The 72,089-nt window shown below is 36.0% G+C and overlaps 2 protein-coding genes across 3 annotated transcripts in view; one reads left to right on the forward strand and one right to left on the reverse strand.

Moving 5' to 3' along the window:
- Nucleotides 1–6,123: 6,123 nt before the first annotated feature.
- Nucleotides 6,124–34,109, forward strand: fhl3a (four and a half LIM domains 3a). 2 transcript variants are annotated; one of them, XM_056381634.1, is made up of 6 exons: nt 6,124–6,375; nt 28,190–28,362; nt 29,542–29,716; nt 31,930–32,099; nt 32,299–32,485; nt 32,572–34,109. In XM_056381634.1, the coding sequence occupies exons 2-6, from the start codon at nt 28,207–28,209 to the stop codon at nt 32,721–32,723; spliced, it is 840 nt and encodes a 279-aa protein (XP_056237609.1). In that variant the 5' UTR covers nt 6,124–6,375; nt 28,190–28,206; the 3' UTR covers nt 32,724–34,109. The 2 variants fall into 2 exon arrangements, with proteins under 2 accessions (XP_056237609.1, XP_056237607.1); XM_056381632.1 differs by lacking the exon at nt 6,124–6,375 and adding an exon at nt 28,008–28,071.
- Nucleotides 34,110–71,033: 36,924 nt separating this feature from the next.
- The window catches only part of rspo1 (R-spondin 1), a 17,744-nt gene continuing 16,688 nt past the window's right edge, over nt 71,034–72,089 (reverse strand). Inside the window, exon 7 of the mRNA XM_056379686.1 lies at nt 71,034–72,089. This exon is cut by the window's right edge and continues 527 nt beyond it. The gene's annotated coding sequence lies outside the window, so the exon portion shown is untranslated.

Below are 72,089 nucleotides of genomic sequence, written 5' to 3' on the forward strand. Positions count from 1 at the left end.
ATTTAGAAATGACTGCATGGATGGAAATACAAAAACATTTGATCAGAGTTAATCACCCAGTTTCCTTAATATTGATTTTCATCTAATAACCTCATGCCATTTAAGTTCAAAGCCCTGCAGTATTTCATTTGGATTTAAATATTCCAAAATTGCATGACTGGCGAAGGGAAATGGGATTAATCACACTCAACTCATTCTCAATAATCAAGTAGAACACCATTGCAATTGGTATTGGCCATTCTCAAGCTGTATACAAGCCAGACTTGGCACCAGAAAGACCTAAAGCAAGAAAGGGTCATCACAGTGCTGCTGACTTAATATGTTTTGGCTGCACTGTTCATGCACCGAATTATTTTGGTCATTATAATGAGGGCCTGCATTTGCCAGCGTGCACAGTTAACACTAATTGGTAACAAGTTTATGTTTTTCCAACATGGACATTTACTGCATGTTTCCTCTCGAGTTCCAGACCCCTGTTTTGATTTATGTCCAGACCAATACACCCTAAAAGAGATGACACAGAAACTCTGTAATATTTCTAACCCTAACATTTTGTTGTTTGTATCACACAGGTAGAACTAATAGACTATGATTTTAGTCCATATGCAAAAAAAATGTGTACACATATAACAGGCTTCTGTGCAATTTTTTTCTCTTCATAGTGAGAGAAAAAACATATCATAGTAAGTATTGGGGGATCACCACTCTTAGGGAAAAAGGTTATCTACTTCCTTCATGATATGCTTGGGAGAGATGAGACAAAGGCAAAGCTGCAATGGCACCAGTCCCCTAATCTCACCCAGACTCCCAACGCTTTGCGGATGTGAGAAGAAGCCAGCAGGACAGAGAGTTATATTCCACTAAACAGCCATTTTTCCCCCATGGCAGCTCACTATCCCCACTCCAACCACAAGGAATTTGTTTTATATGTGTGAGATTTGCCCGGCATGCAGAATGTTTTGCGGGTGATGAGACCTATGAATGGGATCAGTGTTTCCACATTATGTCACAGGCTTGTTTATCAGTCTGATGGCTAATGACCCCGATTCCTGTGAAGGTTTCAGCCCAGGGCCCGACTGGTCCACCCACCCAACACACTAAGTTTTGTTTAACTAGGCAAACACAGACGGCAGCTTGAGCCAGAATTGATGGGTTAAATGTCTGTGTTCTGACTTATTGGGCTCCATGCTGTTTAATTCATGTGAGTATTTATCATTACAAGTGAAAAGCCTGGTGAGCCACGGCAGGGGCAAATACTACTTTGGAAATCAGGGGCTTGTAACAAGCTGATGCAAGAGCAGGAGGACAAGAGGTTGTGGGTTTGTTCAGGGTCAGCAATGGAGGAATGCCCTTGTGGGACAGATGCAGAGCCGTTTGGTTTTCTAATATGACCCTGTAAAAATAACACTGCTGACATATTGTAAGACTGCTGCACTTGGGTTGAGCTCAGGGCTTTGGTATGTCTCCCCTGACCATGGTTGGTCCTCATCTGCAGCGAGCCGCCAGGCCAGCCCAGTCCAAAAATGCATGAGCCAGTAGTTCCTCCTGTGTGATTATTTAGTTGTATCCCCTGAACTTTATAAAAGGGATAAAAACAACATCAGATAGATTCAGAAGTCCGCCTGTTAAATACGTCCTAATTGCCAGTGGTCGAATGGGTTTTACTTAAATACAATTGTGAAGTATTTGTCCTTACCACTATTTCCATTTTCTGCTGATTTATTCTTGTTATTCATTACATTTCACTACATTCTCTCCACAGCTACAGTTACTCACTACTTTTCACATTAAGAATTTACATAGAGAAATATATTATAAGCTTATAAAATACAATGAATTTTCAAAGATTACACCAGGGATTCCCAACCTTTTTAGTCGGGGCTCTTAGAACATTTCAGATATGTGTGTGTTGTTTGTTCCACCAAAGACTGTAAATGCAGTAAAAGCAGACAGAATGTGAATAACTGGCCCAAAGCAGGTAAAATTATCCAATATTTCACAAAAAACAAAAAATAGAGAAAAGTCCAAAAACTTACTTTGCACTTTTATTTATGTAAAGATTTGAACTCCGAGTGTTTGCTTGTAATAGAGCATTTTTACATTGTGGTATTGCTACTGAAGTAAATTATCTGTGTACCTTTTGCACTTTGTTTATTGGCCATTCAAAGCCTCTTGTCCAAATATTCCACTCTACTCTACTACTCTCTTCCATAGTGGGCCTGTAAAACAAAAAATGTCCGCAATTACAGCAAGTGCCAATACGTTGCTTATTTTCCCTGCTTGAGATTTGAGAGTGTATATTGTAGCAGGGCCTGTTTAATACTCTAGACAATCACAGCAGTGAAGTGGTGAGAAGTGGATGGGTTTCAGATGAGGCGCAGTATACCTCAAGTGCTCTGTAAAAAAGCTATTATCACTGATATCATCAAAAGGTTCCTCCACTTGATGCTCTTTTGATAGATTGTTTTGAGCTTATCTTTAAAAGCTAGCACATGATTTCACATGTCCGTACTGAAATTGAAAGCTACAAATACATTGTGTAAACGCATCTTCAGTACTCACACTCCCTTTGATGTTTTGTACAGTGCACCACTTTATGAAAATAATGGCTTTGTTACATAAAGGCAGCATCCACAATTTCCACTCACCATCACGTGTGAGAAGAAAATAGACACATAAGCTGCTGTTAGAAGTCAGTCATACAGATGGATGACAAAGTAAAGGAAAAACCTGAAAAATGGAATGGAGAAGGGGGATGATGATGCCCGCGTCCACAGGGTAGGAGGGGTCACTGAATGTTTTGATGAGCATGAAAATTATGTGAATCATAAGCTGTGGCCTTTGCAGTCACCAGATCTCAACCGAGTTGAACACCCTATGGGAGATTTTGGACTGACGTGTTAGACAGTGCTCTCCACCACCATCATCAGAACACTAAATGAGGGAATATCTTATGGAAGAATTGCACTCATCACTCCAGTAGAGTTCAGAGACTTGTAGAATCAATGCCAGGGAGCATTGAAGCTGTTCTGGCAGCACATGGTGAAACCAGCACATTACTACTTACTTTATGTTGGTTTTTCCTTTAATTTGTCACCGGTCTGCGTCACTTAAGTGGGTCTTTTAACTACATAATTGCTTCATTAGTTTGCTGTTTAGGGCAATGATGCTCATTAGAGTTAATTTACCTCAGGTGTTCTAAGACCACACATCCAAAAAAAGAGTTGAAGATTTACAGCGTAACACTAATTCAAATTTCATTTAGCAGAGCATGACAGTCACTTGACACATCATCATCACTGTTCACATGCTGCATAAAAAAGTAAAGTGAGTTTTAAACTGCATTGTACTGTATTCTTCACCTAGGGTTGAAAATATCTTCAATAAAGCTAAGTTTTTAATAGCGTTTCCATATTAGACTTATAGAGTTTCCATTTGGACAGTAAATTTTTTTCATTTCATTTCAAGCCTTAGAAGTGATTACTCAGTTAACCCCTATTATCCCTTTAACTTGTTTTTCAAAAATAAAACAGAAAGATGTTTCATGTAAAAGGTAAAATTTAAAATATTTTCTTCAAAGAAGGAAACAGTGAGAGAGTCATCAGGCCTTTCCTCCCAAGATGAATTGACAGGCATCTGTCCTCTAATTTGCTGCAAGTCTGACAGGACCACGCCTCAGAGTGTAAAATTAGAATTTACAATTAGGGGGTTTGGGGGAGTAGAAGGGTCAGACCAGTACAGATCACACTGTGCTGTTCAGTTGTCACAGGACCATGAGAGACAAGAGTCACATGTTTGTTATTTTAAAACAAGTCTGTTTTGAATGGATCATTTCATGTGCAACATTTTGCAGCTATTTTTCCTTTTTTTAAAACATAAAAACATTAAAACAACAACAACAAAAAAAAAACACAGATGCCAAATCCATCAAATATGCAGTAATTTACATAATTGTGTTTAAAGCTTTTAATTTTCAGTGTGCACAGAGTGTTTTTAGAGAATTTACAAAGGTTGAGTAATCTTCAAACCTAAAAGTTTTGACTTGAAAGGTTTAATCCAACAATGTTGATGTAGTACTGCAGGTTTTCCAGCCTCTTCAGTAACAGGCTGGAAAACCAGTGTCATTTTCCATGAAGTGATTACATAGTGTTTTTTTGTCTTTTCTGACTTCCCTGAGAAAGTCTTGCTTCAGTTTCCATATTAATGTCTTGCAAATGCGACATCGTCATTCTTATCTGCTGTATGTGTTTTATGGATTGTTATACAGACAAAAAGCAGCAATTTGACTACTCACGTTTCACTTTTAAAACTTTTCTTTACAATCAGAGCCATCTTAATAATCAAGAAATAAAATGAATAGTGACAACACTTGATCTCTAATTTGTACATTTCCCATGTAGCTGGGTGAGTGTGTGCAAGACTTATGAATGTGTGTGATGATGGTATGATGGATTGGTTACTTAAAGAAATAGTCTGACATTTGGGAAATGCACTTATTACCCCAATAAAAAGGGGAATTGATGCTTTTACAGTTAAGTTTTTGTGCACTAGATTAAACAAATGAGATATAAAACATTAATTAGTGAGCTTTACAAAGTGCTTGTACACAGATTTTCCTACTGTTTGACAACGCCATGCTAGCTGTTTCCGACATGGTTCCAAAAATGTCAAACTATTTCTTTAAGTGTGGCATGATAAAATTGGTCTTACGGATGTTTTTACTCCTCCATGAATAATCATTTGGGAAACACTGAATTTATGTAACATCCTTTGAGTGACTCCAGTCTTGGTATCAGCCTACAAAATGTCATGCCAGACAAACTCTAGTGTCATTCTATTTGAGATACGGCAAATCAGGCTGAAAACACAAACCGCAGAAAGTGCGTGGTGACTGGTGAGATGGATTCTGGTAACAACCCTGAATCCCGTATGTCATGAGAGGCAGGACAACAATGCCATCTATCAGACAGGGTGGTACTTATGTCAACAATAATGTTTAAAGTACCCAGGGCACACACTGATAACAGCAATGACTCAAGTGATCAGATGCAAGGTTCCTTCCATGTGTGACAAAACAGCTGCCAGCTGCATCCAGATAAACGTCACTTCCATTTGAGTCACGACAAAAAAAATGAAACATCAGAACTGGAGAAATGAGCCACACTGTAAAATAGGGAAGTGAAATTTAATTGGTCCCTGTTTACTAATGTCAAAGTCTACAAAGGTCATTTTAAAGCGAATACATACAGAATATAGAAAGATATAACTTTGTGCGTGTTTTAGTAAAGCTGATATGTCTGCTGTTCAGTTATATGATTTTAATGTTTAATGCAACGCTCAATCTAAAAAGTCATTTTAAAGACAACAACTATTTGACCTAATCCTGACCCAATCTCTACACCTCCACAACCTATTTCCGACTCCAAATCAAACCCCAGTAGACATTTTACTGACATTTAGTGGTAGTAAAGATTCAGACTATCCAAGCAATTGTGTCCAAACCCCACTTTACTTACTCTAAGTAGCTCTGAGATGACCCATCATTACTGATTCAAAAGTGGAACTCCAGGATTTTAAAAGTGAAATCAGTTTCAATGTTTTTATGTAGTTGTAAATTAGGACGGAATAATTCATTTAAAAGAGATAGTTTGTTTGAAGGCACTTGCAATGAATCAAAAGTGAAAATGAGAATCTCAGGTATTTGTGTCCTGAAATATGTCACCTGCACGTGGTCCATTGTTTGGTTATGGTTTTTATTCAAAATTTAGATGGCTGAAGTGTTGATTAATTGGTCAATTGACTGATTTCTTGTTTCTGTGATTGATTCATTCATCAATGGAAAATCCAAAAAGAAACACAGAAATCCAGACATCATGGCGGAGGAAAAGCAAGCTGCGCCTGTCCACCAATATTCACCAATAAAACATAATTCTTTTAAAATACCTTGGAAATAAACGGCAGCAAAGCGCCGAGACACAGGGCCCTGCTCTCCACTGCTCTTCTCTGCTCCCGTTTGAAGTCGCTGGTGAGAGGGAGGGAGGAATGTGTGTGTTTTTTTTTTTTTTTTTGGAGGGGGGGGGGCAGGGGGGCGGGATCTTGTGACTCACCAGCAACTTCCTCAGTAGTAGGACAAAAGTAGCCGGCAAGCTGCATCACTCTTCGCCGCAGAGGTTTGACTACAGTCAGAAGTAACAGAAAAAGTTTTACAGCTGAAGGGCGACGCTCCTGAGCCGCCGGAGTAGCGACCTGCAAACTGATCCCAGTCCTGATCTGAGCGAGTGTCTGCTGACGGAGAGAGAGAGAGAGAGAGAGAGAGAGGCAGGCTACCACTGTCAAGTTGCAAAAGGTGCCTCCAGACTTCAGACATTACTCCTGGTAGGACTCCACTTCTTTTTTTTTTTAATAGCTCCACATCTCGACTTTTTTACGTGTTCACCTCTTCGGCCTCGGTGAGGCTCCGGAAAAAATGAAATGACTCTTTTGACGTCAAATATTAGGAAATGACAGAAATGACTTGGAAACGTTAAGTGTTTACATCCCATGTGTCATTTAAAGCGTTAGGGATCGAAGTTTTCAAATGAGAACGAGTGTCATAAAGAAATCTGTTAACTTCAAACTTTGTGATTACTAGCAAAAGGCAAGTAAAACCGTTTGAATCTATGATGAATGGAAATGACAGTCTTTGGGGAAAAGACGTTTCCTTAGACCAGAGTTTGCCAAAATCAACAGTTTAAAAGTAATCAAATCATTTTGGGGCTTTATTATTATTTATATGAATATTATAATAATTATTACTTTTAGTGTAGCCTAATTAGTGGTTGTATTATACTATTATTTGCACAGAAATTATGACCTATATTGTAATATAATTTTGCTGTCTAGTAAAAATCTCTGAGTGTAAAGATGAAAGCAGGCGTGGGCTTGACAGTATGACAAGCCTTAATACTTCACACCTTAGTCAAACACGCTGCCTGGAGAGAAGCCCGCAAAGTAAAACCCTGACAAAAGAGGAACCACTTCCTGTGACAAGTGAGGAGTGTGTGTGTGTGTGTGTGTGCGTGTGTGTGTGGGGGGGTCTGCTTTCCTTGTTTATGCCTTTTCATTGTCACTCTAATCGCAGTCTCACACCTGCACTCATGTCTCTCTGTTATTATAATGGACACACGCACACACATAAGGTAAAAACTAAATAAACAACATCCCTTCAGCGAAAGACCAGACCATATTGGACTGTGTGACCCACTGAACTGTGTGGAGCGAGGATTAAAGAGCAACAGTTGTGTCACAGAAGCTCCCAGCTGAGCGGCGTGTGAAGGCCTCAGAGAGCAAAATCCCTCAGGCTAAACTTGTCTTTTCTTCGGCAGCAGGAAGTGGGATATGGCAGTGTGTGTCTGGGAAGGGTGTGTCTCTGCTGCAGCTTCTGGGGTTGTTTAGGGCGTACATCATTGCATCACAGCACATATTAGTAGTGTCATCCTGATGACCCTGACGACAGTTGTTTGGTGTTTCACCTGTTGTGTCATCTGGGCACAGTGGGAGCGGCGGGAACATAAACTTTTGGATCTTGCCAACGGGGAAAATTTGCTCATGATCATACATGTTTTCTTGTGAATGTATCACCTGTTAGTTTTATTACTATTGGATAGCTGCTATTCGGCCTAGTCTACAGTTCACTGTAAGGCTGCCATGTTTTGTCTTGGTTCTAATTGAAAGAACTTTGTTGTCATGATACCTGACATAGCAATCACATGCACAAATAGAAAAGTTTGACAGAAACACAAAGTATTTCATTTGCTTTTCAAGATGTATTAAGCTTCACAGTTCATTTTTATACATATTATGACATTACGTTGCTACCTTTTTTTGTTAGTTTATTAACATTTAAGGCAATTGAAGGAGAAACTGAAGAAGCAACCTCATAATCTGAACCAAAACTGATTTCAAGTAGTTATCAGTCACTTTCATTCATATGTGTAAGACGCAGTCAGGTTTGATTTAGAATGGAGGTATGAACCGAACATTTATAAAACAATTTTCTGGCCATTTGGGGTCAGTGAAAACAAGCTGTAAACACACTGACATGTTATCACCACATGCTAAATTTGTTGGCAAACAGTTGCTACACATCCAGCTGAAATGGAGCAACATTGGCAGTCATGGAGTAGTGCTCCTGGTAACCCGCAAAAGTCAGTCGAATATTCACTCTCCTTGTTACTCTTTTTCAGTCTTCATCAACTCCTGAGGGAAAATCTGGCTCTCTCTAGCTGCTAAATTCTCCTCTATGTTCGCCAGCTAGTTGCTAACTTTTTCTGTCTGCTGTTTGATGCTGGGCAGATCATGGGCTTATCTGAGCTCTTTTCTTTTTTTGTGTGTGTGTGTGTAAAACAACTGCCTACTGCTGCTAGAAACTACAGTGATGAAAGCAGTAACAGTGAATAAAAAAAATTTAAAAAATACAAAAAAAAAAGTGGAGATGAGGGCCGGAAAAACAAAAGCCAAAAGATGCTAAAACGCTGCGTAGAGATGAACTTAGTGAGTTCAGCAAAATCGGTGACCCCTTTCACATTACACATAATCACTTGATCTCTTATTTATGTAAAATATTGATTAGTGAATCTTTAATTTATCTTTGACTATATTTATCACTTCGTTTACTCTGCCAAATGGTTAAATTAATACATAGAGTCAAGCAGATTTGATTTTGAACGAGGATCTGAACATTTCTGATATGTTCCTCAAACTGCATGTCATAGTTTTTGCTAAAATTATGACTTGAGTAATACAGATGTGATGTCAGGCAGCAACAGAGTTCACTCCAGCACCTCTCTCTTCTTTCTGTTAATGCAGAAAAATTACACCTTGGAGGAATTTGGTGTCTGAGGCATCCTGCCGTGCTTTCACCAGTGACAGGTTGTTTTTTTTTTTTTTTACACAAACTGTTTGTCAAAGTACAAGAAATAATCCCCGAGCAGCCAAAAGCCAGTCATTTTAGCCCATTTAGCATCTGGGAAGTTTGCCTTGACAGAGCCCGTGGGCTGTGTAATGTATTTGTTTGCTTTCTTCCTCTTCCTGCCTCCCTCTCTGTTTCATTGACCATGGTCACATTCTTCAGAGGTCTCAGTGTTTTCCAAAGGTTAGCCCCGCGTGGTGGTTGGACCCCAGCCAGCTCCAAACTACAGTGGGACTGCAACTAAATGACTTGAACTGGTTGCGGCTGGTTTTATGGGTTGGCATCGTTTGAAACCATGCCAATGATAATGATGGAGAATCGGCGGTCAAGTGGTTGCAGGTGGTTAGGGAGCAGAATTTAGATTTGTGTCGTGTAGTGAGTCGTTCTCTTTTCACATTATGCAGCTGTCCGTCCCTTCGTGGTGCTTCAGATGACACTGGACACAGTTTGTATTGTTTCCATTACTTTCTGTGCAAGGCTTACTACATTTAAGCAGCGGGGTTTCGTGCTGATGTTGGTGTTGATATCAGATGAGTTTTACTTAAGGTCAAAATGCTTCACCTGCTTGTCTAAAAGATGCGGGTTGTCTGCTTAATCATCAACTGCTTGTTCACTTCTTTTTCATGTTTCCATGTCCAGATTTTTGCTAAAAGTTTTTACAGTGTGAACATTCCAGTACAGCTATTAGGGTGCATACCTTGTTTTCTTATTCATGTGGTTCCAAGCAGGATTAAAAAAATGCAACCCAATCCAGCTTTTAGCTGTTCAGACTGATTAAAATAACATCACATCTGTGTTACATGTGAGACCAAAAAAGGGAAGTTGGAACCCTTTCTGATTTGGTGCTAACAAAACCTGTCTAGCATGCAACTCTCCTGCACTTCTTTGAGCTAGGAACCTAGGAAATCGTACGGTTTTGTCTGTATATTTTCTTCATATTTCAGATGTTGTTTTCAGTCTGTTGTACGTGTGTCTCCATGTCTTTCCCCTTGGTAGTCAGCCCCCTCTTCAATAGGTTGTGGGGGCGCGTGGCTGGCAGCAGGAGTGCGTCTGCATTCCCTAAGAGGGGGGAAGTGACCTCAGGTTTCCTGCATGGGGATGGCCAGGTGCTGTGGTGTTATTGTGAGGGGTGCAAGACTTCCTCCATGGATGCTTTGTTGGTAAACCTCTGAAACTTGATCCTTAGAGGTAGGGCCCCTGTGGGAGGTAATATGCCCCCCTCACTGTCCAGTCATCCTGCTTTGCTCTCGTTCCCTCTCTTCTCTCTGTCCTTACGGTCGCTGCAACAGTGTTCGCTCCATGTGAGATTTTATGTAAAGAGAACATAAATTTTATATAGGCAACCGATGAGTGTAAAAGGTTACTGACTCTGTGCTAATGGGGTAATTACATTCCTTTAGGGATACAATTACAGGTCTATACCTACTACTTACCTGCTAGTCTCAAAGGAAATGCTGTTTTCAAAGGAAATACCAAATTGTTAGCACAGAATTGCAGATTCCCCACAACTGCACACTTACTAGTTTAATACAAACTAATTATAGATTCTCAAAGCACAGGGCTATGCCTCACTCTACCTTTCACCTGGTCTGCTCCATTGTTTCTCTCTCTTATATTTAATACACACTGCGTTAATGACGCCCCTTCTACCTTATCAGTGTCTCTTTTACACTTTCCTACATGAACCAGATGTTGTTTGGGTGAAGGAATCCTGTCGATTCACTGCTGCATCATCACAGTCTGTCATGTTATGAACCTGCGCTGAGTAAATGTGTGAGTCACGCCATGACTGTTTCCCTGCACCCTCGCCTAAAGGGAGGAGGGTAGCGTCATGCTTCAACACAGGTGTATGGCATGTGTTGTTCACAGGACATGAGGAAAGGAATGCTATGATGAAAAACATGAAGCGGTTACCAACTCCTCCATCATGTGCCGAGCCTACCTCGGTTTGTCTCGGGGAACGGGATCCCCGATAAACCTGTCTGTGTTCCCTTGTAACTCCCTCAGCTCTGCTGTTTGTTGCCACTTTTCCAAAGTGTGTGCAAATCCTTCTTCCAGAATTGCTCAACGTTAATCTTCTGCTCAATACAGTGGCACCCATAAAAGATAATATCATGGGAAAACAGCACAGTTATGCACAGGAAATAAATGTCGCAAAAGTCCATAAATAAGCATGACAGCTGGGTATATTTTGTCAGCAAACTGGCCTCTGAAACCAACTAAGCAAGTCACATCTAGCAGCAGGGAGAAGTGAGGACTGAGAGGGAAGCACAAATTTAAAGTCTGTGGACAAATTGCAGTGGTTTTTATACAACCGGTAATGCGATGTGTATTATAAATTCATATAACTAATGGTTATGTTGGGCTGTGGCTAATGGCTAAATCATAGGATAACCGATGTTTAATGGAGGCACTTGAGGAGAAGAATGTTGGGTGAGGAGAATTTCTGCAGCATATGAGGTAATAAGATGTTATTTCACCCTGATAGATCTCTGCTGAGAGAAATGAGAACGTAACGAGCCAGCCAAGGCTTACACTCCATACTGTAACACCACATCTTCGTATCTGGGATGTGAAAGTGATCTTCCTCTGGATAGTGTTGTTACTGAGGGAATCACTGGGCCACTGACCTGCAATTATCATGGCTTTCTGTCAGATGTGGATCGCTATTAAATTTCTCTACGCTTATTGTAAACTCAGTAAAGAATTGAATTCTAAATCTTTGATGCTGACTGAACCCCCTTTCCTTTCTTTGGTATCTTTGACTCAGGACGTGAGAACTTGAGAAAATGAGCTATAGTATGCATAAGACCGCAGTAATCTCACAGCAATCGTCCGCCTACACATAACTGACAGAGTGGTTTTATTTCTGTGGGAGCAGCAATGTCGTCACCCTGCCCATTGGATGTTCTCGCACACTGGCTTAATTGGGCAATAATTTGAGACCATGTGGCATGCAGTCTTTAACCGCACAGTGATACACAGCAGGCCTCAAACAAGGCAACAATGCCCGAGGCTCAAAATGTCACCTTTCAAAACAGCGTAGACCCCGGAGAGAGTCGGTCGTTAACAAAGTATTTCCCCACAACAGCGTGCAAGCAGGATTCTGCTCTCATAGCAGATGTCTTGAAGAGTTAATGAAGCCTTGGCACTGTATACGTGTGTTGTTTGCTCCACTATGCCACTACTGTATCCCAACCTTCGCCCCCTACTGCTGTGGCAGTTGTGTCTTTATATGGCTAGTAACTTCAGTTTGCCACAATGCCAACTGCATTAGTGTTGATTGCTTCCCAAACACTTAATAGGGTTTGTTCCCACATCTGCAAAGAATGAATCCAGACTGTGACATCATGCCAGAGGAAGTGCAGTCATGAGAGTGTGGGTGTATGGCAAGGTGTTGGTGTTTGGTGCACGCATATTTCTATTCAAATGTGCACACATGTTCCCTGTGTTGCACAACCACCGTCTTCCAGGGATGAACCAGGAGGACCAAATATGTTGGACAGCATGAAAAGCTGTTACTTGTTCAGATTAGATGTGTATTATCTTGTCTCTGATAAATATAAGAGTGTTTATTTGGAGTGCAGCTGTGAGTGAGAGCATTCCCCTTGCTGAAAGTAAACACTGTAAAATGCCTACTCTGCATGATGACACTAGCAAGCGATCAAGAATGTGACTCCTTCCCCAGAATCGCTTACACCATCTCTCTCTCATCATCTTTTTTTTTTTTTTTTTGTCCACTAGTAGTTAGGCACACACACATACACACTTTGTCTCACCCTCTTACTTTTGTGTCTATGGCTCTGTTGGAGAGACAATAGTCTCTGCAGAGCAGACAGGCTGAGACAAGCCAGAGTTGCTACATACACTGAGGTGTGGGTTTATGTCAATCACTAGTTCGTAAAATTGAGCTGTGTACGCCAATTGTGCCCTTTACAAAATACACAGAGAAGTGCGCACTTGGCACTTCTCGGGCACACTTTGGCACTAATTTGTAAAGCTGTCAAAGTTGCACTGAATAGGAGTAGGAGGCGAGCAGGATGTTTCTTGGCCTCCTTTGCTTCCCTGTCTTGTCTCACCTTCATGGGATACTGACCGGCCCTCATACGGTGCCTCGGAGGAGCCATAAATGGCAGAAAGTGTCCTTGGTGTGGCTATAAAAGGATGTCGGCGCCTCGATGAGAAGATGACGGTGATTTACAACAGGGACGAGTAACAGAGAGCTAAGACAGGATTTGTTGGCTAAGAGAGTTAAGTAAGCGAATGAAAGGATGAGATGGAGAAAGAGGAGTGGTCTAAGTACAACATGATTGCCCGTGGGCGCATCTGTCAACGAGCTGTCACAAAGGGGCGTAATCGAAGATACATGCAAGTCCTTACTGTGTATAGTTTTCTCAGCGTGCACCACTTTTCCGTCTCGGCAGAGTTTCTATCAGTGTGTGAAAAAAAATCCTATTTACCCTTATCACAACAAATGTACACAAGAGAAGAAACATGTTGTGACTCCCCCGAAGCATCCGGCGTCAGCTCTCATTCACCTCATGTAATTAAAGTTCTCGAAACTGGTGCAATGAGACCATTACAGTGAAACACTGCTTTGTTTGACAGCGTGCTCACAACCAGCAGATCATACTGACCTCAGGATGTTTGTAGTAATCGGACATAACTCAGTCCAGAGGGAGATCAGGGCATTTACATTCAACACAGTTACCTAATGATTCACAGACCTCCAGTACCAGAGAATTCTGCTGTTGTTTTGCCTTGACTGCTATTTGGTAGAATCATCACTTGTTGGAAGCCCCTCCATAAATACTAAAACCATCATGGCTGTAGCCAAACAAATTATTTTTTTGTCTTTCACTCTGCTCCGATACTTATTTCCTGCCTTCTGTCATGTGTTTCTAGTACACATCTTCATCTGAGACGTGCGAAGCAAAAGACTGTCTTGTAATCTATATGTTCCCATAAAACTGCTTATAAAAAACCAGTAAGCAATAAACAATTTTAATAACTTTGAATATATTTTTCTTTTATTATTATCAGTCCTGTAATGCTGCTGTTGTCTGAATGAATCAGCTGTCATCATAGTTCACAGAGATAATAAAAACACATGCTTAATCAAAAATATATTTGAGTACATACGAAAAAACAAAAAAAACGGTACAAATCATAACCATATAGCGCTTCTGTCTCCCTGCCACAGCTGAAAAAGCAAAGAAGGCACACAGAAGAGCGCTTACTGCAGTGTATGTGGTACAGCAATAACCTACATATACAGATGGTACAGTGAAGTAGAAGAACAGTGACTTGCTGTGCTTTTGTAACAATTTAATTTAATTTGATGGGGAAAAAATTACAGCTGTCTGGACCTCATTGTCATCAATGGTAGCTCTAGCCTTAAAAAGAAATATATTTTTTGTGTGTGTGGAAAAATCTTTAATCCTGCCATTCAAAACCTTTTATCATGTGGAACATCACGTTCGGCAGTCATAGGTCCTCAGTCAGGTGTGGGCTTCACCTCTTGCAGTTAACCGTAGTGGTGGTGTACTTTGTCTTATCTGAGCATTAAGAGTTACTGTGTAGTTATGCCTTGAAATGAAGCCATCTCTGTGATGTCGGGAGAAATGATGTGACAGATACAGACCCCCATTACAACCGGCAGCTTGATGTAGCGTATATGTCTCGGGCATTCAGCCAAACCACCTACAGAGATGAAGCTTGACCACAGTTGCAGCAGCAAAGTGCAAATGTAACACATCTCTGCCACTAATCTACATACAGGCGCAATATGCATGGACATAAACCTTTACGTGCTGACGCAACAGGAAGCACAAGCAGGTTAATCAGGCGGCCTCCTGCTCACACACAGGTTAAAGAGAAGTTCAGACAGACCAGATGAACTCTCAGTTTTAAATGTAGTAAGGAGAGGTGATATTTGTGATCTCAGGAAGAAAAGAGAATTCAGATTTTGTGAAATTTTAATGCCAAACGCTAATTAAAACCAGCTCAAATCTAGGACGCAAGAAGCTCATTAACACCGGTTGTAAATAGGGTCATAGATTTTTCCACCTCATCCAAACACTGCTAAAAAAGTGTACATTGTGTTAAGAGTCTGGCAAACATCACTAAGTTGTTTTCTCCTTTACTTTTCCTGAGGTCCACCATACGTTTGCAATTCTGTCAGTGCTTTAATGGGCCTAAACATTCAGCTTCAAACAGAACCACATCCAGTGTTGGCAATGGAAATTAGATCAATGGGTAAAATGGGGGCCAGACGGTGAGCAAAGCACAGCAGAGGGCCAATGACACAAGCACCATGACTTCACTGTGGAAGTATTCAACCCCCCCGCCCTTAAAAACTCCCATCCCTCATCCCGTTGCACGCTTTCTCAACATGGTGAGTGGAAACTGTTTAAGTTTTAATGATTACTGAGGAAAGAGTGGAAGAAAAAGTGTCCCATAGTATGAGAATTCATGCATAAAGATGTCATTAGTCATACCACGTCATGCTTGTGGTGATCGGTCAGGGGAGTATTATGGTGCCTCTGCACAGCACTTTGTATAAGTGTGTTCCATGTAGCTTTTAACCTACATTTACTTGTGCCAGTGGATTCTGCGAGTCCAATAATCAAGGCAGAGCCATATATCCTGTTAATTTACACGACGTGTGACATACATTTACAATTCATTTGATCGATGAAGAGGCCATGGAGCCACGACAAGAACCTTGCGCCTTCAACTATCATCTCAGTATATGTGTGTGTCTGTTTTGTGTTCAGCGCTGTTCCCACAATCCTTGAAGCCAAGAATACTCCTGTATAGAAAAAAAAGGAGCAGGATAAAAGCAGAATGAGGTCGAACAAGAGTCGGACGAGAGTTGTGGTTAATAGATTGAAAGCGATAGGCAGGTCTGCTTGGGGAAGCAACATAATTCAACCACGCTATCAGTGTTTACCAAAGCACCTGTTTTCACGTCTTCTCTCCATTTAACAGCTGCAGCTGGGACTTTGCATTTTATCACTGATAATGAGTTAGGCGGAGAAGATGAATAGAGTTTTGCATGGCTGCATGATAAAGAGATCCCAGTATGTGACGCTGTGAGATAAGGACCTGACGGATTGCAGCTCTCTCCTGGCAAAGTCGAGAAACTAGTTATAGGATTTCTGAACTCGCAGCTCTTCTCGGGACTTAAATGAACCCCAGATAAATCCGCTGAGATCTACTGTCTACCAATGGGAGTATTTTGCTTTTTGATAATGGTAATCAGTTTTAGGTGAGTACATTTTTAACATCTACCACTACCACTCCTCTGCTCCCCTGTTCCTCTGCTATGATCTGCTCACTGCTAAGTCACCACACAGTCAAATTCAACTGCGATGGCAATGTGCGTGGACGCAAAAGCTCTAAACTCAAATTACAAGCGAGAACCAGTGACGCACAAAAGCGCAAGGTTTGAACCTGGACTGGATGACAGCAGAGAAAGGTAGATAAGGGAAGGTGGGTGAGCGACTGGGGGACGTGCAGAGGTGAAGGTGGAGGCAGTCTCGGATACATGGCAGCATGATTTATGGACACCTTTGAAGTGAGCTCATTCCATCCACACGGCCTGCCTGCTGCATTTCAGAGCTGGGACATTCTCCTGGTGGTACGGTGAGGGGGGATAAATGACCCTTAGGTCACTAACCTCCACTAGTGTACCACTCACATATGCACTTCCTAATTTTGCAGCAATTCATCAGTGTATGTGTGTGTGTGTGTGTGTGTGTGTGTGTGTGTGTGTGTGGGTGTGTGTTTGGTTTCCAGTAAGCAAAAAATGAGCTTCCAGCCAGGGCATCTGATGAACACGAGACTCACTCCTCAGTCATCTATTTGTAGGTCAAAGCAACAGGGAGAATGACAAAGAGGAGAAGGAGGTGGTCCCTCTCTGGGATCATAGAAATTGGGTCAAGAGAGATATGTTCCGACAGGGCTAGTTTTCTATTTCGCTTCATTGTGCAGAATTATCAGGGAAATTTATAGTATCTGCAGCGGAGTCTGAATGGAAACTGATTTTTAATCACCGTTTGCAGTTTAAATTTCTCTCTGCAGTAGTCTCTGGTAATGATAACATCATTGTCTGAATACGTAAAGCTTCCATCTTCTGTTCTGCTGTTGAGGATTGAGAACTGAGGAAGGTGGCTTGGCAGTAGTAAGTCCCAGTTTGTCATTCTGGTTTGAATTCATCATCTACTCGATGTGTTTGGATTGTTATTACCGAGATCTTGCCACTTAGTTTGAAACTCATTTCCTAAATACGTCAAATTGTTTGATCTTATCGGCTTCATTTATGTGAGCAGAAAAGCAGGGGATTGTGAATATGAGCAGTAATTACACTCGACGGGAAGTCCCCACAAAGAGACTTAAACAAACTGCGGGTGTGTGTATGCAGCTGCTCGCCGTGTCTGCCCTTCCTGCACAAGTCACCCATTGTCCCCCAGTTTGGCTGCCGTGTTTATTTTTTTGTTTGATTTCTCTATCTACCCTCAGCTTTTTGTGTTCACGTGTGTGTGTGTGTGCATGCACGCATAATACTGTGGGAGTGTGCCTGCGCTCATGCACATGGCTGCAGGTGTGTCTGTGTCTCTGTGACTTTGTCCTTCTGCAAGACTGCATCGGTGTGTTTAGACATAATACGCCTGTTTCTCATTGTGACTGTGTTTGCAAATGTGTGAGACCGTCCAGAGATCTCTCTGTTTGGGGTAACAGGAAGAAGCACAGTGTGTGTGCGTACTGACTTGGACGTCTCATTGTTATCAACCCCACATTGGTGAAATGGGTCATCGCCCAGTAGGAAATGAACCCGTGTTTGGTCCTCACAGTAAATACCAGAGTAAAAGAAGAAGACATTATGTTTTTATGACAGGAAAGTGGTGCACAGGGATGTTTCAGAGGTCAAGCCACATTATCACATCTATCTATTTTTAGATCTTTGGTTTTCTGCTGTGGGATTTCACAGTGGGGTGATTTGGAATGCACAAAAAATAGTATGCATTTAAAATTGCAGATTTACTTGAAGCAAGTTTTTGACCTGATTTCCAACATGTGCATTGCAGGCTCTATTCTAGAAATAGTCAGGAAGTCTAAAGTCATCGACATGATCTAAGTTTAGGATGTATGAGTATGATATCTGAGTTTCCTGACGGGTACAGTATTTTTTTTTTTTTATGGCACAACACATCAGTTTTCACAGTGCCACAGCATCCTTAATAAAACGCCGGGTTGTGCCCTCAGTCAGCGCCGCTCAGGATGAAATGAGAGCTAGACGTCACCGCCAAGAGGTTTATGGTCCAGGGGAATGAGGGCACTGTTTACACGTTGCCATGGAGATGTGCCTGAGAAGGGAAAAAATGGCTGCATATACTGGAAATGACTTCTAAGTTATCCATCCCAGTCGTTTCACATTTGGCAGGAACCGCTCGGTTTTCTGAGCCAATACTTTTTTTTTTTTTTTTTTTTTTTCTTTTCTTTTCTTCATATGAACCCGTCTTCTCGGGGTTACAGAGTCAAAGTGGGAGAGAGGTGAGTTTTTTGGTGTGTTGCGGTTGTGGGAGATAATTCCTGCAGCTGTTGTTAGGAATGTGGATTGCTCTTACTGCTAAGTAATGTATAATAACCATAAAGGCCCTCTGCACACAGTGATTGGAAACATCCACCTGCTTAGAAAAACATGCTGTTTAATATTAATGTCTGGAGATGTTGGGATCTATATTTTTTTGTTGTTGTTGTTTTTTTTTTTAAAAAAAGAAGAAAAAGCCTTCTTGTCTGGGCATTAATCTCAGGGGTCAGGTGCCATCACTGCAGCCACGAGCCACAAGTCTGACTGAGTTATAAATAATTGCTTGCAGTTGTGGGTGTGTACTGCACAGTTGTGTGTGGCTGAGATTGCTGCGTGTGCAGTCTGTGAAACCTTAGCCCAGCTCCTTGATGTCCTGGCTAGTTGTGCTGACTCAGCAACATGAGGAGACCACCTGGGACTGACCAGAAGTCTGCAGGAGCCATTTTTTTTTTGTTGTTTTTTGGTTCACAGTTAGCCTTGGTGTTCAATACCTGTGGGTTAGTAACAGCCGTGAAGCTATAGTACGTAAATCGGGACACTTTTACGTCAAAATGATGATGTAACCATTATCACCATGGTTACTGGGCTTTCACAGCTGTTAAGTAGATTTTAAATTATATAATTAGTTAAGTAGGAATTTGAAACAGTGCAGGATCATGCTGTCACCAGGATTCATTGAGTTTGCATTCCAAGTGCAAAAGTAATCAGCTGAGCTAGTACTTCCTAATACATACTTTCTGATACATATTTTTAGTTTTTAAGATCTGTCTTACCAGGAAATAAGAGTGACATTGCTCATTTTCCACTTTCGGAGCAGGAGCACAAGGACAACTGATAAAGAGACCTTACAGTATTTGGGTTTATACCAAGGCCACAAAGCTGTACAACACACTGTTCCACCAAAGTTCAACAATGAAGACATAGCCATAGCATGGAGACAAGAAAAAACCTGTGACCAATTGTGATCAATCATATCAAAGAGCAGGGACAACAAAGTCAAAGCATCCTCAGAATCCTCTGTCATCAGATTTCATTTTCCCAAACTTCACAGCAACGGCTCAAAAGCACGTGCCTGAAATCCATATTAGGACCTGTGTAAATCAAAGGAGGCCAAACTCTCCCCTAAATCTTCTGGCTGCAACAGTTGAAAGCATTTTGTTTTGTTTAGAAGAAGCAGTCCAGAGGTAATTTTCCATTGTGACGACTTGCAATTTGCATTTGCTGTGTCTGCACGGAGACAAAGACACAGACACAGACAAAAGTTGAAATTTCTGTTATTCCACTAAAGATATTTTTTGGGTTTTACTTTTTCAGTTCTCCCTCTGGAGGTTTGTCTTGTGAACACAACATCCTCTCCTGGGGCTTGATAACCAGTAACTGAATCACCCAGCTTGTAAGTGAAAGTACTCGGGCCTCACTAAGCACACTTCACAGTCTGGTTAGGTTTAAATGGAGACTTGTGGCACACCTGATAAGGTTTACAAGGCAGGGTGTTTAAAAATTGTATACATTTACCCAAACAATGCTCAGGTCCACCGTTCTCCACGAAACAAAGCAGGTGTCAAAATTGAGATGGGTCTCTACTAATTAGGACAGGCTTTACATTTCAAAGGGATGCCCTGTCCCTCAGATCACAGGGCGGGGGATGACAGGGAGGATGTGAAAATATCAGGACAGTGAATAAGAAAGCCATTTTTGGGCACAAATCTGCCCTGGGAAACTGCAGTAAAAGGGGTTCCTGGGATTAATGGCTGTGTTTGTTCAAAGAGAAATAATATACAGTGTCTCTCATATGGCTGTTGAGAGAGAACGACCCTTTTCGACTTATTTATTCTAAAACGAAAGGCCACACCAAAGCACCGAGTGAAAGCCCCAAATGTAACTGTTACCCTGTGATATTTCAGCGCCTTCTTCGTGTTTCTTTTTTCTATATACAATATGCTTATCTTCATGACAGCACACTTTTGTTCAGCAGGCGTCAGCTTTAAATCCTTTTTTTTTTCTTCTTTTTGAGTATTTGCTGTTTATCACACATTATTTGTAACTCCATTGTTTCTGCATTCCTTACCTTCCTATCCTCTCACCACACTGTTTACCACCTCAAAGTGTATGCAAAGATCAGCTAGCACACTGTCAAGATTTTTTTTTTTTTTTTAGCTTGCTTTCAAGATTTGCTTTCTCTTTTCGTACTCTCGCTCCAGTTTTCCCTCTGCCATCTAAACATTTACCAGCAAATACCAGCACCGAGAAAAGAGAGAAAAAAAAAAGACAACCTTCCTTGCATTCTCCAGGCAATGACTCTCTCAAACCTCCACTGGCACACAGGAGTTGACTGCATAGTTTCCCCAATGCAAACCAGATGTGAAGCACTAATGTATGGCAGCATTTTTTTTTTTTCTTCAGAGGAAGACAAATGTAGGCCAAAAATGTAGTCGTTTGGCCATACGCATAGAGTGATACAAAAATAAATTCAGATTCATTTTTGAGTTCCAAACTTTCCCTCATGGTGGTTGAAACATTACTGTATGATTTGGAGTAATTGCGATGTTATTGTTTGATGTCAGTGGAGTATTGTGGAACATTGGGATTGAGACAGGAAGAGGACAGATGAGATGTGACATGCAGCATTTTCGGCTGCGCTTTTCTTCAGAAGGTTCCATGCATGTGGAGTCTTCCCTGCTAGCACGTCCTCAAGTCTCACTGTGCCAAGTAAGTGTCAGATCATAACAAATTTATGTTTTAAGTATAACTAAACATAACATCAGTGAATGATGTGCTGTGCTTTTGTTTATCTTTTATACACAACATCACTGTGTCAAATCCTTTTAATAATTGAGTCCACAAGGTTAGACGTACAGTTCTTTCGGGCCAGCTGCTGCTTACTCGTAGCTTTTTCTCTAATGCTGCAGTGTGCACCACACAACAGATTCAAAGCTAATATTAAAAGACATCAAGTCATATCCCCCACACTTGCATGGTCATTAAAAGTTGCCAAGAAGGGACAAATTACAAAGGCCGTGGTGACATTTTCTGCTGCAGGTAGTCATTTTCCTCCTTCATGTTTATGATGTTGGCTTTCATTTGAGCCCTCTGTCACCTCCCACTGCACACCAGCCGGTGTTTAAACGCTCAGGGACAATAACAGGTTAGCGTTCCAGTGTCTGGTCCTACAGCCTCTACTCTATCCTCAAGTCTGACCCAGGCTCCCACAGAGGAGCAGTCTCAGGTGCCCCCACACCAAGCCCCACCCACCCCTCCTACCACAACTCATTCACTGATGTTCTTCAAAGAAACTCAGTGGATGAGATTGTTCCCTGTAGCTTCCTGCACATAGGCTCCTGAGAATGTGGGTGGCCCAGATTCTCCCCGAATGGAAGACGGGGAGAATAGAAATACACTAAACACTCATACTGGAACCACTGGTTGTTTACCAATTGCATCTTAACAGTGGCTGAATGCAGACCCCATAGTATAAACTCTGATGACCACAGATTGCCCAAAGCCTTAAATATCATGGCTGTGATTGCGGCTCTGGTTTTCTGGTTAAGAATCAGTGTCAGAACTACACTAAATAACATAGTCTTTAACTACAATGGAATTGTATTGTACTGGATTGTTTGTTTAAATCCTTTCTTAACATTGGAATTAAAATGTTTTTTGTATTTCTATAACCAGTACTTGTAAGCTCGTTTAAATAAGCACAACTGTTTATGAATGGGCCGCAGCATTATCTTTGCTTCATGAGCAATTTCCTCCTCTTCCTGTGATAAGATTCATTGCCTCAGTGCGTCCTTTCGATTACTGGACTTCATTTATCTGATCCAGCGAAAGCCAGCAAGAACACTGCACCAAGCATTTGACTAATATATAACGAATATATTTCAGGGTCCAACTCTCGTGTTGTTCTATTATAGCCTGGATGATTTTGTCCGCTTTAGTCAACGCTCATGAAGACAATTAGTCATGTTGATGTGATTTAGCTTGTGCAGTGACTAGTCTCAGATAGTATGTGGATCCGGAAGCTTCTCCCAAAGGACCTGACCTCAGTTGCCAGTCCCTTGAAGAAAAACATGAGTGTAATCCCTCTGACATTGTGTCATAAACATAAGTTCTGAACCATTAAAAAAAGAAAAAAAAGTATTTTGTATTTTGTCATCCCGTTGCCTTTTTGCATTAGTGACCAAATGGAAAATGTTCATGGGACGCTGGACTAAATATGATCAGATGACATCTCCATCAGGATCCTTTCAAGTGGCCACTGGACTGAGACAAATGATTTTTTCTGAAGTGTGTTTTTGACATTGTACTTTATTTTTGATATGCTCAACCAGGCCCTCAAATGATATACTTAAGTGTCCAGTGCTGTACTTTTTCCCCATCTCAAACCAAGCCAAGGAGCTTTACTGTGTCTGGAAGATGTCCAGGCACCAGACAGAGAGCAATGTGATGGTATGTGTTTATCCAAAAGCAGCCGTTTCACTTTTCCTCTAATTTGATTTAAGACTTGTCATACTGTAGGTTTAAGATCCTGCTCAAGCATTCGTTGGCCTCTAAATGTCACCTTCTTCAGTTTTTTTTTCTATCTCTTTTTCTCGTCCCATTCTTGTGTTTGATTTCTCCTCTGTGCCTTCATCACTCTCTCTGGGACCTGTATAAAAGGAAACAATTGTGTGTATGTACAGACGACCTGTTTAACAGCACACTCCTTCCTCTGGTGTGTGTCTATTTTCTGCCAAAAGATAGTTAAAGGTGATTGAGTGGCTGCTACTTTTTTAAAGTAGAGAACACCTTACTATTCACAGTAAAATCCACACTTGTTAAAGTATCCACTTGGACATAAAAGCACACAAGTCACAATGGACATATAAACACAGGCCTAATAAATAGAGCAGTTGCTCTGGTATTGAAATGGTTTCTTTCTTGGTCTTCTTGCCTGTGTTGCTTGTAGACCTCATAGTTCAGCATATCCACTACTTTTGTACAGTTTCCCACTTGGCAATAAACTAAACCATTTTAAAATCATCTGCCAAGTCATCATTGGCAGACGCTGATGCTATTTCCACCACCAGTCCTGTTGTGTTATCAGGATGGATACAGTTGCGCCACTTCCGCTCGTGACTTTTTTTTTAATGTTGGAGATATGACATTTTCTCACTATCTCTGCAATAGTGTTGGCACAAAATATTTTTCTCTGTTGTAAAAAGGAAAAAAAAAACCAGACTTAGTCGTTGTCCCTTATTGATGCGCTGTCAGTGGGTGACATAAACAACAGCTGCTTCACTCCACATTCAGGACTTATGGAAAATCCTTAACATTTGAATTAACATAGGGTTTCATGTCATTGTGGCACTATGTATCTACAAAACTAAAAATGTGCCCAAAGCATTGCATAAACATCCTTAGTGTCACTGCGTTTCTTGGAAATAGTTTGTGCTTTCTTTCATGTTTTTTTTTTTTTTTTTATCTTTTGGGAACAAAGTCATTTACTTTGTAATCAATGATCACAGGATTGATATTATATTCCCTTTAAAGGCTATATGTATGTGTGTTTTTGAATGGACCATGAATGTTGACACTTTGGATTTAAACTGTATATAATGCATCAGGTGTCTTGTCTGTGTATGTGCAAAGTCATTGAGGGCACTAAACACCTGTTGACTAATGTACATAATTGATGTGATTTCACTGAGATGAGCTCTTTTCCAAGGGTCACATGTTCATTGTTCACCCTGCGTTTAGCAGCACTGACTCACACACTCACACACACTGAGCCAGTATAGGTATTTTTGGCCATTTGGCCAGTCGGAGATAATCTGTTTTTCATGACTTTTACAATGACATCCCAACCCTCGTGAACACTTTTTAAATACAATCCTTAAAAGGTAACAATTTTTTTTTTCTTCTAATTATCCTATTCATAGTAGTGTGGTCTTTTTCTCCTCTAGCGTAAGTTAGAACTTCACAGGAGTGAGAGACATTAGAAAGGAGACGTACAGTAGATGTGATACAGTCACATGGATGTTCAGGGAAGAGCTGGCAAGCTCGTTCCTAGCAGGTTGTGCGGACTGTTCATTTGGAATCAACCAGAGCGTAAGCAAAGTTTGGGCTGGGGATTAACGGGCCTGCCTGTGGGACTGGACTACACACAGGGTTTCTGCTAGCCCTTTAGTAACCAACCATGACTATGTTGCCCGGCAACAGCATACAGTCTGCTTGTTTGTATTGGTCTGCTGCTCTGTGGTGTCTCACAACTGGCCCTGAACTTCACCCCCCTTATTTCAATCAGGACGGCTTGTGATGAATAGCAGAATGCAGCCTTGGCATTCCTCTGCTATCTTATAACCGGATGTGTGACAACAAACCAAAAGTCTAAGGAACATTCAAGGTTCGTCGCATCCCATAATGTTAAAGATTTTTGTATGGAATGAATAACGAACTGAGGATTTTGGTTTTCATTCATCCTTAGTGATACTGCTAAAACAAACAGTGAAGAGTTTTGGCCTGAGGTTGGTGTTAGAGGAATAATCACAGAATAGAAAGGGTTTGTGATGATGGTGCTAGAAGGCCAGAGTAAATTGGTCTCACAATCGTTAGGATTCATCCTCTCAAAACCATGAACATGTAAATTGCAAATTTCATGGAAAACTGGCGTCTGTTTTGGAGATGCTTTGCTTTGAACAGACCGATGAATTCCTGCAGAGTCATTCACACTGACCCATATAGCTGCGTTTCATATATATTTTAGTCTCTCAGATGAAATCCCTCTGAATCATTAAAGAGAATGGAATGCACTGTTGCCAATATTAAACAACGAACCCAACTCTCTGCTGCAGTACTATAACTAACTCAGTGCAATATTTCTGGACCATTGTCCTGTGTGGAGACAGTGGTGATTTCCTTGAAGCCCACACTTTTCCCAGGGGGTTGAATGCAGTCACAGCTTTGGTATTTGGGAACGTTATTAACCCAGAGTGGGGTTCTTAGTCACCGGGTCCTGGGCAAGAAGGAGATGGAACTTTGCCGGGAAGCCAGTATATACAGTAGTAGATACAAAGCCCTGTGAGAATTGGCCTCGGGATTAGAGTTCACTGTGACCCAGATCCAAGTTTTCTCTTCTCTTCTCTTCTCTTTTTCTTCTCTTCTCTTCTCTTCTCTTCTCTTCTCCTCTCTTCTTATCTTCTTTGCTCTTCAATTTGGGATAGTCGGTTTTGGGTCAGCAGTTTCTACATGCAGTCACGTCTTAGTCCATCGCTCCTGGGGTCGGTGCACTGACGTCATGCCCCTCTCTGTGAGAGCCTGTGCCATCAGGAGTTCATTCCAGGTCCAGCAAACGGCTATTACACAAAGTGAATCTCCCTGAAATGGAAACACTACAAGACCTGGAAGTCAAAATAAGCCCTTCTTCTGATTGGTAAATGAATACATATTTATGTATCAGGACTGAGTCTCATATTCTAGCCTGTGCTTTAGTGAGTTTTCTCTTGCTTAATCTTATCTGACAGCTAGCAAACTAGTTATTCTTTCTCAAAGCCACACCTCACTGGAGACCATAAAGTCACTTGTAGAGAGGAAGACTAGCCAAGGCTGCGTGGGGATTTAGTGGTGGGGAAATAGTGGGTGTGTGATACATACCAGGTACAGTGATGTCGGCTGGTTAGACATCTGCGTTCACATATTCATCATGCTGTCAGAGTACATACTCTATGTATTTCTACCAATCAGATAAAAGTTTTGTGACCTACTTTCTGCGGCTTTTTAGTAAATGGATATGTCGATAATACATATGAATTGTGGGAGGGCAATAAACAGCAGCCTGATTTGCTTTGGAAATTAAAGCTGACATCAGACGTCATAGCTCTGCCTCCCCAGCTTTATGAGTCATGCCTCGTCTCGTTCCCTTTACCTGGCAAGCAAAGGCAGCACATACCTGCCTGGCACTGCAGATAACATTAAGGTCATCGTGCTCATTCTCAGCTCTATGCTTCTGTTGATCTAATCTTGACGTTTGCGGTTATGTGGGCTGATGGCAACATTGCTGGAGTTTTACTGGCGAACGGTGTATATGTACAATGTACAGAAATTGATGTCAAAAGTGGGACTTGCAAAATCAGCACCTTACCGTACATTACACAGGCCAACCACAGCTGCTTATTCTGATATTTTGCCATAACCTCCAGATGGATACTATAATGTGAGACATCAGATACATAAGATGTATCCATTCAGTCATTAGATAGAGAGATATGGCAGTCTGGTGATGCAAGCCAGTGTATACACATGGCTGCAGGGCTGTTGAGCATTTACACTTTCAAATTTATGTCTTAAGGTTGTTGGGGGGGTGGGGGGGCGGGGGGTGGGGGGTTGGGTTGAACAGCTGGTGTGGTGGTGAACTTTCTCACCCCGACTCATTAAGAGCTTTTGTCTCGCAAACGGCTGAGACAGATGAAACATGAGAGTCTGGGACTAATGTTTTCTTTCATGATAGATCCTGTGTGATTTGGCTTTTTCTTTGTTCCTTTTTTTGTGTCACCCTGAGATTTTGTGTGTGTGTCTGTGTGTGTGTGTGTGTGTGTGTGTGCGTTTGCCTGCCTCCTATATGCTTTGTATGTATTCTGCTTGTGCGCCTGCATAGGTGGATGTGTGTGTGGGTGTAAGACAGGCAGCACGGGACACATTTGAAGTTTTATTGATTATTATATCAGAGGTGATTATTATTACTGGGTGGTGGGAACGAATAGCCGGCAGTGCTCCCTGCCAGAGGGCCGTATCACTTATCACTGGGCTTTCCTCCAGCCATGCTCTAATGATTTGGCAACCTGATATTGTTGCCATAATGCCCTCACAATATTATTCTGTCACTTTGTTGTGTGCTCAGTCATGATCAAGGGGCCTGTTGCACAGTGAAAACCATGTTCGGAGACAGTAACTCTCCTGTATAAGCATGTTACTGCAGTTGCATCTTTAGGCTGAAAGGAATCTACTGGTTAGGGAGTCGTGTTCAAACAGCTTCCAGTGTCTGCTCTTTTGACACACACAAACACCCACAATGGGGCTTCGTGGGGTTTCTCTATCTGTTGGTGGTCCATGCTTTACTCACACATATATTCTTGCCTCATAAATATTTACAGGTGTGTATGATGTGTGGGCTTTTACTTCCACTTCAGTCGTAAGAGAGGGTGCTCGGTTTGCATTGGTGCTTTAATCTCGAGTTTGCAGATTTCGAGGAGTTGACAGGAAGGAGTTACTGAAAGAAAGAAAAAGTGACAGCTCCCTCTCCTGTCCCCTCCTTCTGCATCCACTGCACTTTCATCACACACCAATAAAAGTTAATAGGCATTTTGTACTGCCTCTCATGACTCTCTCTCTCTCTCTTTTCCTCTGTCTCTCTTTCTTTTTCCACTTGCTCCCACTTGCACTGCATGTTTTGTTTGAGTTCAGCTTCATCGCTGGTACAAGCCAAAGTATTTACAACGTAAATATTGGCAGTGAAAGTCTATACTGATGCCCAACTGCCGTACCGGAAAAGGTGACTGAATCAGTCCTCTCTTTTTTTTTTTTTATATACACTTCTTCCCTCTTGTCCCTTTCTTTCCATGTGTTGACATTTTGTTTTTTAAAATGTTGCCGTCTTCTTTCTGTTTCAGACTTGCAGAAAATTACAATGGCTGACCGTTTTGACTGTGACAATTGCAAAGAATCCCTCTATGGCCGCAAGTACATCCAGTCAGATGACAGCCCCTACTGCATCCCCTGTTATGACAGCCTGTTCTCAAATACATGTGATGAGTGCAAAGAGCTGATCGGCCATGATGCAAGGGTAAGGCATTCATTTTGACATGATCGGACGTGCAAGTAAATACAGAATTTCAATTAGAAAGATTTTTCATTTTTTATTTCAAGGTCCCATATTTTACACTTTAAGAGTGACATCACAAAGTTACGTCTGAATACAGGCTGTGTGCATTTCTCTGTGAACTGAGCGCCTTGATACTTTCACAGTAATAATATAGAACCTAGACCTGCTTTATAATCAAAGAAGATATGGACATCTCACTTTATCTAATACGGGACCTTAAAAAAAAACAAAAAAAACATTAAGACCTGTGCCTATTATTACTGGTAACATTTATTTTCTGTACACTGGAATGAATCCCACATATGACCTCAGCCTTTCCACAGTGTGAGCAACATATTAACAGTTTAAACAAATCTAAAACACATCAAAAGAACTACACTTATAAGTTGTAAGTCATTTTTTGTCATGTTTTGATGTGGCCTTGGATCACTTAAACAGAAGTTATGTCATGTTAATGAGGCATAATTCATTGTAAATGAGGCGTGTTCTATATATTTTGTGTGGCAAGACACAGTAAAGGCTAATTTAATATACAATTATACAGGCAATTTCCACTAAGTCTACAAAAGCCAACAGGCTAATTTTGGCAAAGACTGTAAAAATGCAACATGGAGCAAACCTCTCCTCCTTTCCCACAATCAAGTTAAAATGTAATCTTCCTTTAATGGAAAACACTAACATGAAGTGGATCATTTAAGACCGACATATGCTCCTTAGTGAAGTCCATGCAATGGTGCTTAGCAGTTTGCTTAGCTAAGGAGGCCTATGAGTTGTCAACGCCCTCACGGGCAGCTGACGATAAATAAATTTGCTTGGCTCAGTGCCCTGTAGACATTAAATTAACTCCCATCCTTGCAAAACCTTATTTTAAACAGAAGCAGGCACATAAGTACAATATGCATGTGCATGTAACCGCATACCTGTCACTGTGTATGTATGCGGACATGATACCAGTCAGTTTAAACTCCAACACTCCTACTGTTGAAACCAGAAACCTTTTCTGGTCTTCAGTCTTGCAGTCTTTTCCCTTATTTACTTCTTCTAGAGGACTGCAATTGTGAAACCTTAAAACATGTAAATATGTATTTATAACTGCATTAAATGACCCCCAGTATCCTTCTGCTTTTGTTCTGCTGCCAGGAGCTTTTTTATGAAGACCGACATTATCACGAGCACTGCTTCCGCTGTTTCCGCTGCGATCGCTCATTGGCAGATGAACCCTTCACCAGCCAGGAGGACGCGTTGCTCTGCAATGACTGCTACTGTAATGAGTTCTCCTCCAAGTGTGTAGCCTGCGACAAGATCGTGATGCCAGGTAAAGGTGGGAACAGGGATGTTGTAAGATATTTGTGCACATGGACTTGAGTGTTCAGATTTGCAGGGCTCATTTAATTTGTTATGTGTGATATTACTCTTTTTTTTGTGTGTATGGAATATTCTTTCAGTGGAGGTCTTAGAAGTATGATTCTGGCAAGACTGTCACCTGATTAAAAATAAAATAGAATGAAGGAGTTAGTAATTTGGTAAGTAACTTGCATAAAGTGCATTTGACAGTGCCATAACTTTATTCACCCACTAAGCATTAGTCTCATTGTCCCACATTTCATTTTCCATGTAGTATACAAATTCACATGTCAAGATATAAATGCAAATGACTTTGGAAAATGATGACATGGCAAACTCCAGGAAACAGGGACAAATGAAAAGTATAAACTAACAGATTGAGAGCAAGGAAAGAGGTTTTAGAAAAAAGGAAGACAAGTAAGAAATGACGGCAAGGGCCTATGATTGAGCAGCAGTCAGGGCTGAATATGACAGAGTAATTGCCAATCTGCTTGACTTGTTGTCTGTAAGCCAGATCCCCAGGGCTGGCGGGCTGCCAGCAGACTGATGATAACACGCGATAATCTAGTCGTTCGTTCCAGCATCCCTGTAGCATACATACACAGCCCTCACAAAGCAGAAAATGATTCCAGGAAGGTATGACATTCCCCTTTATTTCTACTTTAGGTAATCTCATGTTTTCCCAAGTTAGACCCAAGCGAGTCACCTTGAGAAGTAAAGATTTTTTACAGAGAGTGATTAAATCAAAGACATCTTGGCATTAGGCCAGATAGGAATTTAATAGTATACAGTAGAACACATCACATCAGTATTGTCTGAGATAAACGTAAGAAGACTTGGACCCCGTTGTGTCGCATTTTGAAAGAGGAAAAACTTTCCTCTAACAATAGAAATTACAGTTATATCATTTGTCATCATAGAAAAACATATACACCCTCAAAAGCAAACACACACTTGTAAACTGTTTGTTTAATAACTGGACGCTAAGCTGAAGTGGTTTATGTTGGTAACAAAAGGAGTGAAGTAACTTTATACCAAAGCCATGTAAACGGATTCCTCGTAAGCTGTTTGGTTAAAAAGCTTGGTCAGACGAAACTGCCCCCGTTGCTGGAGGTAGTCATGCACGTGTTGTATTGTTGTGCTCTCCCAGACAATGGTCCTGTTCTTTTGTCCCTCACTTTACCCTGTTGCAAAATCCTTTCTACACAGACAGCAGTTCAGTTCTTGCAACTGTGCACTGTGACAGTGAAGCTCATTTGAGTTTCATTTCAACGGCTAAAACTATTTTTTTGCCAAGTATATAAATATACCGTAAAGAGTAAACTGCTGGAGAGACACACTTTAAAGGAGTACATGATAAAAGGAAAAGTGGCTTTGAAATATCTGAAATGTGCAGACTGAGACTTAAATCGACTAGACAAAATCAATTACATACTTTGTGAGCATTGTACAACTTCCATTGTGTGCAAAGCTTATTGTCTGTGAGGAGATTTTGTTTTCTAATGCTTGCAAAATTGTTCCCAATAATTATAATTCGTTTGTTTTGGATTTAAAGCTTGTTCACGTTTTTGTATTTGCAAAATACTCGTACCTAAATGCTAAAATTGTCCTCAATGAGCCAGTGTAGTTACTGTGAGCTTATGACCTGGAATGTTTTTGAAGGGGATTTTTGTGTTTTTGATTAGAGAACACCGCAGCACACAGCCTGAAGCAGTGAAACATTAGCAATCTGCAGACAGCAGAAGTACAAAATGTCAGCCCAACACAAACCACTGCGTCACCATAGAATAAACCAACTAGTCACATAAAAAACTCAACAGCCAAGGGGTAGAAGATGGATATGTTGGGGACATGGAAGGGAAAAATGGCATTATTCCTTTTCTTGTAAGGCCTGCCGCCAGTTTCCAGCAGTAGGAAAGAAGTATGGGGCCTGTGGTGTTATGATTTAAAATAAAATAAATCTTAGTGAAACAAAATGAGATTTATATGCCTTCATGCAGTTCAAGTCTACTGTTTCATAGTTCAATAAAATTACCACCAAAAAATACCAAAATGGTCCTGTGAAAGACAGTAAAAGATGCATTCTACACTAAACATTTAAAGTCTCCCTCTGCTCTGTCATTCTTTCCATCCTTTTTTTTTTTCTTTTTCTGTCTCTGCCTCATCTCTCTTTCTCTCTGCTAGGTACGAGGAAGTTGGAGTATGCAGGCTCTACATGGCACGAGAGTTGCTTCATCTGTCACAGCTGCGAACAGCCGATTGGTTCCAAGTCCTTCATCCCTGACAAGGACGAACACTACTGTGTGCCCTGCTACGAGGACAAGTTCGCTCCACGCTGCACACGCTGTAAAAAGGTCAGTAAAGTTACCAAATAACTACAATAACTGTTAGTTGAATTCCCACTGACTCTCACATGAAACATGGTTAAAGGAGCCATGCAAACACATGGGAGACATGAGGAGGATTAATCCTGGGTCTGCAGGAATGTGCATGGGAGCAAGATTTTAGAATTAAAAGGATCTCCACTTGACCTCTGACCTGTCTCATTTTCAGACCCTGGCTAAAGGTGGTGTGACCTATCGTGATGAGCCATGGCATAAGGAGTGTTTTGTGTGCACCAGCTGTAAGACGCAGCTGGCGGGTCAACACTTCACCTCCCGAGACGACAGCCCTTACTGCCTTAAGTGCTTTGGCAGCCTCTATGCCAAGAAGTGTGAGGCCTGCAGCAAACCCATCACAGGCAAGACTACATCATTGTGTTCTACCAAGATAAACTATTTTTTTCAAAGCTTGATATAGTTTAATCTTATTGTTTTTCTGTCCCAGGTTTTGGAGGAGGAAAGTACATCTCATTTGAGGATCGTCAGTGGCATCAGCCATGCTTCACCTGCTCCCAGTGCTCTGTTTCACTGGTGGGCGCCGGCTTCTTCCCTGATGGTGAAAGGATCCTGTGCCGCGACTGCCACAGCAACCTATAGAGCAGTCACTCACAATATTCTCACCCCTTCCCTCAACTTCCCTTTTTTTACCCTTTGTCACAGCATTTCGAGAACCCCAAGTCATTACCGAGGAAGGTAACACAGGCTAACAAATGCTGCCTCTCAGGTCATTTTTATACAAAAGACATCAGTTCCTCGTTTTCCCTGTCTGGATCAGATTTTCATCTGGGAGCTAGTGCGCAAAATCCTGTGTTGATGCTGCATTGTTTGCATGAACCACCAGAAAGATTTCCTCTTTAACCAAAACGTTAATTATTTTGTGAAACAAACTTTATGGAGTGCCTTAAGAATAACATTTCTTTACGTATTATTCTATTAAACCAAAGAAATGCAAAATGCTAGTCACTTTGCAAAAAAATTCCTTCATATTTTATATGAATAAGTTGCCACTTCAGGTAGAGGTCAGGCTCTGAAGAGAAGCCACAGAACACTGATACAGTATAGAAGATAAACCTTACAGTCTGTATTTTCAAAGTATGGTGGAGTTACTGTTTTAATGCTCTTATAACTGCAGTTTTATGCATTTTGAATGTTGCTTTTTCTCACGTGTCAGTTATCTTTCGATAATGTATGTCTTGCTCTATGCGTCTTGAAAAAGTTACTGTATATAATGACATAGAAGGAGGTATGACACTGTTGTATAAAGTGGCAAACAAATTAGACCAATTTAAAAAAGACTGAAATGTGTGAGAAAGTAGATACAAGAGGGAAATTTTGAAAAATGAGGCAGTCAGTTAATGATAGTCATAATCAAAAAAGACATTTGCACTTTGCATAAGACATTCTCTTGCTACCATGTTATGTGCACATAAAAAAACACAGTTCAAAGACATGGCACAAGACACACAAAAAAACCCCTTTTAATGTTTTGTATCTGCTTGTGAAACTTTGCAATGACACTTATTTTACATATTGTTTCTGTCTTTTTCATTTGTTGTAATGAATCCTTTTATCACCTTTGCTCAAAGAGCCAGCATTTATAACCCAAAAGCTGAAATGAAATGCATTACCATCGTGTATTGCAGGAGTATGCATGTCTTCATCTGCCATGATTTGCCACCGTAATTATTTTCTTACTGTTAACGCTGTTAGTGTTTTGTTTTTCATTGTTAGTTTTTAACTTGTATGTGACTTGTATGTAAAAAAAATCTACAAAAAAAACAAACAAACCTATATTTCATTATTTCAGCTTTGATGCTGGTGAGTCAGAGTTGGCAAATATACATTTTAAGATGGGAACTAGGCTATCGAGGCGATAACAGTATGAACTTCATGAAAAAAAAGATGATAATTGATGATTCAATGATTAAATGCTACAATGGATAGTCTTATTTGTGAAGTCTTATTAAAATACATTTACATAGACTGATCTTTGCTGAGCAGTTTTTATATTCTGTGGTTATAGTGAAATATCCAGTGCGGGTTTATGAGCTCATTGCTTTCTGTAGACTAGTGTTTACTGTCGAAGCCAGAGAAAACCCTTCTGGTGTTTTTAAAAAGTCTTTCTAGGAAAGATCAGTGTGTGTGCGTGTGTGCATGTGTGTGTGTGTGTCTGTGTGTGAGTGCAAATCCAGAGGGGGAAGGGCATGGAAGTGTGTTAGTATGAGAAAGTGTTAGAGAAAGAAACCATGTGTGTAATAAAACAGAGTAAAAAGTTAATGTGTGTCGGTAGGTTTAAGATATTTTTGTGCGTGTGTAAGAAGAGAGAGTGTGCAAGTGTGTATGTGCGACTGAATGTGTATACATACACTGTTGTTTATGCTGAGTCGACTGTTTCATCGCCTTAATGAAGCACACATACACAGACGGCCAGATACACTCTCCTGTCTGCATTGGTGAAATGTCCTCCTCCCTGCCTCTGTTTCAGATTTTTTCACCAAAAAAGGAAATGGAAAACTCGTAGCTGCATGGGGGAGGGAGGGAAAGGGGGGGTTGACCGGTGGTGGAAGTGGGAGAGAAAAGTGTGGGAGAGAGAGAGAGGAGAAAGAAAGAGAGAGAGAGAGAGAGAGAGAGAGAGAGAGAGAGAGAGAGAGGGAGGATGTTCACATCTGGAGTTGCTCCATGGCACTTTCACTGGGGGGTCAGCTCGACACACGGCCCCCTTTGGATTTATTGGAAGGAGGAGACAGGCAGGGAGGTGGCAGCTAGCAGGAAGGGTCAGAGAGAGACTGTTAACTGTATCATATCGTATAAACAGCAGCAGAGCTGAGTTCCCACAGACTTGGTTACTTCACGCAAAAGATATAAGCCTCACAATTTTGCTGCTAGGCCTAACACTTCACTTCAACATCAACCCTCCACGCAAAAACAAACAGTGTGACTTGATTTTGTCTCCAAACCTGACAAGAGTAACACAAGTAGATGCAGCCAGACTCCATCACCCATCTATAGTTGATATAACATATTAGGCTGTCTGCCAGTAATGTCATTTACAATTTCACCAAAAAGAAACCCAGGTGTAGTTCACACACTAAACACAGCTCAGTTTATTTTTATCACAGCTACACATGTCAAAGTTTGGCTTTTATGTAAAACTGAACATGTCTTATCACCCTAAATCACAAAGTGCAGCTTCACTGCTGAAGGAACTAACTGAGACACTTTGGCCTCAGTTTTGCTGACAAGCATTTAAAAATTCTGGCTAGTCTCAAACATTTCTCCGGTCTTTACCACACCATGCGTCACCATGTATGTACAAAGGAAGGTTACAGTTATAGAACGTACAGTAAAGCATGAATCACGGATAGCACAGGTCAGGGCTACTTGTAGGGTCTATAAAAAGTATCAGAGGAGGAGTCAGGCTGATAGGATCATGTTAATACAGGCTTAGATCCCAACGGTTTACTGAAAGTTGGGTCCATAAAAACAGCAGTAAGGGATGATTAGCACCGACCCCATCTGTATCGTTCCCAGATGTCTGCTCTTACCCAGCTGGAGCATCTCTCAGCCTAAAATCAGAAGCACTTATCACAGTTTCAGAGCAAAGCTAATACTCAGATCCAAAGTAAATGTGATGTGACAAAAATCATTTCTTGTTTTATCTTTATAGAGCTACCAATTAAAGTCTTTGTCTTATCTCTTTTTTTTTAAACCAGGAGTCTGATAATACTTTTATTACTGCACATGCATCCATCATCAATGCTCATTTCAACATCTTATTTTGAGCTCTTGTATTAAATAACTAACCACACTGATAAAGGATTTCATATTTAGATCAAACAAAAATGTTATTATAAAATTGAATTCAAGTTTGAGTACAGAATAGAACACTTGTTTGTGAAACAATAAAACTGTTTCATAAGAACTTTTTAAAGCTGCTGTCTGAATACAAAAACTAATAAGATTTCTTCTGCAGTTTGCATCAAACTATGTGGAGTCGAATTGAACTGATGCCTCAAGTGATATGAGAAATTAGCTTAATCCATGTCATGCGTTTTCTTGATCATACGATTGGGAAAGTGAAATAAAAGTGAAATAAGTGAGGTAAAATTAAATAAAAAAATGTCATGTTTTGTTTTTCTGTCTTTGCAACTTTTTTCCTTGACTCTCTGTCAGTGTTATTGCACCTGTACCTTAGTGAACAATGTTTTAAAGACTTATTAGTTCATGAAGTTTTGTGACCTCAGGTAATTCCCAGCAAAGTTTTGACGAATAGCAAATGGAGCACAGGCCTAATTAGCGGCAAGTGAAAACACCTGTCTGGGTGTGTAGTGTTTTTAAAGCAATAGGACTTTCAAAATAAACCTCCTGTTGCAACAGTCTTTTGTCATCTCATTGCAATACATGCATTGTGGGTATATTATCACCTCAGTGCCCCAAAATCTCAGTGAATGTACAACAAGTACTATTAACTCCAATACTAAAAAATGTAGTCTATGTATACTATGACATTTTTATGACCTTTTATTCCTTACTATAATATGATGTTTTTATGACGCTTTTATGCCTTACTATACAATAATGTTTTTTGAACTTTTTGTGCCTTACTATACGATGACATTTTTTGACTTTTTAATGCCGTACTATACTATGACATTTTTATGACATTTTATGCATTATTTATGCTTTGATTTTTTTATGTCTTACTATACAATGGTGTTTTTTGACGTTTTTATGCCTTACTATACCATGACGTTTTTGATTTTTTTATGCCTTACTATGCTATGATGTTTTTATGACATTTTATGCCTTACTATACTATGACGTTTTTACTACATTTTATGCCTTCTTATACTTTGATGTTTTTTGACATTTTTATGCCCGACTATACTATAACTTTTTATGACATTTTATGACTTACTATACATTGATGGTTGTAGATGTGTTTATGCCATACTATAATATGAAGTTTTTGGGCCGTACTATACTATGATGTTTGTTTGACGTTTTTATGCCTGTCTATAATATGATGTTTTTTTGATATTTTGATGGTCTACTGTACTGTGACTATTTATGACATTTTATACCTTACTGTACTGGGCCTTTTTTTTTTGACGTTTTATGCCTTACTATACTATGACATTTTGATTACATTTTATGCCTTGTTATACTATGATGTTTTTTGACAGTTTTATGCCCTACTATACTATAACTTTTTATGACATTTTATGCCCTACTATACAATGATGGTTGTAGATGTGTTTATGCCTTACTATACTATGACGTTTTTTGACGTTTCATGCCTTAGTATACTATGTCGTTTTAATCCTTACCATACTATGGCGTTTTTTGAAAATTTTATGCCTTACTATACTATGACATTTTTTGACATTTTTATGCCATACTATACGATGACGTTTTTATAACATAATATGCCTTAATATACTATGACATTTTTTTATATTTTTATGCCTTACGTTACTATTTCAATTGATGCCTTAACATACAATGACGGTTTTATGACTTTTTATGCTTTAATTTACAATCTTTTTAAAAAATATTTTATGCCATACTATACTATGACGTTTTTTGTCATTTCTATGACTCACATTACTATTTCATTTGATGCCTGACCATACTATGACGTTTTTATGACCTTTTATACCTTAATATACTTTGATGTTTTTTTGACGTTTTATGCCATACTATACTATGACGTTTTTTGACATTTTTAAGCCATAGTATAATATGACTTTTGTTGTCTTTTTATGCCTCACATTGCTATTTCATTTGATGCCTGACCATACTTTGGTGTTTTTATGACCTTTAATGCCTTAAAATAGTACGATATTTTTTTGACGTTTTATGCCATACTTTACTATGACATTTTGTGGCATTTTTATGCCATACTATACTATGACGCTTTTTGGCATTTTTATACCTTACGTATTATTTGATTTGATGCCTCAGCATACTATGAAGTTTTTGTGACCTTTTATGCCTTAATATACTTTGATGTTTTTGTGGCATTTTTATGCCATTCTATAGTATGACAGTTTTTGGCATTTTTATACCTTACGTATTATTTGATTTGATGCCTCACCATACTATGAAGTTTTTACGACCTTTTATGCCTTAATATACTATCATATTTTTTTGACCTTTTATGTCATTCTATACTATGACGCTTTTTGGCATTCTTATACCTTACATATTATTTGATTTGATGCCTCAGCATACTATGAAGTTTTTATAACCTTTTATGCCTTAATATACTGTGATGTTTTTTTGAGGTTTTGTGCCTTAATATACTATGATGTTTTTTGACGTTTTATGCCATACTATACTATGATGTTTTTTGACATTTTTATTCCATACTGCACTATGACGTTTGTTTTCTTTTTATTCCTTACATTACTATTTCATTTGATGCCTTACCATACGATGACGTTTTAATGACCTTTTATGCCTTAATGTACCATGATGTTTTTATGACCTTTTATGCCTTAACATACTATGATATTTTTTTGACCTTTTATGCCATTCTATACTATGTTGCTTTTTGGCATTTTTATACCTTACGTATTATTTGATTTGATGCCTCAGCATACTATGAAGTTTTTATGACCTTTTATGCCTTAATATACTTTGATGTTTTTTTTGACGTTTTATGCCATACTATACTATGACATTTTTTGTAATTTTTATGCCATACTATACGATGACATTTTTTGGTATTTTTATGCCCTACGCCACTATTTCAATTGATGTCTTAGCATACTATGACGTTTTTATGACCTTTTATGCCTTAATATATTACGACATTTTTTTGATGTTTTATGCCATACTATACTATGATGCTTTTTGGCATTTTTATGCCATGCTATACTATTTCATTTGATGATTTACCATACTGGGACGTTTTTATAACATTTTATTATTTTTATTATTTTTATGCCTCACATTACTAATTCATTTGATGCCTGACCATACTATGACAATTTTATGACCTTTTATGCCTTAATATACTATCATTTTTTAAAATATTTTAAAAAATGTCATATTATACTATGACATTTTTTGAAATTTTTATACTATACTATACTATGACATTTTTTGGTATTTTTATGCCGTACCTTACTATTTCAATTGATGCCTTAGCATACAATGACGTTTTTATGACCTTTTATGCCTTAATATACTATCATTTTTAAAAAATTTTATGTCATACTATACTATGAGGGTTTTTTGAGATTTTTTTGCCTCACATTACCATTTCATTTAATGCCTGGCCATACTATGACGTTTTTATGTCCTTTTATACCTTAATATACTACAGTATTTTTTGACGATTTAGGCCATACTATACTATGACATTTTTTGACATTTTTAAGCCATAGTATAATATGACTTTTGTTGTCTTTTTATGCCTCACATTGCTATTTCATTTGATGCCTGACCATACTATGACATTTTTATGAGACTTTTTACCTTAATATACTACAGTATTTTTTGACGTTTTATGCCATACTATACTATGATGATTTTCGACATTTTTATGCCATACTATACTATGACATTTTTTGGTATTTTTATGTCTTATGTTAATATTTCAATTGATGACTTAGCATACAATGACATTTTTATGACCTTTTATGCCTTAATGTACTATCGTTTTTTTCTATATTTAATGTCATACTGTACTATGACGTTTTTTCTAATTTTTATGCCTCACATTACTATTTGATTTGATTCCTGACCATACTATGACCCTTTTTATGACCTTTTATGCCTTAATATACTACAATATTTTTTTGACCTTTTATGCCTTAATATACTGTGATGTTTTTTGACATTTTTAGACCATACTATACTATGACAGTTTTTGGTATTTTTATGCCTCAAATTACCATTTCACTTAATGCCTGACCATACTATGATGTTTTTATGTCCTTTTATACCTTAATATACCACAATATTTTTTGACATTTTATGCCATACTATACTATGACGATTTTCGACATTTTTATGCCATACTATACTATGATGCTTTTTGGCATTTTTATACCTTACTATACTATTTCATGTGATGCCTGCCCATACTATGACATTTTTATGACCTTTTATGCCTTGATTTACTACGATATTTTTTTGACGTTTTATGCCATACTATACTATGATGTTTTTTGTAATTTTTATGCCTCACATTACTATTTCATTTGATGCCTGACAATAATATGACGTTTTTATTACCTTTTATGCCTTAATATACTACAGTATTCTTTTGACGTTTTATGCCATACTATACTATGACATTTTTTGTCATTTTTAAGCCATAGTATAATATGACTTTTGTTGTCTTTTTATGCCTCACATTGCTATTTCATTTGATGCCTGACCATACTATGACATTTTTATGACACTTTTTACCTTAATATACTTCGATATTTTTTTGAGGTTTTATGCCATACTATACTATGATGTTTTTTTGACATTTTTAGGCCATACTATACTATGACAGTTTATAGTATTTTTATGCCTCACATTACCATTTCACTTAATGCCTGACCATACTATGATGTTTTTATGTCCTTTTATACCTTAATATACTACAGTATTTTTTGACGTTTTATGCCATACTATACTATGATGATTTTCGACATTTTTAGGCCATACTATACTATGACAATTTTTGGTATTTTTGTGCCTTATATTACTATTTCAATTGATGACTTAGCATACTATGACGTTTTTATGACCTTTTATGCCTTAATATACTACAATATTTTTTTGACGTTTTATGCCATACTATACTATGATGTTTTTTGGCATTTTTATGCCTTATTATACTATTTCATTTGATACCTGACCATACTATGACGTTTTTATGACTTTTTAGGCCTTAATATACTGCATTATTTTTTTGACGTTTTATGCCATACTATACTATGACGTTTTTTGTCATAGTAAATATCATAGTAAAAATTGCCTTATGTTACTATTTCAATTGATGACTTAGCATATAATGACATTTTTATGACTTTTTATGCCTTAATATACAACAATATTTTATTGACGTTTTATGCCATATGCCTATGATGTTTTTTTGGCATTTTTATGCCATACTGTACCATGACGTTTGTTGTCTTTTTATGCCTTACATTACGATTTCATTTGATGCCTTACCATACCGGCTGCACGGTGGGGCAGTGGTTAGCGCTGTCGCCTCACAATAAGAAGGTTCCGGGTTCGAGTCTCGGCTCGGTCGTGGACTAATCGGATACTCTAAATTGACCATAGGTGTGGCTGTGAGTGTGAATGGTTGTCTGTCTCTATGTGTTTGCCCTGAAAAGATGGTGGGATAAGCTCCAGCCCCTTAATATACTACAGTATTTTTTGACGATTTATGCCATACTATACTAAGACATTTTTTGACATTTTTAAGCCATAGTATAATATGACTTTTGTTGTCTTTTTATGCCTCACATTGCTATTTCATTTGATGCCTGACCATACTATGACATTTTTATGACACTTTTTACGTTAATATACTACAATATTTTTTTGAGGTTTTATGCCTATGATGTTTTTTTGACATTTTTAGGCCATACTATACTATGATAGTTTTTGGTATTTTTATGCCTTATGTTACTATTTCAATTGATGACTTAGCATACAATGACATTTTTATGACCTTTTATGCCTTAATGTACTATCATTTTTTTCTTTATTTAATGCCATACTGTACTATGACTTTTTTGTAATTTTTATGCCTCACATTACTATTTGATTTGATTCCTGACCATACTATGACGTTTTTATGACCTTTTATGCCTTAATATACTACATTATTTTTTTGAGGTTTTATGCCATACTATACTATGATGATTTTCGACATTTTTAGGCCATACTATACTATGACATTTTTTGGTATTTTTATGCCTTATGTTACTATTTCAATTGATGACTTAGCATACAATGACATTTTTATGACCTTTTATGCCTTAATGTACTATCGTTTTTTTCTATATTTAATGCCATACTGTACTATGACGTTTTTTCTAATTTTTATGCCTCACATTACTATTTGATTTGATTCCTGACCATACTATGACATTTTTATGACCTTTTAGGCCTTAATGTACTGCAATATTTTTTTGACGTTTTATGCCATACTATACTATGATGTTTTTTGTCATTTTTAAGCCTCACGTTACTATTTCATTCGATGCCTGACTATAATATTACGTTTTTATAACCTTTTATGCCTTAATATACTACAATATTTTTTTGACGTTTTATGCCATACTATACTATGACATTTTTTGACATTTTTATGCCATACTATACTATGACGTTTTTTCTAATTTTTATGCCTCACATTGCTATTTCATTTCATGCCTGACCATACTATGGCATTTTTATGAGACTTTTTACCTTAATATACTACGATATTTTTTTGAGGTTTTATGCCATACTATACTATGATGTTTTTTGACATTTTTAGGCCATACTATACAATGACAGTTTTTAGTATTTTTATGCCTCACATTACCATTTCACTTAATGCCTGACCATACTATGATGTTTTTATGTCCTTTTATACCTTAATATACTACAGTATTTTTTGACGTTTTATGCCATACTATACTATGATGATTTTCGACATTTTTATGCCATACTATACTATGACATTTTTTGGTATTTTTATGTCTTATGTTAATATTTCAATTGATGACTTAGCATACAATGGCATTATTGTGACCTTTTATGCCTTAATGTACTATCGTTTTTTTCTATATTTAATGCCATACTGTACTATGACGTTTTTTCTCATTTGTATGCCTCACATTACTATTTGATTTGATTCCTGACCATACTATGACCCTTTTTATGACCTTTTATGCCTTAATATACTACATAATTTTTTTGACGTTTTATGCCATACTATACTATGATGTTTTTTGACATTTTTAGGCCATACTATACTATGACAGTTTTTGGTATTTTTATGCCTCAAATTACCATTTCACCTAATGCCTGACCATACTATGATGTTTTTATGTCCTTTTATACCTTAATATACCACAATATTTTTTGACATTTTATGCCATACTATACTATGACGTTTCTTGAAATTTTTATGCCATACTATACTATGATGCTTTTTGGCATTTTTATACCTTACTATACCATTTCATTTGATGCCTGACCATACTATGACGTTTTTATGACCTTTTAGGCCTTAATATACTACAATATTTTTTTGACGTTTTATGCCATACTATACTATGACGTTTTTTGTCATTTTTATGCCTCACATTACCATTTCATTTAATTCCTGGCCATACTATGATGTTTTTATGTCCTTTTATACCTTAATATACTACAGTATTTTTTGACGATTTATGCCATACTATACTATGACATTTTTTGTCATTTTTAAGCCATAGTATAATATGACTTTTGTTGTCTTTTTATGCCTCACATTGCTATTTCATTTGATGCCTGACCATACTATGACATTTTTATGAGACTTTTTACCTTAATATACTACGATATTTTTTTGAGGTTTTATGCCATACTATACTATGATGTTTTTTGACATTTTTAGGCCATACTATACTATGACAGTTTATAGTATTTTTATGCCTCACATTACCATTTCACTTAATGCCTGACCATACTATGATGTTTTTATGTCATTTTATACCTTAATATACTACAGTATTTTTTGACGTTTTGTGCCATACTATACTATGATGATTTTCGAAATTTTTATGCCATACTATACTATGACATTTTTTGGTATTTTTATGTCTTATGTTAATATTTCAATTGATGACTTAGCATACAATGACATTATTATGACCTTTTATGCCTTAATGTACTATCGTTTTTTTCTATATTTAATGCCATACTGTACTATGACGTTTTTTCTCATTTGTATGCCTCACATTACTATTTGATTTGATTCCTGACCATACTATGACCCTTTTTATGACCTTTTATGCCTTAATATACTACATTATTTTTTTGACGTTTTATGCCATACTATACTATGATGTTTTTTGACATTTTTAGGCCATACTATACTATGACAGTTTTTGGTATTTTTATGCCTCAAATTACCATTTCACTTAATGCCTGACCATACTATGATGTTTTTATGTCCTTTTATACCTTAATATACCACAATATTTTTTGACATTTTATGCCATACTATACTATGACGATTTTTTACATTTTTATGCCATACTATACTATGATGCTTTTTGGCATTTTTATACCTTACTATACTATTTCATGTGATGCCTGCCCATACTATGACATTTTTATGACCTTTTATGCCTTGATTTACTACGATATTTTTTTGACGTTTTATGCCATACTATACTATGATGTTTTTTGTAATTTTTATGCCTCACATTACTATTTCATTTGATGCCTGACGATAATATGACGTTTTTATGACCTTTTAGGCTTAAATATACCACAATATTTTTTTTGACATTTTTAGGCCATACTATACTATGACAGTTTTTGGTATTTTTATGCCTCAAATTACCATTTCACCTAATGCCTGACCATACTATGATGTTTTTATGTCCTTTTATACCTTAATATACCACAATATTTTTTTGACATTTTATGCCATACTATACTATGATGTTTTTTGACATTTTATGCCATACTATACTATGATGCTTTTTGGCATTTTTATACCTTACTATACCATTTCATTTGATGCCTGACCATACTATGACGTTTTTATGACCTTTTAGGCCTTAATATACTACAATATTTTTTTGACGTTTTATGCCATACTATACTATGACGTTTTTTGTCATTTTTATGCCTCACATTACCATTTCATTTAATTCCTGGCCATACTATGATGTTTTTATGTCCTTTTATACCTTAATATACTACAGTATTTTTTGACGATTTATGCCATACTATACTATGACATTTTTTGTCATTTTTAAGCCATAGTATAATATGACTTTTGTTGTCTTTTTATGCCTCACATTGCTATTTCATTTGATGCCTGACCATACTATGACATTTTTATGAGACTTTTTACCTTAATATACTACGATATTTTTTTGAGGTTTTATGCCATACTATACTATGATGTTTTTTGACATTTTTAGGCCATACTATACTATGACAGTTTATAGTATTTTTATGCCTCACATTACCATTTCACTTAATGCCTGACCATACTATGATGTTTTTATGTCATTTTATACCTTAATATACTACAGTATTTTTTGACGTTTTGTGCCATACTATACTATGATGATTTTCGAAATTTTTATGCCATACTATACTATGACATTTTTTGGTATTTTTATGTCTTATGTTAATATTTCAATTGATGACTTAGCATACAATGACATTATTATGACCTTTTATGCCTTAATGTACTATCGTTTTTTTCTATATTTAATGCCATACTGTACTATGACGTTTTTTCTCATTTGTATGCCTCACATTACTATTTGATTTGATTCCTGACCATACTATGACCCTTTTTATGACCTTTTATGCCTTAATATACTACATTATTTTTTTGACGTTTTATGCCATACTATACTATGATGTTTTTTGACATTTTTAGGCCATACTATACTATGACAGTTTTTGGTATTTTTATGCCTCAAATTACCATTTCACTTAATGCCTGACCATACTATGATGTTTTTATGTCCTTTTATACCTTAATATACCACAATATTTTTTGACATTTTATGCCATACTATACTATGACGATTTTTTACATTTTTATGCCATACTATACTATGATGCTTTTTGGCATTTTTATACCTTACTATACTATTTCATGTGATGCCTGCCCATACTATGACATTTTTATGACCTTTTATGCCTTAATATACTACAATATTTTTTTGACGTTTTATGCCATACTATACTATGATGTTTTTTGTAATTTTTATGCCTCACATTACTATTTCATTTGATGCCTGACGATAATATGACGTTTTTATGACCTTTTAGGCTTAAATATACCACAATATTTTTTTTGACATTTTATGCCATACTATACTATGACGTTTCTTGAAATTTTCATGCCATACTATACTATGATGCTTTTTGGCATTTTTATACCTTACTATACCATTTCATTTGATGCCTGACCATACTATGACGTTTTTATGACCTTTTATGCCTTAATATACTACAATATTTTTTTGACGTTTTATGCCTTAATATACTACAATATTTTTTTGACGTTTTATGCCATACTATACTATGATGTTTTTTGTAATTTTTATGCCTCACATTACTATTTCACTTAATGCCTGACTATAATATGACGTTTTTATGTCCTTTTATGCCTTAATATACTACAGTATTTTTTTGGCGTTTTATGCCATACTATACTATGACGTTTTTTCTAATTTTTATTCCTCACATTACTATGACGTTTTTTCTAATTTTTATGCCTCACATTACTATTTGATTTGATTCCTGACCATACTATGACGTTTTTATGACCTTTTATGCCTTAATATACTACCTTATATTTTTGACATTTTATGCCATACTATACTATGATGATTTTCGACCTTTTTTGGCCATACTATACTATGACGTTTTTTCTAATTTTTATGCCTCACATTACTATGACGTTTTTTGTCATTTTTATGCCTCACATTACTATTTCATTTGATTCCTGACCATACTATGACGTTTTTATGACCTTTTATCCCTTAATATACTATGATTTTTTTTGACGTTTTATGCCATACTATACTATGACATTTTTTGACATTTTTAAGCCATAGTATAATATGACTTTTGTTGTCTTTTTATGCCTCACATTACTATTTCATTTGATGCCTGACCATACTATGGCATTTTTATGAGACTTTTTACCTTAATATACTACAATATTTTTTTGACGTTTCATGCCATACTATACTATGACGTTTTTTGTCATTTTTATGCCTCTCATTACTATTTCATTTGATTCCTGACCATACTATGACGTTTTTATGACCTTTTATCCCTTAATATACAATGATTTTTTTTGACGTTTTATGCCATAATATACTATGACATTTTTTCTAATTTTTATGCCTCACATTACTATGACGTTTTTTCTAATTTTTATGCCTCACATTACTATTTGATTTGATTCCTGACCATACTATGACATTTTTATGACACTTTTTACGTTAATATACTACAATATTTTTTTGAGGTTTTATGCCATACTATACTATGATGTTTTTTTGACATTTTTAGGCCATACTATACTATGACATTTTTTGGTATTTTTATGCCTTATGTTACTATTTCAATTGATGACTTAGCATACAATGACATTTTTATGACCTTTTATGCCTTAATGTACTATCGTTTTTTTCTATATTTAATGCCATACTGTACTATGACGTTTTTTCTAATTTTTATGCCTTAATATACTATGATTTTTTTTGACGTTTCATGCCATACTATACTATGACATTTTTATGACCTTTTAGGCCTTAATGTACTGCAATATTTTTTTGACGTTTTATGCCATACTATACTATGATGTTTTTTGTCATTTTTAAGCCTCACGTTACTATTTCATTTGATACCTGACTATAATATGACGTTTTTATAACCTTTTATGCCTTAATATACTACAATATTTTTTTGACGTTTTATGCCATACTATACTATGACATTTTTTGACATTTTTAAGCCATAGTATAATATGACTTTTGTTGTCTTTTTATGCCTCACATTGCTATTTCATTTGATGCCTGACCATACTATGGCATTTTTATGAGACTTTTTACCTTAATATACTACGATATTTTTTTGAGGTTTTATGCCATACTATACTATGATGTTTTTTGACATTTTTAGGCCATACTATACAATGAGAGTTTTTAGTATTTTTATGCCTCACATTACCATTTCACTTAATGCCTGACCATACTATGATGTTTTTATGTCCTTTTATACCTTAATATACTACAGTATTTTTTGACGTTTTATGCCATACTATACTATGATGATTTTCGACATTTTTATGCCATACTATACTATGACATTTTTTGGTATTTTTATGTCTTATGTTAATATTTCAATTGATGACTTAGCATACAATGGCATTATTGTGACCTTTTATGCCTTAATGTACTATCGTTTTTTTCTATATTTAATGCCATGCTGTACTATGACATTTTTTCTCATTTGTATGCCTCACATTACTATTTGATTTGATTCCTGACCATACTATGAACCTTTTTATGACCTTTTATGCCTTAATATACTACATAATTTTTTTGACGTTTTATGCCATACTATACTATGATGTTTTTTGACATTTTTAGGCCATACTATACTATGACAGTTTTTGGTATTTTTATGCCTCAAATTACCATTTCACCTAATGCCTGACCATACTATGATGTTTTTATGTCCTTTTATACCTTAATATACCACAATATTTTTTGACATTTTATGCCATACTATACTATGACATTTCTTGAAATTTTTATGCCATACTATACTATGATGCTTTTTGGCATTTTTATACCTTACTATACCATTTCATTTGATGCCTGACCATACTATGACGTTTTTATGACCTTTTATGCCTTAATATACTACAATATTTTTTTGACGTTTTATGCCATACTATACTATGACTTTTTTGTCATTTTTATGCCTCACATTACCATTTCATTTAATTCCTGGCCATACTATGACGTTTTTATGTCCTTTTATACCTTAATATATTATGATTTTTTTTTGACGTTTTATGCCATACTATACTATGATGTTTTTTGACCTTTTATCCCTTAATATACTATGACATTTTTTTACATTTTTAAGCCATAGTATAATATGACTTTTGTTTTCTTTTTATGCCTCACATTGCTATTTCATTTGATGCCTGACCATACTATGACATTTTTATGACACTTTTTACCTTAATATACTACGATATTTTTTTGACGTTTTATGCCATACTATACCATAACGTTTCTTATCATTTTTATGCCTCACATTACCATTTCACTTAATGCCTGACGATACTATGACGTTTTTATGTCCTTTTATGCCTTAATATACTACAATATTTTTTTGACGTTTCATGCCATACTATACTATGACGTTTTTTCTAATTTTTATGCCTCACATTACTATGACGTTTTTTCTAATTTTTATGCCTCACATTACTATTTGATTTGATTCCTGACCATACTATGACGTTTTTATGACCTTTTATGCTTAATATACTACCTTATATTTTTTGACATTTTATGCCATACTATACTATGATGATTTTCGACCTTTTTTGGCCATACTATACTATGACGTTTTTTCTAATTTTTATGCCTCACATTACTATGACGTTTTTTCTAATTTTTATGCCTCACATTACTATTTGATTTGATTCCTGACCATACTATGACGTTTTTATGACCTTTTATGCCTTAATATACTACCTTATATTTTTGACGTTTTATGCCATACTATACTATGATGATTTTCGACCTTTTTTGGCCATACTATACTATGACGTTTTTTCTAATTTTTATGCCTCACATTACTATTTGATTTGATTCCTGACCATACTATGACGTTTTTATGACCTTTTATCCCTTAATATACCATGATTTTTTTTTTTTACGTTTTATGCCAAACTATACTATGACATTTTTTGACATTTTTAAGCCATAGTATAATATGACTTTTGTTGTCTTTTTATGCCTCACATTACTATTTCATTTGATGCCTGACCATACTATGGCATTTTTATGAGACTTTTTACCTTAATATACTACAATATTTTTTTGACGTTTTATGCCAAACTATACTATGACGTTTTTTGTCATTTTTATGCCTCACATTACTATTTCATTTGATTCCTGACCATACTATGACGTTTTTATGACCTTTTATCCCTTAATATACCATGATTTTTTTTTTACGTTTTATGCCATACTATACTATGACATTTTTTGACATTTTTAAGCCATAGTATAATATGACTTTTGTTGTCTTTTTATGCCTCACATTGCTATTTCATTTGATGCCTGACCATACTATGACATTTTTATGACACTTTTTACGTTAATATACTACAATATTTTTTTGAGGTTTTATGCCTATGATGTTTTTTGACATTTTTAGGCCATACTATACTATGATAGTTTTTGGTATTTTTATGCCTTATGTTACTATTTCAATTGATGACTTAGCATACAATGACATTTTTATGACCTTTTATGCCTTAATGTACTATCATTTTTATGCCTCACATTGCTATTTCATTTGATGCCTGACCATACTATGAACCTTTTTATGACCTTTTATGCCTTAATATACTATGACATTTTATGCCATACTATACTATGACATTTTTATGACCTTTTATGCCTTAATATACTATGACATTTTTATGACCTTTTATGCCTTAATATACTACAATATTTTTTTGACATTTTTAGGCCATACTATACTATGATGATTTTCGACCTTTTTTGGCCATACTATACTATGACATTTTTTGGTATTTTTATGCCTTATGTTACTATTTCAATTGATGACTTAGCATACAATGACATTTTATGCCATACTATACTATGACATTTTATGCCATACTATACTATGATGTTTTTTGTCATTTTTATGCCTCACATTACTATGACGTTTTTTCTAATTTTTATGCCTCACATTACTATTTGATTTGATTCCTGACCATACTATGACATTTTTTCTAATTTTTATGCCTCACATTACTATTTGATTTGATTCCTGACCATACTATGACATTTTTTGGTATTTTTATGCCTTAATATACCATGATTTTTTTTTTACGTTTTATGCCATACTATACTATGACATTTTATGCCATACTATACTATGATGTTTTTTGACATTTTTAGGCCATACTATACTATGACATTTTTTGGTATTTTTATGCCTTAATATACCATGATTTTTTTTTTACGTTTTATGCCATACTATACTATGATGTTTTTTGACATTTTATGCCATACTATACTATGATAGTTTTTGGTATTTTTATGCCTTAATATACTACAATATTTTTTTGACATTTTATGCCATACTATACTATGACATTTTTTGACATTTTATGCCATACTATACTATGATGTTTTTATGTCATTTTATACCTTAATATACTACAGTATTTTTTGACGATTTATGCCATACTATACTATGACATTTTTATGAGACTTTTTACCTTAATATACTACAATATTTTTTTGACATTTTATGCCATACTATACTATGACATTTTTATGACACTTTTTACCTTAATATACCACAATATTTTTTTGACATTTTATGCCATACTATACTATGATGATTTTCGAAATTTTTATGCCATACTATACTATGACATTTTTTGGTATTTTTATGCCTTAATGTACTATCGTTTTTTTCTATATTTAATGCCATACTATACCATAACGTTTCTTATCATTTTTATGCCTCAAATTACCATTTCACCTAATGCCTGACCATACTATGACATTTTTTCTCATTTGTATGCCTCACATTACCATTTCATTTGATGCCTGACCATACTATGACATTTTATGCCATACTATACTATGACATTTTTATGACCTTTTAGGCCTTAATATACTACCTTATATTTTTGACGTTTTGTGCCATACTATACTATGACATTTTATGCCATACTATACTATGACATTTTTTGACATTTTATGCCATACTATACTATGACAGTTTTTGGTATTTTTATGCCTCACATTACCATTTCACCTAATGCCTGACCATACTATGACATTTTATGCCATACTATACTATGATGTTTTTTGACATTTTATGCCATACTATACTATGACGTTTCTTGAAATTTTTATGCCATACTATACTATGACATTTTTATGACCTTTTATGCCTTATGTTACTATTTCAATTGATGACTTAGCATACAATGGCATTATTGTGACCTTTTATGCCTTAATATACTACCTTATATTTTTTGACATTTTATGCCATACTATACTATGACATTTTATGCCATACTATACTATGATGTTTTTTGACATTTTTAGGCCATACTATACTATGATGATTTTCGACATTTTTATGCCTCACATTACTATTTCATTTGATTCCTGACCATACTATGACATTTTTATGACCTTTTATCCCTTAATATACTACAATATTTTTTTGACATTTTATGCCATACTATACTATGACATTTTTTGTCATTTTTAAGCCATAGTATAATATGACTTTTGTTGTCTTTTTATGCCTCACATTGCTATTTCATTTGATGCCTGACCATACTATGACATTTTTATGAGACTTTTTACCTTAATATACTACGATATTTTTTTGAGGTTTTATGCCATACTATACTATGATGTTTTTTGACATTTTTAGGCCATACTATACTATGACAGTTTATAGTATTTTTATGCTCACATTACCATTTCACTTAATGCCTGACCATACTATGATGTTTTTATGTCATTTTATACCTTAATATACTACAGTATTTTTTGACGTTTTGTGCCATACTATACTATGATGATTTTCGAAATTTTTATGCCATACTATACTATGACATTTTTTGGTATTTTTATGTCTTATGTTAATATTTCAATTGATGACTTAGCATACAATGGCATTATTGTGACCTTTTATGCCTTAATGTACTATCGTTTTTTTCTATATTTAATGCCATACTGTACTATGACGTTTTTTCTCATTTGTATGCCTCACATTACTATTTGATTTGATTCCTGACCATACTATGACCCTTTTTATGACCTTTTATGCCTTAATATACTACATTATTTTTTTGACGTTTTATGCCATACTATACTATGATGTTTTTTGTAATTTTTATGCCTCACATTACTATTTCACTTAATGCCTGACTATAATATGACGTTTTTATGTCCTTTTATGCCTTAATATACTACAGTATTTTTTTGGCGTTTTATGCCATATTATACTATGACGTTTTTTCTAATTTTTATTCCTCACATTACTATGACGTTTTTTCTAATTTTTATGCCTCACATTACTATTTGATTTGATTCCTGACCATACTATGACGTTTTTATGACCTTTTATGCCTTAATATACTACCTTATATTTTTGACATTTTATGCCATACTATACTATGATGATTTTCGACCTTTTTTGGCCATACTATACTATGACGTTTTTTCTAATTTTTATGCCTCACATTACTATGACGTTTTTTGTCATTTTTATGCCTCACATTACTATTTCATTTGATTCCTGACCATACTATGACGTTTTTATGACCTTTTATCCTTAATATACTATGATTTTTTTTGACGTTTTATGCCATACTATACTATGACATTTTTTGACATTTTTAAGCCATAGTATAATATGACTTTTGTTGTCTTTTTATGCCTCACATTACTATTTCATTTGATGCCTGACCATACTATGGCATTTTTATGAGACTTTTTACCTTAATATACTACAATATTTTTTTGACGTTTCATGCCATACTATACTATGACGTTTTTTGTCATTTTTATGCCTCTCATTACTATTTCATTTGATTCCTGACCATACTATGACGTTTTTATGACCTTTTATCCCTTAATATACAATGATTTTTTTTGACGTTTTATGCCATACTATACTATGACATTTTTTCTAATTTTTATGCCTCACATTACTATGACGTTTTTTCTAATTTTTATGCCTCACATTACTATTTGATTTGATTCCTGACCATACTATGACATTTTTATGACACTTTTTACGTTAATATACTACAATATTTTTTTGAGGTTTTATGCCATACTATATACTATGATGTTTTTTGACATTTTTAGGCCATACTATACTATGACATTTTTTGGTATTTTTATGCCTTATGTTACTATTTCATTTGATGCCTGACGATACTATGACGTTTTTATGTCCTTTTATGCCTTAATGTACTATCGTTTTTTTCTATATTTAATGCCATACTGTACTATGACGTTTTTTCTAATTTTTATGCCTCACATTACTATTTGATTTGATTCCTGACCATACTATGACATTTTTATGACCTTTTAGGCCTTAATGTACTGCAATATTTTTTTGACGTTTTATGCCATACTATACTATGATGTTTTTTGTCATTTTTAAGCCTCACGTTACTATTTCATTTGATACCTGACTATAATATGACGTTTTTATAACCTTTTATGCCTTAATATACTACAATATTTTTTTGACGTTTTATGCCATACTATACTATGACATTTTTTGACATTTTTAAGCCATAGTATAATATGACTTTTGTTGTCTTTTTATGCCTCACATTGCTATTTCATTTGATGCCTGACCATACTATGGCATTTTTATGAGACTTTTTACCTTAATATACTACAATATTTTTTTGACGTTTTATGCCATACTATACTATGATGTTTTTTGACATTTTTAGGCCATACTATACAATGACAGTTTTTAGTATTTTTATGCCTCACATTACCATTTCACTTAATGCCTGACCATACTATGATGTTTTTATGTCCTTTTATACCTTAATATACTACAGTATTTTTTGACGTTTTATGCCATACTATACTATGATGATTTTCGACATTTTTATGCCATACTATACTATGACATTTTTTGGTATTTTTATGTCTTATGTTAATATTTCAATTGATGACTTAGCATACAATGGCATTATTGTGACCTTTTATGCCTTAATGTACTATCGTTTTTTTCTATATTTAATGCCATGCTGTACTATGACATTTTTTCTCATTTGTATGCCTCACATTACTATTTGATTTGATTCCTGACCATACTATGAACCTTTTTATGACCTTTTATGCCTTAATATACTACATAATTTTTTTGACGTTTTATGCCATACTATACTATGATGTTTTTTGACATTTTTAGGCCATACTATACTATGACAGTTTTTTGTATTTTTATGCCTCAAATTACCATTTCACCTAATGCCTGACCATACTATGATGTTTTTATGTCCTTTTATACCTTAATATACCACAATATTTTTTTGACGTTTTTGCCATACTATACTATGACGTTTCTTGAAATTTTTATGCCATACTATACTATGATGCTTTTTGGCATTTTTATACCTTACTATACCATTTCATTTGATGCCTGACCATACTATGACGTTTTTATGACCTTTTATGCCTTAATATACTACAATATTTTTTTGACGTTTTATGCCATACTATACTATGACTTTTTTGTCATTTTTATGCCTCACATTACCATTTCACTTAATGCCTGACCATACTATGATGTTTTTATGTCCTTTTATACCTTAATATACTACAGTATTTTTTGACGTTTTATGCCATACTATACTATGATGATTTTCGACATTTTTATGCCATACTATACTATGACATTTTTTGGTATTTTTATGTCTTATGTTAATATTTCAATTGATGACTTAGCATACAATGGCATTATTGTGACCTTTTATGCCTTAATGTACTATCGTTTTTTTCTATATTTAATGCCATGCTGTACTATGACATTTTTTCTCATTTGTATGCCTCACATTACTATTTGATTTGATTCCTGACCATACTATGAACCTTTTTATGACCTTTTATGCCTTAATATACTACATATTTTTTTTGACGTTTTATGCCATACTATACTATGATGTTTTTTGACATTTTTAGGCCATACTATACTATGACAGTTTTTGGTATTTTTATGCCTCAAATTACCATTTCACCTAATGCCTGACCATACTATGATGTTTTTATGTCCTTTTATACCTTAATATACTACAATATTTTTTTGACATTTTATGCCATACTATACTATGACGTTTCTTGAAATTTTTATGCCATACTATACTATGATGCTTTTTGGCATTTTTATACCTTACTATACCATTTCATTTGATGCCTGACCATACTATGACGTTTTTATGACCTTTTATGCCTTAATATACTACAATATTTTTTTGACGTTTTATGCCATACTATACTATGACTTTTTTGTCATTTTTATGCCTCACATTACCATTTCATTTAATTCCTGGCCATACTATGACGTTTTTATGTCCTTTTATACCTTAATATATTATGATTTTTTTTTGACGTTTTATGCCATACTATACTATGATGTTTTTTGACCTTTTATCCTTAATATACTATGACATTTTTTTACATTTTTAAGCCATAGTATAATATGACTTTTGTTTTCTTTTTATGCCTCACATTGCTATTTCATTTGATGCCTGACCATACTATGACATTTTTATGACACTTTTTACCTTAATATACTACGATATTTTTTTGACGTTTTATGCCATACTATACCATAACGTTTCTTATCATTTTTATGCCTCACATTACCATTTCACTTAATGCCTGACGATACTATGACGTTTTTATGTCCTTTTATGCCTTAATATACTACAGTATTTTTTTGGCGTTTTATGCCATACTATACTATGACGTTTTTTCTAATTTTTATGCCTCACATTACTATGACGTTTTTTCTAATTTTTATGCCTCACATTACTATTTGATTTGATTCCTGACCATACTATGACGTTTTTATGACCTTTTATGCCTTAATATACTACCTTATATTTTTGACATTTTATGCCATACTATACTATGATGATTTTCGACCTTTTTTGGCCATACTATACTATGACGTTTTTTCTAATTTTTATGCCTCACATTACTATGACGTTTTTTCTAATTTTTATGCCTCACATTACTATTTGATTTGATTCCTGACCATACTATGACGTTTTTATGACCTTTTATGCCTTAATATACTACCTTATATTTTTGACGTTTTATGCCATACTATACTATGATGATTTTCGACCTTTTTTGGCCATACTATACTATGACGTTTTTTGTCATTTTTATGCCTCACATTACTATTTCATTTGATTCCTGACCATACTATGACGTTTTTATGACCTTTTATCCCTTAATATACCATGATTTTTTTTTTACGTTTTATGCCATACTATACTATGACATTTTTTGACATTTTTAAGCCATAGTATAATATGACTTTTGTTGTCTTTTTATGCCTCACATTACTATTTCATTTGATGCCTGACCATACTATGGCATTTTTATGAGACTTTTTACCTTAATATACTACAATATTTTTTTGACGTTTCATGCCATACTATACTATGACGTTTTTTGTCATTTTTATGCCTCACATTACTATTTCATTTGATTCCTGACCATACTATGACGTTTTTATGACCTTTTATGCCTTAATATACCATGATTTTTTTTTTACGTTTTATGCCATACTATACTATGACATTTTTTGACATTTTTAAGCCATAGTATAATATGACTTTTGTTGTCTTTTTATGCCTCACATTACTATTTCATTTGATGCCTGACCATACTATGACATTTTTATGACACTTTTTACCTTAATATACTACAATATTTTTTTGACGTTTTATGCCATACTATACCATAACGTTTTTTTTTATCATTTTTATGCCTCACGTTACCATTTCACTTAATGCCTGACGATACTATGACGTTTTTATGTCCTTTTATGCCTTAATATACTACAGTAATTTTTTGGCGTTTTATGCCATACTATACTATGACGTTTTTTCTAATTTTTATGCCTCACATTACTATGACGTTTTTTCTAATTTTTATGCCTCACATTACTATTTGATTTGATTCCTGACCATACTATGACGTTTTTATGACCTTTTATGCCTTAATATACTACCTTATATTTTTGACGTTTTATGCCATACTATACTATGATGATTTTCGACCTTTTTTGGCCATACTATACTATGACGTTTTTTGTCATTTTTATGCCTCACATTACTATTTCATTTGATTCCTGACCATACTATGACGTTTTTATGACCTTTTATCCCTTAATATACTATGATTTTTTTTGACGTTTTATGCCATACTATACTATGACATTTTTTAACATTTTAAAGCCATAGTATAGTATGACTTTTGTTGTCTTTTTATGCCTCACATTACTATTTCATTTGATGCCTGACCATACTATGGCATTTTTATGAGACTTTTTACCTTAATATACTACAATATTTTTTTGACGTTTCATGCCATACTATACTATGACGTTTTTTGTCATTTTTATGCCTCACATTACTATTTCATTTGATTCCTGACCATACTATGACGTTTTTATGACCTTTTATCCCTTAATATACCATGATTTTTTTTTTACGTTTTATGCCATACTATACTATGACATTTTTTGACATTTTTAAGCCATAGTATAATATGACTTTTGTTGTCTTTTTATGCCTCACATTACTATTTCATTTGATGCCTGACCATACTATGACATTTTTATGACACTTTTTACCTTAATATACTACAATATTTTTTTGACGTTTTATGCCATACTATACCATAACGTTTTTTTTATCATTTTATGCCTCACGTTACCATTTCACTTAATGCCTGACGATACTATGACGTTTTTATGTCCTTTTATGCCTTAATATACTACAGTATTTTTTTGGCGTTTTATGCCATACTATACTATGACGTTTTTTCTAATTTTTATGCCTCACATTACTATGACGTTTTTTCTAATTTTTATGCCTCACATTACTATTTGATTTGATTCCTGACCATACTATGACGTTTTTATGACCTTTTATGCCGTAATATACTACCTTATATTTTTGACGTTTTATGCCATACTATACTATGATGATTTTCGACCTTTTTTGGCCATACTATACTATGACATTTTTTGGTATTTTTATGCCTTATGTTACTATTTCAATTGATGACTTAGCATACAATGACATTTTTATGACCTTTTAGGCCTTAATGTACTGCAATATTTTTTTGACGTTTTATGCCATACTATACTATGATGTTTTTTGTCATTTTTATGCCTCACATTACTATTTCATTTGATTCCTGACCATACGATGACGTTTTTATGACCTTTTAGGCCTTAATATACTACAATATTTTTTTGACGTTTTATGCCATACTATACTACGATGTTTTTTGTCATTTTTATGCCTCACATTACTATTTCATTTGATTCCTGACCATGATATGACATTTTTATGACCTTTTATGCCTTAATATACCACAATATTTCTTTTTACATTTTATGCCATACTATACTATGACGTTTTTTGAAATTTTTATGCCATACTATACTATGATGCTTTTTGTCATTTTTATGCCTTACTATACTATTTAATTTGATGCCTGACCATACTATGACGTTTTTGTGACCTTTTATGCCTTGATATACTACATTATTTTTTTGACGTTTTATGCCATACTATACTATGATGATTTTTGACATTTTTAGGCCATATTATACTATGACATTTTTTGGTATTTTTATGCCTTCTGTTACTATTTCAATTGATGACTTAGCATACAATGACATTTTTATTACCTTTTATGCCTTAACATACTACAATATTTTTTTGTCGTTATATGCCATACTATACTATGATGTTTTTTGTCATTTTTATGCCTCACATTACTATTTCATTTGATTCCTGACAATACTATGACGTTTTTATGACCTTTTATGCCTTGATATATTATGTTTTTCTTTGACGTGTTATGCCATACTATACCATAACGTTTTTTGTCATTTTTATGCCTCACATTACCATTTCACTTAATGCCTGACCATACTATGACGTTTTTATGTCCTTTTATGCCTTAATATACTACAATATTTTTTTGACGTTTTATGCCATACTATACTATGATGTTTTTTGACATTTTTATGCCTTATTATACTATTTCATTTGATACCTGACCATACTATGACGTTTTTATGACCTTTTAGGCCTTAATATACTGCATTATTTTTTTTACGTTTTATGCCATACTATAGTATGAAGTTTTTTGTAATTTTTATGCCTCACGTTACTATTTCATTTGATGCCTGACTATAATATGACGTTTTTATAACCTTTTATGCCTTAATATACCACAATATTTTTTTAACATTTTATGCCATACTATACTATGATGTTGTTTGAACTTTTATGCCATACTATACTATGACATTTTTTGACATTTTTAAGCCATAATATAATATGACTTTTGTTGTCTTTTTATGCCTCACATTGCTATTTCATTTGATGCCTGACCATACTATGACATTTTTATGAGACTTTTTACCTTAATATACTACAATATTTTTTTGACGTTTTATGCCATACTATACTATGACGTTTTTTGACATTTTTATGCCTCACATTACCATTTCATTTAATGCCTGACCATACTATCACGTTTTTATGTCCTTTTATGCCTTAATATACTACAGAATTTTTTTGACGTTTTATGCCATACTATACTATGACGTTTTTTGAGATTTTTATGCCATACTATACTATGATGCTTTTTGGCATTTTTATGCCTTATTATACTATTTCATCTGATACCTGACCATACTATGACGTTTTTATGACCTTTTATGCCTTAATATACTGCAATATTTTTTTGATGTTTTATGGCATACTATACTATGATGTTTTTTGACCTTTTATGCCATACTATACTATGACATTTTTTGACATTTTTAAGCCATAGTATAATATGACTTTTTTTTGTCTTTTTAGGCCTCACATTGCTATTTCATTTGATGCCTGACCATACTATGACATTTTTATGACACTTTTTTCCTTAATATACTACTATATTGTTTTGATGTTTTATGCCATACTATACTATGACATTTTTTGGTATTTTTATGCCTTACGTTACTATTTCAATTGATGACTTAGCATACAATGACATTTTTATGACCTTTTCTGCCTTAATATACTACAATATTTTTTTTACGTTTTATGCCATACTATACTATGACGTTTTTTGTAATTTTTATGCCTCACATTACTATTTCATTTGATGCCTGACCATATTATGACATTTTTATGACCTTTTATGCCTTAATATACTATGATGTTATTTTGACTTTTTATGGCATACTATACTATATAATTTTTTGTCACTTTTATGCCTGACTATACTATTTCCTTTGATGCTTTACTATATTAGGACGTTTATATAACATTTAATGCTTCAATATACTATGACATTTTTTGGCATTTTTTTGCCATACTATAATAGGATGTTGTTTGTCATTTCTATGCCTCACATTACTCTTTCATTTGATGCCTGACCATACTATGACATTTTTATGTCCTTTTATGCCTTAATAGACTATAGTATTTTTTTGATGATTTATGCCATACTATAGTATGAAGTTTTTTGTAATTTTTATGCCTCACATTACTATTTCATTTGATGCCTGACCATGATATGACGTTTTTATAACTTTTCATGTCTTAATATACCACAATATTTTTTTGATGTTTTATGCCATACTATACTATGATGCTTTTTGGCATTTTTATGCCTAACTATACCATTTCATTTGATGCCTGACCATACTATGACGTTTTTATGACCTTTTATGCCTTAATATACTACAATATTTTTTTTGACGTTTTATGCCATACTATACTATGACGTTTTTTGTAATTTTTATGCCTCACATTACTATTTCAATTGATGCCTTGCCATAGTATGACGTTCTTATGACCTTTTATGACTTAATATACTTTGATGTTTTTTTGACGTTTTATGCCATACCATACTGACTTTTTTTTGGTATTTTTATGCCTTACGTTACTATTTCAATTGATGCTTTACCATACTATGATGTTTTTATGACTTTTTATGCCTTAATATACTTTGATGTTTTTATGTTTTTTTATGCCATACTATACTATTTCATTTGATGCTTTTATGACGTTTTTATGACCTTTTATGCCTTAATATACTTTGACGTTTTTTTGACGTTTAACATTAAAAATTGTCTTATCAGCAGAAAAGAAAATGAGCTGATGTTTTAGAAAATTGTCCAGTACGATTATTCAATATGTGAATGTTAACTGAAAACTAAAAATGCAATTTCTCAAGAAATATTATTATCATATCCATGATGTGTCATAACAACAACAAGAGGGCTGAGAATATTTATCAGATAAATGATTGACTGTGCAGTAAAACAGTAATGCTCAAACAGATAATCTGGAATTGATAAAACATCCAAGTATGGTCACTCAAGGTTAGTTGAACAAAACCTGCCAGTTAGTGGGTTAACTTTACAGGGTATGTTACCATAGTAACTGAATCAGTTAAGCGGAACTGGCTTTTTGAAAACAAAATGCAAGTTTCCTTCAACTCTGACTCAACTAACTTTGAGTTGTCACTAAAACAGGGCCCTGTATGATGTCTAGACAAGCACAGCGTAGCATGAGTCACTTTTACAATGCTACTGTTAATAGTGCAGCATGCTGTATCCCATCTAGGCAATACACCCCATCAGTTTAAAGTATCAGGATGAGGGGATGGACAAGAATTTGGTCTGATCCCTTTAAGTTTCTTATGTTACGCAATGTTAAACATGTAAAATACTGTTTGTTCAGGTCAGAATCATTTATTCACAGTTTTGTTTTTAGTCCCACTGATTGCATCCGTAGCAACTGACACACCTGGTAAGAACAATGAATGTTGTCAAGAGTGTCTCACTGGTTGATTACTGATTGGGAAACACACCTGTGGTGAGTGATATTGTGTGTGTGTGTGCGTGTGTGTGTGTGTGTGTGTGTGTGTGTGTGTGTGTGTGTGTGTATTTACATCAAGTATGTAATTTGCTCTTCCTGCATCTTGAAGGGGTTCAGTGGAAATTGAACTCTAACTTCCCTGAATTAAGGGTCCACTGAGAGCCCCGTCTTCATATAACCTCTTTATCAATCCAGACACAAAGAGTGTAACTGGAAGTGTGTGTCTACAACCTAGTTATCAGCAGTGACACAACAAAAGCTGAAACACAGCCAGTGAGGAGGGGCAAGGTCTCTCTTTTCAGACCAATCTCAACACTTGGTTTCTGTTTTGTTTGTGAGTCACTTTGCAAGTGAGTGCAATAAAATAATCCATGAACATTGCAGAGACAAGTTTTTTTAATGGGGGAATCAAAAAATTGTGGTCATTGTGTACTGGGTGTATTTAAGGGATTAACTTCAAGCGCACAATCAAACAAATATTCTCATGAGGATTTGATTGATAAAAAAAAAACAGATAGAATCAGCCTATTGACTACACAGTGTAGAACGACAAAGGCCAAGAACCATGGTTTTATTCAACAAGCAGTGGAGCAGTTCAGTTGCCTGAAAGCCTAAGTGCCAAAGCCAAGTGTTTTAAGCATCAGTTCATGTTAGTTCATTAGAAACATAAATGTGTTTTGTGTTTATTGTGTACAGTTTGTGAGACAAAAGAGACATGAAACAAGTTCTGACAGAAAAATTACTTTTCAGTTATTTTCCATAGTGGAACATGGAAGCTGCCACAGAAAGTGAAACCCCTCTGCCATACATTTCAGCCATTATGGTTTCTTCCTGCTCTCCCCTGGCCTGTGTCATTACTCAGTTTAGCGTTAGGTGTCCACTTGACAAAGTACACTGGTCCACCGCAGTCAGTCTGTAGTATGTAACCTCAGCAGACATGGGTTAACCCCAAATGAGAAAATGAGAGCTTATACTCTCATTGGTAATTCAGCTTAGCTCAGTGACTACTTCAAATTCAATTCAATTTCAAATGTTATTTGTTATGTACACAATTGACTTAAATTCTGAAATATTTCCATTTGATAAGACAAAATATGGTAAAAGTTAGTTGCAAACATGAGTTTAACATAGTTATTGACATGCAGCTCACCGTTTACTCACCTGCAATTGTTGCAGTTTCAAACTTTATTCTGCAATTTTCCTCTGAGTGAGGAGTTAGAATATTCACAGTTTGGATAATCCAGTTGAAATTCATATACATATGCAAATTAGTTCAGAAAAGCTTTAATAAAGTAATGTAAGTAATATATTGCCATGAAGTTTAACACTGACATTCATGGTCCTCAAGGTTGACATTTGTGGTCTTCTCTGCAATCCATCCAGCAGTTGTTGATAGACAGACAGATGTACCTGCTGTAGAGACACCAGTAGTTAAGTTACTGTGTCATTTCCCATTGGATAATTCCCAGAGCAGTAATGGATAAACAAGACGGCTTCTCATTTATCAAATCTTTTTTGTCTAAATTTGTTCTCCTCTTTTGGCTGAAGTCCCACATCAGATGCTATTACTCCACAGCAGAGCAGCTGTAGTGGTGCACAGTGTACTGAAGGGAGTAAGTGCTGTGGATGGAGAAATTAAAAAGAAAAAAAAAAAAAAAACATACATTCGTGTCCCAAGCTGACACTCACGGGGCTGGTGCTTGTTGGCGAGGTTTAGAGTCTCCCTCTGTGGCTTGGCCCAAACTTTCATCCACTCCATTCACTCCAATCTGAGGTCAAGGAGTTGGGCTTGCTTGTGGGAAGCTCTTATACTGTCTTGTAATGAGCACTCTCAGCAGGAAAACAAGGCTTTGTTTTTAAGTTCAGGGTTGGATGCACCCACCGCTCTGATCTGACCTCCGTTAAAATCCCTCCTTTCTCTACAACTATAACTACAACTCTGGACAGGATTCCAGCAGGTTTACCATTTAAAAAAAGAATCTGAGGTGTATCCGACACTTGATAACGCCCATGAATGTAAATGAAACAACATGTAAAAGATAGCTGGTGGGCAAAGCCACCCCATGCTGATAATGAGCAGTGAATATAGCCAGCTTGTATGCACTGTACTTGTGCTTCACACCCAAACTGCAATTTCTCACATTCTGCAATGCAAAATGTGTTTGAACACACTCTTTTGTTTGTTCTGCTGCCATTTACTGCCTCCCCATACATTTTTACACTTTCAAGGGGTTGATGTGGTTTTTGGAACTAAAACCGTCTATTAATGTGGGAGCGTAGGAATGTGATAAATTCTTATAAAGCAATTCAGAAATGAACATCTTCAGGACACAAGAATATTACTCACAACTATTGTCTGCATTGGGACTGTGGTTTTGAGCTTTGCCCTTCTTGGTATTTGGTCTGGTAAAACTAATAAAAAAAAATATAATGCTGTACAGTATGCAGTAAAAGCTTATTCTTTGCATCTGAAGAGGAGAGCACATGGTGTCAGCACTGGAAAGTTTGGAAGAATTATTATTAAAGAAATTACATCAGTCAAGCTATATGTCTTGAATGTTGTTTTTAATGTTTTTCTGACTTTAATTTTTGCCTTTCATCCAACTTTGAGGTTGAATGTTACAAGTGTCTGAAGAGTCAATTTGTCAGTGGATGAAAAGAAGGTAATGGGGGGTTTCGAAATGCAGTAAGAATGATGGAAAAACAACTGTATCAAGCAGTAACCGGAATCCAGACAGCAACGGAGCATGAATCACAGTTCACTGATTGTCCAGCGATTGTTAGAAATGAATACAGCCATCACAATCTGGCTCAACAGTGAGTGCAGAGAGACAGATCAAATGAGCGAGAGATGTTGACAGGAAATGAAAGACCTTTTGATTACTTTTCTGCTTCAGTGAAATCTAAGGTTGGCAGCGAAAACATTTCTACTGTAGGCTGTATGGGTTTATGAGACAGAGGTGAATTATGGGTAAAATAGAAGTTTGATGAATTTATTCTCTTTATTTAAAAAAAAAAAAAGAGTGTCAGATGAAAATTCATACACTTGCCTTTCTTTTAGTCCAGTATAAGTCCTACTACAGTACAGTCATACTGTTGGCAGCTGGGCAGCTCTGTTGGAACAGTTGTTGGGAGATGAGATGTTTGGAATGCAAAGTTGGAGGAGTGGATTGACCATGATTGACTGTAATTCAAAATGTTTAAAAGATTTAGTATTGAAAAAAAGCAATGAAGGTCTGCAGCTCTTTGAATAGGAGTGATCTGATTTCTGTCTCAGTTCAGGTTCAAATAGAACTTGTATCAGAGCTGGATTGTAATGGAATGAAGGAGAAAAGCAAGGAAATAAAGCTTGGATATCTAGTGATTATCTATTTGATTCAATCTATTTATTTGATGTTGTAAATATTGTGAAATTAATATTTAGCATTACATGAAAATATTTCATCCATTTCTGCATTGTCTTGTTCACATTGCAAACTGCCTAACACAAAGTATTTTTCATCACAAAATTGAATCACAATAACCACATCAAGGAACTTCTGAAGGAATGTGTAGATGGAAAGTTAAGGGCAGAAAATGAAAGTCACACATCTATCATCAGAAGTTCAACAAGGACACAAGTAGAAGTGTAAGTACACAGGCAGAAAAACATGTAGCAAAAAGAACTTATTGTGACTGATTTCTATTTGTGACTACTTTGTTTTGGTGTACTGGAAAAGAGGGAGGAAAATGATTATTTTAAAAATATAAACAGAGATTAATCATGACATATGGGTCACATCATTAAAATTACTTGTCTTGAATGTGAGACTTCTTCAATACAGTGATGGACTGCAACACTGCAAGACTGTTATGGTTTGAATTCATCATTATCCCCTCTCTTATTGTCTTTCTCTTTTCTTTTGGCTCTGTGTCTCTCTCTCACTGTCCAAAAACTTTCCAAACTCTTTTGACAACCCTCTGGAAAACAAAGGAAACCTATTCATTACTTATTTGGATTGCCAAATTGCACATTACCATTACTATGATCTCACTAATAATACAGCAAACCAAGCCACGATTTCAGATGATAATGCCTCTTTTTGCACATTAGTAACCGTTGGCCAATCTGTAGGATACGGGTCTTATGTGTTAATGGCCCCCTCTTGTGGTTATTTTTTTCCATTGCAATTGTATACAATTATAAGTGCACCATGAGATAATCTGCAAGATGTGTATAAAAATGATGTCACCAAACACCCTTCCTCAGTCTGAACCCCCGACTATTACTGTCATAACATCGCTGATTTAAAGTCATGATCACTGGGTTAGATCCAAGGACCTGAATGTGAGACTGAGAGGAGTGATGTTTTAAAATCTGTTTTACTACTATTTTATTTGATTATTCCTTAATATGTAATGTTTATTTCTTCCTAGTGTCTGTTCATAGGATACAAATTGACATTCAGCTGCAATTTGCTATCAAGCGTAGTGGTTTTCAGTCCGTCCCAGAGTGGCTGAACAGAATGCAGGTTTTCATTTTGAAAAATTCAAATAATCAAAAAATTATTTTTCTTTTGTTAAGACTAGAATGACATTATACCCTGGTTTATGCAGGTAATCAGCAAAGTTAGACATCTTTTCACAGACGAAAATTATTATAAATAAAATAAAATAAATTTTGGTATGTTTAAAAAAATAAAAGACAGTCTCCTTTTCTCTTCTGCTATTACTCTCTACAGAATGCGCTGTAGACATAGCTTTTTCCCATGTGGTACCAATTATTTCCAAAAGGGGGCAGTACATATCAAGTATCACACCTGCCATTCTACATGCATCTACTAAACTTTTCCTCCACTGTATCAGGAGTTTCTGACCTTTTTTCTTAGCCTAAGACACATTTGGGTTAAATTAAGCTTTGTTAATAGAAACTAAATCCCTTTAAGTTTGATGCTTGTCCAATGCATTCCCTGGGTTTTCCACTTGCTTATTACAAAAGATTTGTTTGATACATCCTTGATTCTCTCTGAGAAATCTCAAGTTTACCGCAAAGGTCCCCTGCTCCTCACGCCTCGGATCTGATTTCCACTTCAAGCGCCTTGTGTCTTTTTTACTGTCATCAGATGTAGATTTGCTCTTTTCACAAAGAGTGTTGGCTTCCCCATAACATGAAATAGTTTTGTTATTTTGATTTAGCAGCCCTGCTTTTATAGATATCTGTTGCTGATCAGACATGTCAGGCTGTCAGTGTTGATGTACAATGCTTTGGAATATTTTAGAATCGAAGAGGACATTTTCTCTTTGTAGATTTCCAGATTCAGCCTCTCAGATCTTGAGCCATAAAGTGAGGACGGTTGTGGAGCTTTTAGAGATGGAAATTATCATGGATCAGTGGGATTGCTGATCTTTAAAGAGCTGGAAGCCACTAGTGAGAGGAGAGAGTCCAGTGGATACTGCTGGCAGTCACTGGTGACTCAGTTGGAGACTCCAGTGGCCTCATGTACCCCTGACCTCTTATTCACCCAGATGATGACAGGATATCTTGGGGAGTTTTCCGCAACAGTTATGTCATTGATGCTGTGCGTTATAATGGAACTGAAGAACATGGCAAAGGAAACTTTGTTGTAGGCTAAAAGTGATTTCACACTTGTTTCGGGTGAGACATCAATCTAATAATGAATAGATACAAGAGTAAGAGTTTGAATGGTCAGGTCACACAAAAATAACAGTTTTCCATTCACACCTTGTGGGGGTATTTACTAGTATTTTAATACAGGTCAATGGTGATTGATTACATTTCTTATATGATCTTCACAGCACTGAACAATTTCATTTGAAAATCTCAGCAGAAGTATGTCTTTCCAGAACCATGCCCCTCTTTCTCTAGATAATGTGCAGACCTTGCTGTGGGCAGATTTCAGTATTTTCAATATGTGGTTAGCGTTGTCGCCTCACAGCAAGAAGGCTCTTGGTTCGAACCCTGTGGCCTGGATTATGCAGTTTGCAGCCATATAGTGTCCACAGGTGTGAATTTTAGTTTGACTGGTTGTTTCATGTACGCAGCCCTTGTCCAATGCCAGCTGGGATCGGCTCCAGCCCCCCCCGAGACCCTATAAGGATAAGCTGTATATATAATGGATGAATGGATGGATGAAAGGAAATTGTTCCTCTAAGAAACTTTATTGACGTCTGTCAGTTATCCTGAGGAAGAACTACATCATTTCTGGGAGGCAATGTTGCAGCTGAAGTTGTAAATTATACTTGCTCAACAAAATCAGCATCTGAAATGATCACTTAAGTCAAATGTAGGACTATTTCTCTCCTATGTTTACTGTTTAAAAGCATCACTGTTACCAACAGACTGTATACAAGAGCATAGAAGAGTTCATTCTTGACCCTTGGAGTTGTATATGTAACAAAATGGGATGGTTACTGTGTTTTCAACTTAGTTTTCTCTCTTTTCTATGAAACAATTACTTTAGTCTTGGACATGGACAAAGTTCTCTTTTGGTAGACTTGATAATATCCAATCACAGGTCAACTTGCAATTTGTTGCACACTTTAGTCAGATGAAAACACCTGATCCAGCTCCATTCCGAGATGAAGACTATGAGACGCAGATGAAAACGCTAGTAGGTTTAGTTGTATTCCAGTGGCAATCTTCGTATTCAAAGACCTGTCAGTCAGTTTGACAGTGATATCAGGTTCACATTCAGAGGTTTGGTATAGTGGTGGTACACTATTATTTGCATTTGGATCAGAGATTGTGTGTTTAAGTCAAGCATGGGCATGGGTGTTCCCTATTGACGTGATGCACTCCCTGGGGCCTGGCCTAAAGGCCAAACTAAAGTAATGAAATCATTCAGTGCTAAGCATCTTGGCAAATCAAGGGCACCCATATACTCCAAGGATTTACCATTCATTTCTCTAGGAAAACACGGGAGTGGGGAACAAGAGAGTGGAAAAAAAGAGGGAGTGGGAGGTGAGGGAGAGCTCCGTCCATTGGAGCCAGGGTAAGAATTTATGGTCAGGAAGAGCGATGAATGTGTAATTTACGGTGCATACTCTACCATTCCCCCTGCCCTCCCCTTTAGTAATGAGAAACAGCTGTTTTGTTGTAGGGCCAAGGCATGGTATACCCCCTCCCTTCTGGCTATGACACACCATTAGTTTTTATTTCTGTCTCTGCTTTTACGACCCCTGCCCAGGCGCCAGCATTTGGCCAGTGATCGGGACCATCACACCATCTAAGCTCGTCCACCTCCCAAGATGGTCTCCTGTTGCCTAGGAGAAGACCGTACCATAACCACTAAAGGTACGTGGAGGTAGATAGCATCATACACTCAGCAGAATTATTTTCTTATTCTTTGTGGTTTTGATTAAATTCAGGTCAGAGAATAAGAATTCAAACTTCCCCATGAAATTATGAAGGTACATCTACTGTGAAAACAAACTGATCAAGATTGACCTTCCTCGTCATGTATTTGCTTCATCTGTAAAACGAGTATATGATTAGTGTTATTTTTATAATAATAACAGTAATATTCATGTTGTTTTGGCCATCATGTTATGTAACTGTACTCACTGAAGTAATTGCTGAGATCTGAAAACAAGGCAACACAAGCAGCACAGGCACTAGGACGAAAAGACCAGTTGTTAACATACCTGCAGTTTAGCCAGATTATCTACCACTTTGTTTACTTTTTCTGTTTTAAACTGACCCAAGATGTGGGGGATAATTCTTTGTTTTGCAGGAAACTGTGTATGAGCTTAAATATAATAAGTAGAGGAGGTCAAAATTGAATCACATTGTGATAGAAGTTTAAAATGGATCGTTTGGGCTGTAATTTTACAATTGCCTTTGTTTTGTCCTTCCAAATAAATTTGTAACATGCAGGTAAATTTAAAACCTGTATGAAGGAAACTACTTGTGTTTCTTGCCACTTGGGACTAGTTGGGTTTCCCTATCTCACCAAGTAACTTAGTAAGTACAATGTATCCATAACAAATAGAAATAATGTCCAAAAACAGTGAAAATAAAACCCAAGTTGTTAAAAGAAAAAAATAATAAGCATAAATCATATTGTAAGCTCACAGTGTAGCCAAGTCTTCATGAAAATGTGTCCTTATGTGTATGGCATGTAGGAGTGTGAACCACAGAAATGAAGAGGTGGATCAATTGCAGAGAAAATCATGAAAGTCATTTCAAGTGAAATCAAAGAGACTAATTGCAAAATCAGTGTATGACTGAAGTGTCATCAGCTTCATCTGAACTTTATTTAGGCTTTCACAGAATAAGCTATACATGATGATATTAATACTTCTTACGTTTGATGATAAACACAGTTTGACATATTCAGTATCACAATCCATAGTATGAATGAATAATGTAGCGTGTAACTTCTCCTGAAACTAATATCTTGTGAAAAGCAAACAGACCCATGGAAAACATTCTAGGAATAAAAAAAAAAAAAAAAAAAATCTGTATCTGCGATGTTATGAAGCTGGCAGGAGTATAAATGTGTAAAATGTGTAAAATGCTATGATTGTTCTGAAACTTGAGCAGTAGGAAACATTAAAGTTGTGCAAAATCTTCAGACCCTGTTGCAAACATACATGATTACTGAGCAGCTGATGATTTGATGGCTTATATAATAATCAGTGGCTTGTAGTTACTGCATATTCGATATATCACTGTGCATTTACATTTTGTTTCCTCTTGATATCCAGACCCTATTTCTTCAATCTATGAGACCAATATTAATACATATGTGCAAATGTAAACACACATGTACAAACAACTAAGTTCCGTCGACAAACAACTTGATTCCGTGCAGAAATGCATACTAAGTACACAAACACCCAGACTTTGGGTAGAGACAAACACACGCGCACACACACACGCTTGCATGCACAATGGCACGCACATGCAACCTTGTACCATGCAAATATTTGTGTTTTTAATTCCTCATTTTCTGATACGAACATCAACATATAATTCCAAACAAACAACTACGCTATGAAATGGCAAAAGTCTGTGTCAAGACACCAGAGAAGGACGTGAGCTTAGCTCCCAGTAATCCCCCTCTACATCTTCTCTCAGGCCTGTTTTTTAATAGACTCCTTCATCAAAATAATATATAGAAGACCTTCTGTCCTCAACAACCACAAATGATTTCCAGTGCCTTTTCTTTTTGTTTCATCTCACAATAGGAAATAAAGGTACAAAGACTTAATACTATTCACCGTCTTTACATCACGTACAGCGGCTGTTGAGAAAATCCATCTGCCACCTCTCGCAAACACGAAACAAA

Source organism: Seriola aureovittata, chromosome 7 (genome assembly GCF_021018895.1).
Source record: "Seriola aureovittata isolate HTS-2021-v1 ecotype China chromosome 7, ASM2101889v1, whole genome shotgun sequence".
Taxonomy (NCBI): domain Eukaryota; kingdom Metazoa; phylum Chordata; class Actinopteri; order Carangiformes; family Carangidae; genus Seriola; species Seriola aureovittata.

Coding starts and splice junctions, on each gene's coding strand:
- fhl3a (XM_056381632.1), top strand. CDS start 28,047: ATGCCCAACTGCCGTACCGGAAAAG. Junction 29,717..31,929: donor CGACAAGATCGTGATGCCAG/GTAAAGGTGGGA, acceptor TCTCTCTGCTAG/GTACGAGGAAGTTGGAGTAT. Junction 32,100..32,298: donor GCTGCACACGCTGTAAAAAG/GTCAGTAAAGTT, acceptor TCTCATTTTCAG/ACCCTGGCTAAAGGTGGTGT.